The sequence below is a fragment of the Astyanax mexicanus genome, chromosome 2, assembly GCF_023375975.1.
Source record: "Astyanax mexicanus isolate ESR-SI-001 chromosome 2, AstMex3_surface, whole genome shotgun sequence".
In the NCBI taxonomy this organism is placed as follows: Eukaryota; Metazoa; Chordata; class Actinopteri; order Characiformes; family Acestrorhamphidae; genus Astyanax; species Astyanax mexicanus.
In genome coordinates, this window is record NC_064409.1 from 38,094,924 (window position 1) to 38,167,012 (window position 72,089).

At 37.5% G+C, this 72,089-nt stretch overlaps 2 protein-coding genes across 17 annotated transcripts; both read right to left on the bottom strand.

Moving 5' to 3' along the window:
- Nucleotides 1–1,914: 1,914 nt before the first annotated feature.
- On the bottom strand, nucleotides 1,915–30,381 carry LOC111197167 (scavenger receptor cysteine-rich type 1 protein M130-like). Of its 16 annotated transcripts, none has more exons than XM_049475154.1 (32): nucleotides 30,153–30,381; nucleotides 28,538–28,846; nucleotides 28,103–28,156; nucleotides 27,849–28,013; nucleotides 27,630–27,719; nucleotides 26,881–26,943; nucleotides 26,258–26,320; nucleotides 23,582–23,890; nucleotides 22,862–23,164; nucleotides 22,475–22,765; nucleotides 17,161–17,463; nucleotides 16,713–17,027; nucleotides 16,301–16,624; nucleotides 15,777–16,112; nucleotides 15,311–15,616; nucleotides 15,141–15,209; nucleotides 13,774–14,082; nucleotides 13,596–13,661; nucleotides 13,146–13,304; nucleotides 12,924–13,016; nucleotides 8,175–8,279; nucleotides 7,848–7,912; nucleotides 7,706–7,729; nucleotides 7,524–7,584; nucleotides 7,355–7,436; nucleotides 5,314–5,489; nucleotides 5,133–5,173; nucleotides 4,989–5,054; nucleotides 3,942–4,039; nucleotides 2,880–2,975; nucleotides 2,709–2,779; nucleotides 1,915–2,472 (listed from the first exon to the last, which is right to left on the bottom strand). In XM_049475154.1, the coding sequence occupies exons 1-21, from the start codon at nucleotides 30,379–30,381 to the stop codon at nucleotides 8,272–8,274; spliced, it is 4,164 nt and encodes a 1,387-aa protein (XP_049331111.1). In that variant the 3' UTR covers nucleotides 1,915–2,472; nucleotides 2,709–2,779; nucleotides 2,880–2,975; nucleotides 3,942–4,039; nucleotides 4,989–5,054; nucleotides 5,133–5,173; nucleotides 5,314–5,489; nucleotides 7,355–7,436; nucleotides 7,524–7,584; nucleotides 7,706–7,729; nucleotides 7,848–7,912; nucleotides 8,175–8,271. The 16 variants fall into 16 exon arrangements, with proteins under 16 accessions (XP_049331111.1, XP_049331112.1, XP_049331109.1 ...); XM_049475155.1 differs by having other exon boundaries at nucleotides 5,309–5,489; XM_049475152.1 differs by having other exon boundaries at nucleotides 4,989–5,173.
- On the bottom strand, nucleotides 30,353–45,940 carry LOC125799150 (deleted in malignant brain tumors 1 protein-like). Its single transcript, XM_049475206.1, has 9 exons — nucleotides 45,637–45,940; nucleotides 37,677–37,985; nucleotides 37,403–37,548; nucleotides 34,649–34,687; nucleotides 32,686–32,803; nucleotides 32,270–32,584; nucleotides 31,611–31,934; nucleotides 31,108–31,428; nucleotides 30,353–30,438 (listed from the first exon to the last, which is right to left on the bottom strand). The coding sequence occupies exons 2-9, from the start codon at nucleotides 37,885–37,887 to the stop codon at nucleotides 30,428–30,430; spliced, it is 1,485 nt and encodes a 494-aa protein (XP_049331163.1). The 5' UTR covers nucleotides 37,888–37,985; nucleotides 45,637–45,940; the 3' UTR covers nucleotides 30,353–30,427.
- Nucleotides 45,941–72,089: the final 26,149 nt, after the last annotated feature.

Sequence of the window (72,089 nt, forward strand, 5' to 3'; positions counted from 1 at the left end):
AGCTCTTAAACAGCGCTGGTTGTGTTTTTTTTTTCTGAACGAGCAGCTGCTGCAGGTAATGGGGCTAACTGAAGCTAAGGCTAGCGAGCTACGGTGGAGCTGGCTAAGCTAATTAGCTTAGCCAGCTCCACCGTAGCTCGCTAGCCTTAGCTATCTTACAGCGTTATTCGCCATTAACACGCTTCAGTTTAAATAGTCTCACCACGCTGTAGTTAGGTATTATAATAAGACCGCGCTTCACCGAGAGCTTAAACAGCCAGCTAGCTAAATTACTCACCGGGACTGAAAGAGCTCCCTTCGCGCTGCTCCACTCTACACCGGCAGGGTTATCACTACTGCTGCTGGAGGCCCACCGCTCCGCCTGTTTTACTGCCGCTGTTTTAAGACTGAGGGGCTTTTAATGAAAACAGAGTAAAGGGGAAACAGTAAAGAGCAGCGCAGCGGACCTTCAGCACCAGAGTGAAAAAACACTAGATTATTTAACCCAACATTAATGATTGTTCCCCCTAAATTACACCTCCTGCAAACTCCCTGAAGATCCCGAAGAAAAGGGCGACCGTCTTGTTCTTACTGACTGAATCAGGGGAGACACGACCATTCAAAACTAGGTGTGGGGGCTACGGTGCCCGAAATGTTTATATATATATATATATATATATTTTTTTTTTTATATTTTACTAGCACTCTTATGTAATTCAGAGTAAGTATAATAATTAACTATGAACAGTTATATTAAAATAATATTGTTATATTAAATCTCAGACACCCTCAAGCCACCCCCCCGCTCTTTTCTATTGACTTTGGTTTCTTCCAAAAGTCACAGCTGAACAGCTGATGAGATGATGGATGGTGCATTAGTATAGCTTGTCTAACCCATTTCTTAACGTTGGAAATTGAACAGCACACTTAATTTTCTCTCAGCTCAATGAAAGGCTGGGTTTAATGGTTTAAACTATTAGTCTGCTGTATTTTAGATGTGTTATTTTGAGATTATTTATTGCTAACGTTTATTAAAACAACATTTATGTTTTGTTCTATTTAAATTTATAAATAAAATTATGCTTAACATTATAATGTTTAAAGCAACTGATATATAAAGATAGTGAGACAAATAAAGCAGGGCTAACATTACTGGCTTTTAGTATCCTAGTCTTTCAATACTTTATAGTTCAACTGTTGTTGTTTTTTTTTTTTTTTACCTATGTCTGGATAACTTTTACAAGAAGAGTGTTTATAATTGGGCAAAAAAGGCTGTTGTCCCTGAAATGTCCAATGGAGTACGATGGTGAATAAGGGGCTCTGAATGCCAGTGCTGATACACTGATGTGACGGCTTAAGAAAACATTAGGAAAATAAAAAAACAGAGTCAAACCAAGCACTGAAATGTGAGTGTATCATAAAAGGTATATATATTATTATTCAATTTTTTTGGTACAAAATAAACATTAAGAAAAATAACCAAAACAGACCTCTTAAGTTAAGTATAAACTTAAGAACTTAAGAAAAAGCATTTTTGTGAATCCCCAGTTTAATATTTTCCCTCTGATTTTTGATCCAGCCATCCATTTGTACTGACAGCAGCAGATAGTGTATATCAATTCTAGAATTAAATTTTGTGTTTATACAGTTTGTGTTCTACACAATTACATAGTACATTATTTTATTTACTATTATAAAAGCTGCACATTTGAGATTTGATTTTAAGCCTTTTATATGAGAATGGCACTGACAGCGCTTCTGAAAAAGGTCACCTCTAAAACTGCTGATTCTAAAAAGTTTAGAGTTGCATGCCCACCTGTAAGACCAGACTTTTTACTTCTAAAAAAACAAGTCACTCAGATCTATCCTTAAAAACAATTGCAGAAATTCAGCAACCCAGATCAGTTGTTAATTCAAAAAAGAGACAGACAAGTGTTACAGAGACATTAGTATTTATTTCAATACATGTGTACTACAAAAAAATGTTTCTGCACACATAACCATTGACCATTTCACAGTGGCAGCCTCGATTGCTTTATTTGATGTACACTCAAGCTTAAAGAGTAAGATTTACATTTTGGAAGCATAATATGCTAAACTGACACAAACATTTGTCTTCATTTAAAGACAAAAAAACATTTGACAAACAAATGCATAATATTGTGATGTATGCACGGCTCAGTAAAAAGCTCTTACAGTGAAGATGGGTTATGGACATAAAGTTGAGGTTATATAGCTATAGCTTTAGGGGCACAATATACCCGAATCCAATCCCTAAACATCACTCACCTTTTATAAGTGTGTGAAAACCGACATTAGAGCAAAGATTTAGACCTTGTGCAGGGCTTAAGGGTTTTAGTTGAGATACACAAGCAAGTGTCGTCTGCTACATAAGGGTCACTGAAAGACACGGTCACACCAAAGTCCTCCTTGTAGATGTCCCAGGTTTTGGACTTACGTGGGTTGTCCAGTTCCTCCCTTGACAGATAGAGCCTGTTTTGGGACCAAAGCATTATAGATTGCATTCAAGCAGCAGTCCATATGATTTTTCCTTTTACATTGAAAGCAGTAATGTTTACTAAACTGAGAGGGGACAAAATATCAAAATATTCTAATTAATGAATTAAGTGGCCTGGCATTTTTATATATAAAATCTAAAACCAGAGTGGTCTGGTAGGTAAACAAAGCCAGTGTCTGCTTCTGAGGACAATGGACAGCAAAAACCTCACCTGTTGTTCTCTACAAATGAAGTGTTGAACCAGAAATAGAAAGGATAGTCCTCATACCCCTTTGGAAGACCCTGGGCATAGAGAACAATAGAGAAAAAACATTTTGCCAAACAACTGGAAAAAACGATGTCCATAAAATCATTCTTACGTTACAATAGATTGGGAACTTACAGCCCTGGATTCAAACATGACCTTAACATCACCACAAACCACTGGCCCTTCCTGAAAGCTGATCACCACGGCATTGTTTTCAGTATCTGGGAACAGCTGGTAAAATATGAGAACACAGTATATGAGCGAACAGTAAAATAAACACAAAGGAACATAAGACAAACATCTGAAAGACCTTTCCCAACAATTACAATGTGATTTATGTTTTAGTGGGCTGCTACTGTCTTTAAAGGTTCAATATTATGAGCTTATTGAATATTTAAAAGTTGTTCTTTAGTACATATTTAAAATATGATTTGGGGTTAAGATGATACCGATTCACAAACGCTTTCACTAGTGTATGTATGTACAAAATCTTTTAATAGTGTATGTAAGGCTGTTTTTTCACACTATAGTTTGTTTGCTCTGGTCCAAGTCAGGTAATTAATTGATTCTCTTGGAGCATTTCCCTCATGGTTTGTTGTTTTAACAGAGGATAAAATTCAAGCTCACCAAAATGAGTCACAACAATCTTTGTAATCTCTTTGGTTGTTGGTCAGAGCTGTCTTGGCTGGGAGCAAGAAAGTAAACCGATTTCTGTGCAGTTTAACATGGAACAACAGCAGAGGTGGCATGTGTTCATTTGACTGACTCCACATCTTAAAACTGACAGAGTATGCTTGACAGATGGGTTGGATCAAGGTCAGATCATGTTCTCATCACAAACCAACCAATTCAGAGTTCAGACCAACAGTTCTCAGCAGTCTCATTGCAGTTGTGATTACTGTACTCATCCATGTCCAAACAAACAGCACTACACGTAAATATGAACAGTTTATTTTGACAAATAAAAAAAGTAGGTGTGAAATCACCCTAAACTACTAAATCATTTAGGGGTTGTGGGATTAGCCCACTTCACATGTCTGTTCTGGATATGCCATATAGCTCTGGTTTTAATTAGGAAACCACTGTGTTTAAGGTTCACAGTTTTTCACTTTTTTGTACTGAAACTACTCTTGTCATTTGACTATGAGGAAGTAAATACAGTTTTATACTGTAGAAAACCTTTAAAAGTTAGCTTACCCTACAGTTCGTCTGCGTGGCACAGACACACTGGAACACCTGCTCTCTTTTCACTATGATCCGCACCTTCAGATCACTGCCATTGCCCTTTCCCACACCTGCACAACAAACACAGCAATGCCCAGGAGCATTAAATTACATAACCAATACACATAACAGTGCAGTCACTCTGAAAGGAGCAGACTGACTGCAGATTTTAATTGGAACTACACAGGAAACAGCCCCTAAACATACACTGCCCCCCAAAAGTACTTGATAAGTCAGTCTCATTTCTTTATTTCTGCTTTAGACTGAAAACAAATTGGGTTTGACATTAAAAGATGAATAGGAGACAAAAGGTCAACAATTCAGCTTTTGTCCGAACTTACCAATTTGTCTTCAATATTCATCTTTAAATTATATTTTTGTTACACCAAAATGTTTTCACTAGAGCAGAAGAAAAAAAAAATCAATTGGCCTCAGTGTTTCAATACTTTTGTAGGAGAGTGCAGACATACAGCTCTGGGAAAAAAAGAAACCACTTAAAAATCTCATTGAAAACCTCTGGAATATAATCAAGAGGAAGATGGATAATCTCAAGCCATCAAACCAAACTGAACTGCTTGAATTTTTGCACCAGGAATGGCATAAACTTATCCAAAAGCAGTGTGTAAGACTGGTGGAGGAGAACATGCAAAGATGCATGAAAACCATTTTTTTCCCCAGAGCTGTATGTTTAACTACTTGGTCTCAGTCTTCAACTGAGCACAGCAGAAACTAAAGGAGCAGTTCTGACACACTGAATATATACATACACATTCACCTCACCTCAGGAGAAATACAGTACCTGCGCACTCTCAAACTAAACGCTGTCAATCAACCATGTACACACCATCGTACCCGTGAAAAAAACCCCTCCTCAGCTAAAATGAATAAGTGAATCCAGTTTGGATATGGCTTTAGACATTCAGCTGAACAACTATGGTGATGGGTTAACCTAAAAATCAAATCAAATACATATAGAAAACATTGATGATGTCTTTAAATCAGTGAAAACTTCAGCATCACCTTTGCCTCCTTTGCAGTGGATGGCAATGACATTCCCTCAAACTGGCAGTGTAGTTCAACATGTCACTGAGAACACAATAACACAAAGTTCCATATGTGAATAAGAGCTTAGGTTCTCTGCCCAAACCCAACCCAAGGTCTGACCTGGCTCGAGATTTCCCACCACTTTCCTCAGGTTCCTCGGGCTAAAGAAAATAATATAGTTATAAGTTATTTTCATTTTATATAAAGCTATGAATCAAAATATAGCAGAAACAAATCAAACTGTTTTTAAAAAAAAGTTGCACAAGTGCAAAGCGCACACTGTCCATATTACGCACTTCACCTGCCGCTGCGCTTTCCTCCAAATGTGCTGGCTGCTTGGCAATGCTGCATCAGCAGCAGCTCGAAAAGAAGCGGTGGCTGACTTCACATGTATCGGAGAAAGAGTGTGCTAGTCTTCATCCTCCTGGTGTGTTGGGGCATTACTAGTGATAGGGGGAGTCCTAACGAGTGGGTTGGCTGTGTAAATTGGGGAGAAAATGGGAAAAAAATATAAATAAAATTATAAAAGAATTTATTTTCTTTTCTTAAACCATGTTATATTATACTAGATTAGAGGAAAGTCATTCAGACATTGTTGTAGCCTAATGTTTAGGCCTTTGGATCATTGTTTGCATTGTTCATGTTATAATCTTTTGGAGATCTGTTCCTAATAATTAATAATATTTTTCTTAAATAATAGGTCTTATTCATTCTTCACTCATTCTAAACAGAACGAAAATGTTTTTTAAAAGCTCAGTTTTAATGCTCTACTTACTCAAAAAATGTCAGGTTTAATTCGGGCTTTGGCTCAAAATGACAGTGTATGGGGCAGGTTGGGTCGAGCTCTAATGTGAATCCTTATACTGCATTCCATCTGAAGTAGGAATTCAGAACTGGAAATTTCCAAGTTCTAAGTAGAACATTTCAACTGGAATAAACCCACAAGTTCAGAACGCAAGATGGCTGCACCAAACATCAACAGTAGTAAAAGCAGTAGTATTTTACGTTTCATTAGCACGTCTAGCTGTTCATGTTTCCATTGTGTGTGTGAATGTGCGTCTGGTATCGCTGACAATGCAAAAAATTATAACCTGGGACATATAATGTGGGACATTTTTTGGTTACATTTGCTATAAAACACTGGTACATGATTAATAATTAAGTTGTAGTAAACATGAAAGTCTTTAGCTTATTTTATAATTCCCTCTGGAAAAAAAGAAAACAAGGGTAAAATATGTATACACATGTAGATTACAAATAGTGTTAACCTATAAATTTAAATTATTTTCTGTGCCTTTTCTATGCTTTCACAGCACATTTTAATGACCATAGCGTGTTTAAAGCATCAGAGTAGACAAGAATGTATATCAAAACTGATTATAGTAGGCCTATATTTACATTAAATATATTTAAATAATTAAAAAAAAACATTTATTTAAGCAATGCTAAGACACAATCTTCAATAATAAAATGTGTCAAATTCTGAGCGCTCCATAATGTAGGGCTAAATTACTTCACTCTGCACTGATGTATTAATCAGCTCAGGCCCATAAACATTTGGTAAACATTTCTAATGTTTAACCTGTAAACAGTATTTCACACTTTCATCAAACATGATATAGAATCTTCTGTTTAAAACTTTGAACAGAATCAATTTTTAAATAAACTAATTTGGCATATATCTGGCTGTCAGGGAATATGTTTAGGTTGTGTCTATATTGTGTAGATTCTTTATTTTTTAACAGCTTTTAAATGCATCTGTTTAAATGTTGCCTTCTTGTCACCATTACTGGTAATTTACTTGCATATATAACCAATATGCTTCCCAAAGAGTGGAAGAGAGCAAGAGCTTAATTACAGCCTAAACACCTAGATTTTTCTCTGTGAATTTACAGTTATATTCCATCTGAAACTCCAATCAAGTTATCAAATTATTTTTTAAATAGCTTTTCTCAGTCGATAAACAGAGTCGATAAATGGAAACACAAAGATCACAAAGAGTAAATTTGACTTTGACTTTGTTTTTTTTTGTTTTGTTTTTTTCCAAAACTTATCCAGGCCTGAAAATGACTATTTTCAAGTTCCTTGACTTTTCCAGGTTTTTCATGACCCTGTTCCACAGTGCTTCATACACACCTCAAAAATAGCTAGTTATGTACAGGTGCAAGTTTCACTTATAGGGTAAGACATTTTTTCGACATATTTTGTACAGTTATTTTAACAGAACGTTGTCGACTCAGGTGTGAAGTTATTCCCAGCTCCAACATCCAACATAAAAGCTAAATGGAACACAACGTTAACGGCAGAAGAAGCATTTGAGTAAAGTGCTGCTCATTACTTACTCTAATGACGGTACGTTATGGTCGTCAATCATCACTCGTTGCACTCTGTAATGGAAGAACAGTGGATCGTAGCCTTTTTGACCTGAAACAAGACCAAAGCTATGCTCAGCACCACTCATTTATTGAGTGTCTCCAGCAATATAATATAATATTATATGATCTAACTTACTGCAGAGATTGTAAACTCTGTAATGATCGGGATGCTTTGTGTCCAGAAATATGGCAGCTTCCTAAATACAGCAAATTGTAACATTGTTACATAAAAATCTGTTTAAATCAATAATTCAGCTAAAATAATTGCCTTCTACAGACTTTTCAGTTTTATTTTATTTTCTTAATTGTTAAGCTTACTTTTATGGGATTTCTGTAGAGTGCCTGCTTTCCAGGTGAGGGAAAAGACATGGCAACAAACATTATTAACTATTGGATCCCAAACCAAAAGCAGAAAATCTAGATTCAAATAAGATTACATAATTAGGTAAAGCATCCCAACCTGTGACATAGGTGAGATCCAAATCAAATCCATCCTTTTTGTTACCGCCTTTTGTTCTCAGATACCTGCAAGATTCACAAATGCCACAAATCAGCATACAAACAGTAACTTGGGTGTATTTTAAAAGGTTTTGATGGATTTTAATAATTTTCCAACCTATTTCTAAATACATCAAAATGTTTAATTTTTTTTATTTAATTCTCTCTGAATCATGATGAAATAATCAAACTGTAATTAAGTTTAACATTTCATTAGAATCTATATGAATAACTGATATAATTTAATTAAAATAAAAGAATGATGGCCAGCATCCATTTAGATCCTCACCTTTCTTCTAGTGACCTTCTCCAGATCTTTCTTCTGAGAGGCCAGACGAAAGACACGCACCAGGATAACTATCCTCAAAGAACTATCCTCAGGAAGCTCACCACCCTGTTAATGATAGAGAAAATCACATGAATAGCTAAGAAAGAACAACATGTAGATGAATAGTTTACCACATCATCTGAACACAGCATTTGTTCTTTGCACTGTATGATAATTTAATGATGAATGGACTAATCTGCGTCATGAAGTAGCTCCGTAAGTTAGCAAACTAACTTACATAGCTAAGCTGTTTTGGTTCTACTGTCCCCAAACGCCCCATAAACTCGAGCCACGAGACTCATATAGCTTTCATTGCCAAGATTTTACCTGCTATCACTAAAGATTAATAAGATAAATACACGTTAGCCCTGTAAATCCACCTAACGTGCAAATGATCTTAACGCCAGCACGAACGAGTAACGGATTAGTAAACACGCAGGTAACCCTCGCTGTTTCTGAAAGAAAACTTCTCCTCTGTCTCTGTTTATACAGCGATGGTTTGGGTTTAAAGCTGGGTTTGTTGTGCTGGATATTTGCTGCAATATTATGAACTGAGATCAACCAGTGCTAACCAGTGACTTTAAAAAACAAATAAACACAGCTGTTACTGGACTGAAGGGGTTTTAAATATATTGTAGCGTCCGCCTGGACTCTGAAAGAAGGACCGAGTAGGCAGTTTAAGTCGCTTTATTGACTTAACTTAGAACACAGGTTGCTGTAGGCCGCAACCACGCCGAAAAATTAGTGTTGTGTCGTTCATGAATCATTTGAGTGAACGAACTGAATCCAATCACTTCCCCAGCTGATTCGTTAATTTCTCAGTTCAGTAGTTAAGCTCAGCAGCGACCCCACAGGCCGGCAGGGGAACTGCTGTGTGGTCTGTGAATCACTGAATCACCGGCGAATCATGGTGGCGGAGACTCTAATTGCGAGGAAACTTGCTCAATGCTCAGTGATTCCTTCACTCACTGAACTGTTATCAGGGCTGGCGCTCTCGAGAAAGAAAAACAAGGTTGAGGCCTGGTAATAGTAATAATAACGTATATTGTTATCATGGTTATTTTTTTATAATATTATTACTATTAGTAATAATAGTTGTATAACAAGCATATTCATAACCAATAGACAAAGTTTCTGAAGTAAAGGGCATAAGGCCACCTTTATCATGATGATCCTGTTTGGATTTAATTTGTTCTGCACCCACAACAGTGAGCGTATGGATGTGTCTTTGTTTTATTTATATGTATTTATTTTAGTTTCTTGACCTTTTGTTTTGCACTACAGTTACGCTATTTATTTTCAATTTGATTGCACATTGAAGTTGATACTTTCTTCTGAATGTAATTTTTTTTATGTTAATTTTGCTCTTAATGTAATATCTATGTTGCAGAAGTTCATACTTATTTTTTGTATTATGTTATTTGTAATGTGATGTATATATATATAAATCACATTACAAATAACATAATAAGAAAAGTCTCCCGTTTTTTTTACAAGTGTTGTAAAATATATATAAATAACAAATATTGAAATATGTAACTAACTGTTGGGTTTATTATACGATAGCGTATAATAAACCCAACATTTAGTTATATATTTCAATATTTGTTATTTATATATATTTTTACAACACTTGTAAAAAAAACGGGAGACCTTTCCGTCTCCCATCTTTTTAGTGAACTTATTCTAATGGTTCAGTTCATCTAAAAGAGCTGTTATGCCCATCACTACGAAAAATAACAAAAGGCTAGTGCTAACTGGTTAACTCTAGCTCTCACTCTCAGCACACACTCACGGGCAGCTCTTCTCTCTCTCTCTCTCTCTCTCTCTCCCTTCACACACACACACGCGCTTTCCTGCTCTGCCCCTCCCCCTACCCCAATCACAAGCCCAGCACAGAACAGAACAGTGAATTCACAGTGAACAGAATATAAAAGCAGCTTCGCTACAATATAGCTAATTGTTAAGAATTTAAAGATTAGGCTCCTGAAAGCCAGTAATGTTGACCCTGCTAAAAAGTCCAGCTCAAAATCAGAAGAAAACATTCCCTATACTCCCTATATTTAACGATATAGCCTCCCAGTATAAAGTACGTTTTTTCTGCTTTTGAGATGGATTATTTAGTAGAGAGTGTAAATCTGTACTGCAGTAAAAGTGTGTAGTTTCATAAACTTGGCTCGACCTAAATTTGGCTCACTATCTTTATAGGTCAGTTGCTTTAAAACAAAGTAATGTTAGCATAATGTAATGGAAGTGTGACTATTTTCACCGGGTAAAAGAAGCTTTTTTTTTAACACAGGGGGACTAATTTCATCCCTTAATTTAAAACTTCACAGTGCAGTTTACACTACACTGCAAAAAAAAAAAAACTAGACATAAAATATATGCAAATTAAGACAAATATATGTATTAAGCAAAACAAATCTTAGTAAGATTTCTTACAAAAAAGCAATGGCAAAGTCTCAAAATGAGTGAAGTAACACCTAAATCAAGCAAAAAAGTCACTGTTTATGGACACAAGAATCAGAATAACTTGATTGCTGCTTAATTGTGCTTATTTTGAGTTCAAATTACAAATTCTAAGTAAGAATGATTAAGATAATTATCCCTAAAATAAGCAAAATAATCTAACACTTACACAATGCTTAGTAAGACAAAAAGTCTTATCAGAGAAGAAAATAAGATTTATTGCCTTAAATTTAGATAATTTCACTTGCTAAGATTTAGTTTTTTGCAATGTAATGACTGTGAACAACTTATTACAATATAGATAACTAACTACCTATGTAGTTATGTATGCATTAGTATGGTACCTAAGCTGTCAGTCCTCTGCTATTCTGAGCACTTCAGAATAAAGATGAATCATATTTGTCAGCAAGTTCTTAGATTTTAAAATGCTATTTTATTATACACACACACACACACACACACACACACATATATATCATATATATATATATAATGAGAGTACACCAATTTAGCTGTGAGTAAAGGAGAGATTCTAGTTGAGAAACTGTTAAAATGAAATGTAGTTTTAAGAATGTCAATTAGCAGTATTGCCATTTTATCTCAGTTTTGGTTGTCTTTCATTTTTGCATCATCTGAACCTGGGAGTTGTTCTTTAAATTGTCAATATGTCCATACATACACCTTGTTTTAAATAGCTTGTGCTTAATTTAAATGAAACAAAACTTAAAAGCTGGTGTTTTAATAAATATTAGCAATAAATAATACACATCTAAAACAGTAAAACCATAAATGTAATACATACTTTTTATTTGACTAGACTAGGCTTAAATGTTTTGTTGACTAAATGACTAAAGTGTGACAAACAAAAGACTAAAACTAAATTAAAGTCACCTGTCAGAATGAATGATGGACTGTATCTGTACTTAATTTTAAATACTTGTCATTCTTAATTCTCTGTTCTGAACATTTTCATCCAGGCTTGCTTGTTTAAAAAAAATAGTTGTTTTACTAATTCTATTATTTCATCATGATAGTGTGTATCCTGCAGTAAAGTTATTTATTTGGTTACTTTTTTGACATTTCTAGTTTAGTACATTAATTACAAATACAGGCAGTGTATAAAATGGTATGAGAGAAGTGCTGAATCAGGGGTTTGCCCAGGATCCCATACAAGCTAAAAACAGTGTATGTTAATGAGACAAATGTATGAACTATGGAGAACTGTAGATCTTCTTATTTGGATAAACTATTACAGGACTACAGTAACTATGTGAAAGTAAATCTACAGATCTTTCTCTTCTGTAAATTCAGGCCCAGTCCCCGAAGACCCAGCATCTTCAGTGTCCTGGAGCTCAAGCAGCAGCACTTGCCTCTCCACCGTCTCCATCCCCACCCGAAAGAGGAAGATCAGCAGAAGGAGGCTTCCAGGATGTAAAGAGGAGGAGAGGAGAGGGAGAGCAGATCAAAGCTTTGTAAATTGCTTTCTAAATAAGTGTTTTTTTTTATTGTTATTGCTTGTGTCTGTGTTTTCTATTTATTTGTTACAAAAATGTAAATGTGGGTTTGAGGGCCTGATTTAAGTGTCTCCCTATTTCTTCCTTTTCTTCTTCTTTCTTTTCCCTTTTCCCCAAGATCTCATGACCTCTCGCCACAGAAATAACTTTCTGGTCTCAAAAAAGTAAACAGGCACAGTAACATATTTTGATAGTTTGAGGTGCTACACATTTGGTACCTACAGCACATGTGAACCTACAGAAACTCCATGCACAAACAATAAAATAATCCCTGTCAATCATCTTGCATTACTGTTACAGAAACTAAACATCCACAGGGTCTAAAAGTCTAACACTGCCCTCTACTGGAAACTGAAAATACTGGTAGTGCCCTATGATAGTGAATATTAAAGTTGCAATAAAAGAGCAATACATAGAACAATAAAAAGCAAAGAAAACTAAAATTATTGTTAAAAAGTTTTTTTATCCAATAGCTTTTATAAATACATTTTATTGAATGAGAAGATACATTATTCAGAACATTATTCAGTGGGAAGAAAAGATAGATAAATTGGTGTAATTTATTAACAAAGGAAGAAAATCTACAAAAAAACACTAAATATTTAAACACTAAAATATAACAATATGAAAAGAGAGTTATCTGACAAGTATTTGATTAACTGCTACATTATTTCTGTAAAGACCAGACATTTCTGCTTTGAGAGAAAAAAAAACATTTTACTCTTACTTTCAGTTGAGACAGTAATTCTTTTAGGGATGAGCCTGGTGTCAATCTCCTCATAGACAGGCTCAGCTGAAGTCTTCCTCCTCTTAGAGATCACTGTGAGAGAGACAGAGAGAAACATGGAGTCAGTTCAGTAGAAGAGAAGACTGATGACAGACTGAAGTACTAATGATGATTAGAGAAAGTACAGAAAGTGGATTGTAGATGATCTCTGAATCCCCCTACCTCTCCTGAGCACTCTGTTCTGATAAAACAGCACAACCAGAAGCACTAAGGCCAGGAAGAGCACAGATCCCAGAACCAGGAGAGACACTGGATAGATGGAGGGAACAGCTGGTGGAGGAGTTTGTGGAAGTATGATTCTTCTTGTCTGTGGTTGAGAATCTAAAAAAACAAATATACAAAATGTATAGACAATTTATACATGAACACAGTCCTTTTATTGGATGTGAATAATTTTGTGATGACATATGAAATGTCTATAAACACAGAATGATCTAGACAGACTAGTGCAAAGCACATACAGACTCTCACTATTGTTACTTTCTATCCTTCCCAAAAACATTACAATTATTAAATGATGGAAACCAAATGTGTGTGACCAACATTATGATCAACAATAGTTACCGAAGTTGCTATCAAGCCTGTTTACAATGGAGAAAAGTGGTCCCTGACCTTGCAAGACAAAATGTCCCATCTGTCCTCTTTTATTATTTAAAGGCAAAGTATGATACAGGAAGCCTAGTGAGTGAGCATAAAATAACAATGTGATGTAAGTATTTTTCTCAAGCATGTGTAAAGTTTCTGTAACAGTTAGGAGGCAAATATATTCAATTGTGTCTGTTCCTCTGACCTCCACAAGTGACTCCAGCACTGTGGGAGCAGTCAGTGTGGTTCTTCAGGGAATGAGGACAGTCCCACAGGTGAATCTCATTCCCTCTACACTTCACTCTGTTCATCCAGATAGTTCCTCCACCAGAACCATCAGCAGCTCTTCTATTAGCACTCAGCGCCGGCCCACAACCCAGCTGCCTGCAGATCACCTGAGCATCCCTGATGTCCCAGAGATCACCACATACAGACCCCCATGTTTTATTATGATACACCTGCAGCCATCCAGAACAGCTTCCTACTCCTCCCCTCAGCCTCAGAGGAATGTGCTCTACAAACACACCACAGAGGGAAAAAAATGATTATCCATCAAAGTCTTACAAACATTTACAACAGTCGTATATACTGTATGATGAAATATGTTCTTATAGAGATAGAGAAAAAAGCATTGTAAGATGAAAAATATATACAAGCAGAAGAGAGCAGGAGAAAAAAAAAAACAGAAGTAGCCATAGTAAAAAAAAAAAAGCACTTACCTTGTTTTACCGTTTTAGTTGAAACAGTTGATTTTTTTAAACTAATATTTTTTTAAAATAAGATATTGCTTCTAATAGAGTGTAGTTTGTCTGTCTTCAGCAAGCTGTCTGTTACACCTGTTATTTCCACCACTAGGGCTGTGCCATATCGTATCAAACGCAAAAAACGATACTATACCCTGAAATATCGTGCCATATCACCCACCCCTAATTATCACTGCAGGGCACCACTGGGGTTGCTGTTTTTATCTGTCCAATATTATTCATTTTACTTTATTATTAATTATATAGATTATATAGAGTGCATTAATAGTATCATGACTTTCTTGATCACTGATGTCTGTTACCATCTGATAAAAAGTCTTGTATTTTTTTATATCGTAGTTTGGGGGGGTGCCATATCATATGCAAAAACAGAATTTAATTTTTATTTTGTTTCAGTAGTGTATTTTTAAAATAATATCTTTAATTCAGTGTTTTGTCATATCACCAAGAGTACTGTTATCGCGATAAATGCCATGAAACATCGTGATATTGTTTTAGGGCCATATTATCCACCCCCATCCACCACACCTGTCCTGTCTACACCTGAATTCCTCAGACTTACATAGACACTCTGATGGACTCCATTACCCAGAATCCCTCTCTAAACCTTTGTTAAAAATATCACTGTAGAAGTGTTATCTAAAATATGTTAAAGTGCAAAAAAATATGCAAACTACAAATAAAACAGTGCGAGCAAAGACAAGAATTGCTTATTAGTGAAAGCATGCTGGCAGAACATGCAGTCAAAAAGAAAGAAAATGTAGTTTATCAAAGACATGATCATTTTGATAATGATAAGTTTTCTTACTTGAGCACGGTCTCTCATGAGGAGATGAATCACACAGCCAATTTGTCAAATCTAGTGTATTTCCATTCTCTGTGGTAGGACAAAAAATCAAATATTATGAAATTCCAATTACAAACTACATTAGTTCTAGCATTCTTTAAAGTCTTTAACACCTCATCATATCTGCCTACCTGAGCAGGTAATGCAAGCAACCTCATTGCGATTATCACACCTGTTCTCCCCCCAGGAAGAAGATGGACAGTGCCACAGAGTGGAGTCATGTTTCCTACATTTTCCATTATCCAGCCAGTTAGGAGCTGATTCCACTCTTGCTTTAGACCAAGACTCACTGCCAGTTCTTCCACAGTTCAGCTCTCGACAGATCAATTTTGCCGTTTCATCAGTCATCCCATTTACACACACATTCCCCCAGGTTCCATTACAGTACACCTCCAGATTCCCCTCACAGCCCTCAGTCAGTCTGATCTCTTTATACTCTGGCGGGAGAAAGATAGCTAGCTAGTTATGCACATTGATTTAAACGTGCAAAAGTTTCTTCTTTATTTATTCAAAATGTACCTCCAGTTGTACATAGATAGGGCATTGGTACTTGATTACAAGATCATTACAAACTGAGCAATTCAAGATACGAAGTACCTGAGCACACGACTCCTACATCATCCTTGTGTCCACATTCATCCTCTCCACACAGCTGATATCTGCAGTTCCACAGAGACGCCTCGTTCCCCTCACACTCCACCTCATTAAGCCAAATGGGTCCAGTTCCAGATCCAAACCGGGCTGGTACCGGTACTGGAGCACTGAGGGCCACTCCACACTGCAGCTGTCTGCAGACCACCTGCGCATCCTCAATATCCCACAATTCATCACTCACTGTCCCCCATGATCCACTGTGGAAAACCTCCAGCCTTCCTGCACAGTCTCCCCCAGAACCAACCAGCCTGATGGAGCTGTGGACTGTGTTAGATGTACCTAAAATTTACACAAATACAAAAGATGTTTTTTTAAAACTCCTTTCACAAGATATGTGTTGTGTATATGTACTCATATTTGCCAAATAATTATTCTCAAATGTTCAAAAATATGGATAATAGAGGCACTTTTGCATGTTATCATACATACAAATAAAATTATACATATATTAACTGTGCAATGCTTACCAGAGCAGGTGATGTAGAGCTGTACTGTGGAGCTGCAGTTAACTGCTTGTGAGCTGCTGCAGTTCCTCAGATGAGCTTCACTCCCAGAGCAGTTGAAACCCGTCACACACATGTAGCTGTGTTCAGGACTGGATGAAGAGGAGCTGGAGATGTTGAGTACAGAACCATAGCCCAGCTGTCTGCAGACCACAGAGGCCTCAGACTCACTCCAGGAGTCCAGCAGAACTCTCCTCCAGTCCTGCCTGAAGAACACCTCCACTTCCCCCTCACACTCCATCCCTCCAGACAACCGCACTCCTCCCTCATGAGACGCCAGAGAAGAACCTGAAGAGAAAAAAATATATTACTTGGCTTAAAATGAGGGAGTAATAAACTTTCAGTTATTTATTATACTGCAACTGTAAGATCTCACCACTACAGATAACTCCAGCATACTGTTCATGAGAGCATGCAGTTCGACTCCATGATGAAATGGGACATTTTAACAGGTGTGTTTCGTTTCCCTGACAATCAAACACATCAGCCCAGATCCGGCCACTCCCCTCCCCAAACCAGTCTGACCCCAACACAGCCACAGCACTCCCACACTTCAGCTGAGCACAGAGGACACTGGCAGCTCTCATATCCCAGCTTACATCACACACTGTACCCCACTCACTGAGGTACTGGAGCTCCACTCGACCAGAACAGGAATCTGAGCCGTTCATCAGCCGAGCCTGAGTGTGACCTGAATTAACAGAGGAAAAATAGTAGGCAACAATAATACAATACAATAATAATAAAAAAAATACAGTAATTACAAACTAATTGCTCACAGTTTAGTACTAATCTAAATCTTTTACAAACATACTTCATCATACCAGAGCATCTTAGTCCCACATCCTTGTTGTGAGAGCAGTTGGGTTTCAAGGAAGGAGATGTCTGGCAGAGGTACATATGAGATTCGTTTCCTCTACACTGAAGCTCCTCTGACCACACCTGACCCTCCCCTCTACCAAAAGCAGCTGCTCCCAGAACCTCCACAGGAGAACCACAGCCCAGCTCTCGACACACAACCTCTGCACCCTGCTGGTCAAAGTCAGCATCACACACTGTGACCCAGCTCTCTCCATGAAGAACCTCCACTCTCCCAGAGCAGCGAGATCTGCCCACCAATCTGACCCCTAAATTAGTTTATAAGAGAAAGAGAACATGTACATTAACATTAACACACAGCATTAAGTACTTGGAAACTTTAGGTTACGACCATAACCCCGGTTCTCTGATAGCATGAGTGAGGTATCTCACTATGGGATACGCCCCTCTCGCGTATTCCTCAGAAGCACTCTAACATTACGCCAGCCCTTACTGGCGTCCACTCCCAGCGGAGCATCCCTGTCCTTCAGTGAGAAAAACTGGTGGCACTGTGCGTTCTCCCTGGATGCGAACAGATCCACTGCTGGGAGACCGTACCGCTTCCAGACCATATTCACCACATCTGGGTGAAGTTTCCACTCCCCATAGCGAGGGTGGCCCCTTGAGAGTAGGTCCGCCCCTCGATTTGACACTCCCGGCACATGCGTTGCTCTGAGTGAGAGGAGGTTGGCATTGCTCCAGATAATCAGTCTGTGTGCTAGCCTGTGAAGTTGTAGGGAGCGTAAGCCCCCCTGCTTGTTGATGTAAGCCACCACAGTCATGTTGTCCGTACGGACCAACACATGAGAGTTTTCCACATACGGAAGAAAATGACGTAGAGCCAGGCATACTGCCCTGAGCTCCAGAACATTTACATGAGCCAAGCGTAAGCTCGGACTCCACTGTCCATTTACCGACCTCCCTTCGTGGGTGGCACCCCATCCCCATAGAGACGCATCGGTAGTGATTACTTTTCTGGCACTGATCGTGCCTAACGGTGCGCCCTGTGACAGGAAGCGCGGATGCTTCCACAGTCGCAGTGTCCGCGCACCCTGAGCTGACACAATAATTTTCCTGCGTGCGTACATTCGCGGGTCCAGACCGAGTTTCGCCACCCAGCGCTGAAACCCCCTCATATGTAGCCTCCCTAGGGGAATAGCAGCCAATGCTGACGCCATCAGACCCAAAAGTCTGTAGCACATCCTCAGCTCCACATAATTTCCCCTTCGAAACTGGGCGAGGCATGCCTGAAATGCCTCCACTCTGTCTGGGGAAAGCCGAGCTCTCATCGCCACTGAGTCTAGGGACAGTCCGATGAAAGTTACTGACTGGCTGGGGTTCAGCACACTTTTGGCCAAGTTGATTTGAAACCCCAGCCATGAGAGGTGTCTCATTAAGTATTCGGTGTGTGTCACGGCTTCTTCCTTTGACTTTGCAGCCAAAAGCCAGTCGTCCAAATACGTTGCCAGACGAATTCCATTCGCCCTGAGCGGCCCTATCGCTGCTTCTGTGCATTTGACAAAAACGCGCGGGCTCAGAGAGAGGCCGAACGGGAGTACCATATACTCGTATGTCCTCCCCTGAAAGGCGAATCTGAGAAACTTTCTGTGGGGAGGGTAAATGGGAATGTGAAAGTATGCATCTTTTAGATCGATGGTGGTGAACCAATCGTCTGGGCGTACAAACTTTAGCAGTGCTGAGTGAGTCAGCATCCGGAATTTGTACTGTCTGAGGTGTTTGTTTAACGCTCTCAGGTCCAGTATAGGTCTCATGCCCCCTCCCTTTTTGGGAACTATAAAATACCTCGAGTAGAAGCCGCTCCGGCTCTGCGTTGGAGGTACTACTTGAATCGCTCCTTTCTCTAAAAGAGAGGCTATCTCTGCTTCTAGAAAACTGGCAGCATTTCCCCTCGCCTGTGACCATATTATGTCTGAGAATCGAGGGGGGGTGTGTGAAAATTGGAGCCTGTACCCTTTCTCCACAGTTCTGAGCACCCATTGCGACGCGATACACGCGCGCCAGCGCGCTATTCGCTGTGTTACAGCTGGCTGCAGCGCCACCAGTGGAGCACTGCTGCCCTCTAGTGGAGGGCAGCACTGCCTCGCTCTGGCAGCTGCGCATGCGCGCGTGGCCGGCTCTGGTACAGAGCTTATGTGGCCCTGCGCCGCTAAGTGCACAGTGTTCCTTATGTTTTTCAACAATAGGGCATTTTTGTTTTGAAGTGCCCTCGGCCCGTGGCCTGGTTGCACAATGGGGTACAATTTTATTTTTGTTGAACACAGTGTGTTTTTGACAGTGGACAGGGGTTTTCTGAACTGAACAAAGTCCCACACTTCTGAACTGTGAGCCGCAACTGCAGGCTCTAGGGACTGGTCCCCCAGTGGGAGAGGGGCGTGTGTCTGGCAAACACGCTTTCCCTCCCCCGGCAGCGAGTTAGGTTGCCTGCGAGGCCCTCTTGCCCAGGCGGGCGCGAGGCGGCGCTTGTCGGCTTCCGTGCTGGTCCACTGGTGCAGCTGGCTTGTTACCCCATGCTCCTCCACTCTCAGCTTTGGGTTTTGCTGGTGGTCTGGGCTGTGGTGGGGTGGGTCGCTTTGGAATCCTGTAGCCAAGCGGAGCACGCGCTACCGCTTGTGCAAAGGATGGGCGGGGCGCTGAGGCAGGAGGTGGGTGCACTTTCCTGGGCAGACAGGTTTGCAGAGCCTCACCCTCCCGCTTCTTTTCCTCACAGCGGCGTTGCATAGCAGCCATAGCGGGGCCGAACAAGCCCTTTGGATCCACAGCAACATCCAGAAGCTGGACTTTTTCGCGGTGTTAGAGGCTAGACAAGTTGAGCCAGCGCGCTCTCTCCTGCATGACCATGATACTCATCGCCCTTCCTGAAGCCTGGACAGCACAGCGATGTAGGCGAAGGCATAAGTCGGTCACCACGCACATCTCGTCCCAGAGCTTGTGCTCCGTGGTTCCGGCCATCTCCTCCTGAAGCTCAGCCTGATACGCCATCAGCATAGACGATGCGTTCAGAGCTCGCACACCGAGGGCAACGGATCTGTATGCCTTGTCGGTCATGGAGGACTGGAATCCGTCCGCCTTTGACGGGAAGCTAGGCGCGGATGTGGTCATGAAGGCTTTCTGGCCAGGATGGAGGTGGTGAGCGACCAGCGGCTCCACCTGCGGCAGATTGGACAGTCCATTCGCCTCCATTTCTGCGCAGTCCAGCGTAACACCGCCCAGGACCGGGTTTTTCGATGAGAAAGGTTTCGGCCAGGTGCGGGTCATTTCTTCCAGGCACTCGGGGAATAGCGGAAGAACCTGTCTCTCCATACTTTTCACCCTGGGTAAGCGCTTGCCTTCATACCGAGAACCGGCCTTCTCGGGCAGAGCGCTGGGCCATGGAATGCCCAGTTTTCCTGCGGCGCGCTTGCATACGTCGTGCAGGCTCGCACCAGCAGCTGGGGAACCACCGACCTCGCCTTCCGCGCCTGAGCTACACTCGCGAGGGGCTTGAGGCATTGCTGCCTCCGTCGGTGGAAGGAACGGATCGTCATCGTCCTCGTAGGGGAGGATGTTGTCCGAACCGTCCAGTGAATCCAGCTCCGCGTCGAGGAGTTCATCCCGCTCCTCGCGCATGCAGCCGAGCTCGTCGAGCAACGGAGATACTTCATCCATGTGCTCGGCCCAGTTTGCACTGGTACTGGCTGCAGACACCTGAGGTTGACCCTCGGGAGCTGGAGGCGCCGCCATCATGGGGTCTCGATCGGTCAAACTAGCATGGCGTGCTAGTCGACGACGGAGACTTTTCATGGGCAGGCGGGCGCAGTGGATGCAAGAACCCGTGGGGGCTAGTGCGTCTTGGGCGTGTTGCAGCCCGAGGCACTCATTGCAGCAGGGGTGAGTATCTCTTGCAGAAATATTGTTCCCACATGAGCATAGCCGCCCCAGCTTCTCATCTCTCTCTGAGGGAGAAAGAGAAGCCATTGCTAGTTAGCTTTGCAGCTAAAGTAACTCTTAGCTTTCCGGCTAAGTGTAGTTGGCTAAGGCTAATGTTTGGTGACAAGCTAGCCGATAGCACAGGGTATAGGGTTCAGCGTACTCTAGTTTGGTGACTAGCGAGTTGCACTGAGTGTTGACCACTGTTTGGAGACAGACTGGTTAGATAGTTGTTTGGAGACAAGCCTATCTTAATTGTGTCGAATGTCGCCGTAGTTAGGAATTAGCGCCCGGCGAGCGAGTGGTTAGCTCTGCTCTGTGGACAGTAGCGTAATTCCTTGGCAGCGTCGACTTGAGTCGCTTCTGAGCGAGAAGAGATGTTTGAATGACGTTCTGCCGCTCGGGCACCTGCTTTTATAGGGGGTGCCTCCCCCCGCGGACGTCAGACCTGGCCAGCCAGTAAGGGCTGGCGTAATGTTAGAGTGCTTCTGAGGAATACGCGAGAGGGGCGTATCCCATAGTGAGATACCGAATGAATGCTTGAAAGAGAACCTTAAGAAGTTCCACAGGGTTCTACTGTAGGACCGATGAAACTAATATTAGTGAAGAACTGATGACAGTGAAAAACTGCAGTGTGGGCTTACACATGGAGTCAATTAACAGTTTAAGCACTAAACACAAACAAATGTACTAATTAACTGCTTAAAATATATAAAGATAAAAACTCTGGCCATGTACCACTGAACTAAGGTGTAACTGTAATTAACTAAAAAATATTAACGCCTGTTTCTTTGTGAATGGGACTTCTGCATGGAAATCCATTATTTTCTACCAGAAAGGAAAGATTACAAAAATGTATTTCTCCATCATGCCTACAGCAATAGTCTTTCTATAATTAAGTATTGTCTTATAGTGAAAATCACTTTTCATCTCCATATAATAATTTGCTTTTTTAATAATTTGACTTAGTATATCAAGTTATTACCTACATTTAAGTTATAGTAAGACCCGGTAAGTATTTTGTATGTGCTAGTTCATACAGAGAAATCACACTGTAAGTTATGGGAACTTAAGCTCTAAAACAGGCTGTATTATAAGTGTTAACTAGGTTTATTACAGCTTATAGTTTTCTTCTATACAGTAATTTGCCACATTATTTTTTAAACGCAAAACCAGGTCTGAGATTGAGCAAACAGTGACTGATCTAGTGGTCTTAACCAAATAAAAGTGGGTTAATATAGGTGAAAGTAGGTCATGATTATGGCAGATTAGGAAGAAATGCTATAATAAATAAATTGTGCACAACTGATATACATTCCAACGACAAGTATTTTAAGATTTAGGAGAGCTCACCTGAACAGATGACTCCAGCAAGTCGATTACAAATTTGTTCCACCCATCCAGCTGATCTACAGTGCTTCACTGAAGACTCTGATCCACTACAGTTCACATCATCCATCCAGGCTGATCTTGGTCCAAACTGAACATTTTTAAATACAGCCTCCCCACAGCCCAGCTCTCTACACACCACTGCAGCATCTCTTATATCCCAGTTTTTACCACACACTGATCTCCATGTTCTGTTATAAAAAAACTCCACTCTCCCAGCACAGCGATGGCCACCATCCACCAACCTCACACTGTCTGTACAACAGAGAGAGAAAGAGAGAGGAAAAGATGTAGAAATCTGAAAAATCAGACTGAATCTCAAAATTAATACATAAGCCATTTAGCTCATACCAGCACACACCAGTCCCACATCATTATCATGGGAGCAGTTGTGTTTGAGTGAAGATGATTTTGGACAGAAGTGAATCTGTGATTCTCTGCCTCTACACTGAAGCTCCTCTAAACACACCTGACCCTCCCCTCTACCAAAAGCAGCTGCTCCCAGAACCTCCACAGGAGAACCACAGCCCAGCTCTCGACACACAACCTCTGCACCCTGCTGGTCAAAGTCAGCATCACACACTGTGACCCAGCTCTCTCCATGAAGAACCTCCACTCTCCCAGAGCAGTGAGATCTGCCCACCAGTCTGACTTCTACAATGTGTTTATAAGAGCAAAGAGAACATGTACGTTAATATTAACACACAGCATTGGGAGGGCTGGGAGGTTAATTTGAATAGAAGGGAATTAAATTATATGGGGCAGTGATTTTTATATTTTGCACTTTTCATTAACTGAAATACAAGGATTTTAAAAATATATATATATTATTTCTTAGTTGCTAATTCTAAACCAAAGCATTCAAAACCACCTCTGTAATAATCCATTTATTAAGTGTATGAAAGTGAATTTAGGTTCAGGCTTAAACTTTTCATGTTACAAAGAAGTTTTTTTACAGGGGTGTATATAAAACAACTAACAGTTGTTTAATTAATTCAGTACATTCCAACACAGGCCTCATCACATTTGTTGACATCTCTGTGTAATATGTTTTATTTTTTTGCATCTTACCTGCACAAACAGCACCAGCGTCTTCATCATGATTACATCTCTGTCTACCCCAATCATACGACCTACAGTTCTTCAGTGAAGACTCTGATCCAGCACAGTTAGCATATTCCACCCAGATCGGTCCTGATCCTGATCCAAAGCGAGCTCTCCGTGGTGCATCTATGGCTTCCCCACAGCCCAGCTCTCTACACACCACTGCAGCATCTCTCATATCCCAGTAATCATCACAAACTGTTCCCCAATGTCCTCTATGAAGAACTTCCACTCTCCCAGCACAGCGGCTCCCACCATCCACCAACCTCACACTGTCTGTGTGGAGAAAAAAACAAACACACTGATAATCAGAGAATAATTACACTTATACTCAAATAATAATACTCAAACAAGGCTGAAATACATTTAAACCAAATCATGGACATCAAAAGCTCCCATTTAGAGATCATAAGAAATCAGTTCACTAATTTGTACTTCTATAGCAATACTAAAATGGGCTGACTGGATGATAGCAAAGTGTAAATCACATGAATGTAAGATCAAAAAGTAAATATATACTTTTCAATTAAATGCCACTTTATGCAACATCATTCAGCATGTCTGGTTTGGTGGGGGATCAGTGATGGTCTGGGGAGGCCTGTAGATGCCCAGGCCTCTACAGGTTAGACCAGCGTTTCTCAACCTTTTTTCTATCAAGACACCCTTTAAATATATGCGAGATGTCAAGGCACCCCAGTTTGGTACAGCTGGCGCAGTACTTCAGGTGAGAACGAGGGGTGTTGCTGGCGGAATATGAAATAAAATAGCGCGTCACAATTAGCGCGATTAGCGCGAAACCTGCTGACTTTTCAAACGAGTGAAATACTCTGCTACACTCACTGCTGACCTACCACTGGATGAAGAAGTTAATGGCTCTGATTCAGAGTTATCTGAATCTGCAATCTTCTTTTTAAAAAACGTCCCATGCTAGCCTGAGTGCTTCACACAACTCTCGCAGTGCATCGCGTGGGGGACAAAAACTTTACAGTGTGTCCCAATTTAGGGGCCGCATCCTTCAGAGGCTGTATTCGAAGACAGATTGCGTCACAGCTGCGCAGTAATACACCGCCTCTGTGGGTCGCATCCTTCAGAGTATGCTGCCTGTGAATTGGGACACACCCCGACACGAGCTGACTCTGGAAAGGAAATATGCACGTGAGGCGCAATATTTTGACGGCACCCCCGATGAAGCCAGACGGCACCCCAGGGTGCCGCGGCACCCTGGTTGAGAAACACTGGGTTAGACAACAGTACCCTGCCTGCTCTTAGGTATTGAGATGAAATCCTTGAACCCATTGTAAGACCCTACGCTGGCGCAGTGAGTCCGTGGTTTCTCACGGTGCATGACAATCCCCGGCCCGATGTGGAGAAAGTAGTTAAGTTCTTCGAGGATAAAGGAATTTATACCATTCACTGCCTTTCCAACAACATCCTAACAGAAAAAGAGGCCAGTATACATACAGTCCACAAAGTTAGTTTAAATATGCTGTATATATTATATATATATATGCTCAACTCAGCAGCAGAACAAGCTTTACCTCTACTCAGCCAGATAAGACTCAAGAACCTGAGAGACAGAGAGACAGAGAGAGAGAGAGAGAGAGAGATTCCCCACAGCCGCCAATCACACTCACTATGACCTTATTAGAAAGAGGAGAGGAAATTATCAAACATTTTCAGTGACAAATCAGAAGAAGCTTTTTTTTCATTTCGCCATATTTTTAAAAAGCGTCAGCACTAATTAACACAGCTCCACCTCCTTGTGTCTGTGTCTGTGTCTGTGTCTATGGGCAAAGGAAGGTACAAAGTCAGCTACCTTCTGGAGACAAACTTCAGAGAGAGTAAACACACAAAATACAGCATTAAAGCTGCACCTGCAGACAGCAGATCCAAACACATAACATCCACCATGAAGATAAGTCACAGTTTCTTTTAACTACACATACAAACAACTTTTTTGTGTTTCTCATGCTTTTACAGAGTATATAAAACTAGTTTTAATCCTGATTACAGAAACTCTGATTAAGTGTGGGAATATTGTGGGTTCCCTGTGAACTACAGCAAGGCTGGTGAGCGATGGACCAAACAAAGGCGGTTTGTCTGCCCTGTGAGGCGGGTGTAGGGTATGTTTGTGGAAATGCATCTAAGGATGCACCTACTACTCTACTGATCACAGCAGTTCCAATTACAAAATAAAAGTCCTGTTCTCTGGAGTATGCACTCGTGAGCCGAACTTACCAAGTTCGTTCTGACAAAGTACAAGAGTCCAAACTTGCTTAATCTATAATGAGAAACGGGCCGACTCTGGCGCTGCCAGGAACTTGTGAGCCCATGGGACCACAAGGGTGGTTGAGAAAACCTTTATTCTCTCTGTAATGATTAATTTATTTATCTAAAACAGTATGAAATGCATTAATTAACTGAAACATGTTGCTCAGTGTGCTTTTAAAAATGAAAAAAAAAAGAAGACACATTCTTTATAGGTGTGAAAAAATCACACTTTATTATCATAATATAGAAAACCATAATAATGTATGCTGCACAGACATATATAGATATATTTTTGATTAAGGTGAAAAGCAAATATAATTTGCATGTTTACCATGTGTCCACAATAAATCGTACGTATTAAAATATCCAAACCTGTTGTAATGTGTGGGCTCTCTTCAGCAGGTATGATATCATCATAGACCTCGCCATAGTTTTCTGTAAAAATTAAAAAATGCATTGCAGCACAGCAGCATCAGGATGATGGCAGCAAGACACTGTTACTCAAAGACTCAAACTTTTAAAATACTAAGGGGTTTTCAATGTATTGGTACTGTCGCCCTCTGCGATCAGAACTGGTTGACAAATCAAAGTGTGTCCCTTTAAAAAAAAAACAAAAAAAAACTCCCACACACCAAAGGATATTAACTCACCTCAACATGCCTTTTGCAATCCTGTAGTTACCCCTGGGCAATCCTAAAATCACTATTACAAACTGTACAGTAGGCAAGACATTGTTTTTAACTTGTGCCAGACATGGATATAATGGAGTAGTCAAAGATAAATTGAATTTAGCATTAGCATTACCCGCTAACCACGCTCACTATTTTCCCGTTCAGGGGTGAGTCTTATCGGCCTGAAGCCTGATGCTAACTGCTAAAACACTTCAGAACCCTACACATATTGCATGGAACTTTTTTCTATAAAACAAAAAATATATATATGTTTTTTCTTCTGCATTAAAAATTCTAACACACATTCAGTATATGTCAACTTACCTGAGAGAAGCTCCTCATCTACGTCCTCATATCCTGAATGCTGATCTTCAGAGATAAAACTTCCTGTTAAAGGAGATCAGAACAGTCAGAATGCCAAAGTTCAATTATTTAATCAAAATCTACAGCAAAAAAATGTATTTGTAAGTCTGAAAATGAGATGAGGCTTTAAGCCCAATCCCATTTCACCCCATGGCCCTACCACTTACCCCAACCATTCTTTGAGTGTAAAGGGTGAAATCCTCCCCATAAGAATTGGGACAACACTTCATGCACCAGATACGTCATCAGAAGCACTAAGGTTCAGTAACCTAGCTAATTTTATGGCATTGTATGTCTTCAGAAAGGTTGGTGATTAAGGAACAATTGTCAATTTCTTAATTCCTGTTATGGGGAGCTTGGATTAGCTTTCATTTTATTTAATTGTTCTGTTCCGCCTTAAATGATGCAGCCTCTGCTGTCTCTTGCACCATTTAAGGTGAAATGGGAAAGTTGGCTAACAAACCCCATCCCTTTCCTCTGCTTTTTAACAGCAGTACAGGCCTGAATTGATAGTAACAGATATGTAATTCTTCCTATTATAGTCAGTGGAGTAACACATATTATTTTGAACCTGTAAGATAAGATAACAATGCTACAATTGATTTATAGTCATTTAAACACTCAGAATTGCTATTTGATATCTGACCTTAGATCCACTTTACATACTGTGTGAAGACTGCCTTCAGTGAAACTCTCTACATATAATTTACCTCTTTTAGTATATCTGTTAGTGACACATTTATGGTTAATCTCTTCATAGACTGCCTCAAGCAGAGTCTTCCTCCTCGCCTTAGAAATCACTGTGAGAGAGAAAGAAAGAAACATGGAGTCAGTTCAGTAGAAGAGAAGACTGATGACAGATTGAAGGACTAATGATGATTAGAGAAAGTACAGAAAGTGGATTTTAGATGATCTCTAAATCTCCCTACCTCTCCTGAGCACTCTGTTCTGATAAAACAGCACAACCAGAAGCACTAAGGCCAGGAAGAGCACAGATCCCAGAACCAGGAGAGACACTGGATAGATGTATGGAAAATTAGATGATAGATTTTTTGAAGGAGGGACTGTCTTTTTCTCTGTTAGCTGTGCTGGTACTGAAAACACAGAATAAAAACACTGTTGAACACTGCATAGTGTTGTTTAAACTTAAAAAAAAACTTAAAGGAACTAATTAAAAGAGTACCTGTGGTGTAAGTTGTAGTTGTTTCAGATGAAAAAGGTAATGTGACAAATATGTCTGAAAGAAATATCATAAAAATGGTCAAGAAAAAGAGGTTACAGAAGGAGAAAGAGATTAGAGCAGCATTATTTAAGAAATGGTATTTATTGTTTTTGTGTTTATTGTCTTTGAAACAAAAGAAGTATATGGCTGATATGGTAATATTGTAGGTATTTTCAAAAATATTGTTGCATTATTGTCTGCCAATGTTACTTAGTGTATTTATCAGTGTTGTGAGCCTAAATCAGCCATAATATAAATGCTATTCTCCCTTTTACAGGTCAGAGGAGCACAATAATAATAATATTGAACCTGACTGAAATACAGAGTACACTGCTTAACATAACCATAGTTATCTTAAGAGAAGTTAATACTAGATTAAAAAATGTTCTCGCACACCTGCACAGGTGACTCCAGCACTCTGGGAGCAGCCAGTGTGGATCTTCAGGGAATGAGGACAGTCCCACAGGTGAATCTCATTCCCTCTACACTTCACTCTGTTCATCCAGATAGTTCCTCCACCAGAACCATCAACAGCTCTTCTATTAGCACTCAGCGCCGGCCCACAACCCAGCTGCCTGCAGATCACCTGAGCATCCCTGATGTCCCACAGATCAGCACATATAGACCCCCACTCAGCATTATGATACACCTCCAACCTCCCAGAACAGATTTCCTCTCCTCCTCTCAACCTAATAGGCATGTAATCTACATCACACATGAACAGACACATGAATAATATTACATTTTTATAACAAAACTACAGCAAACTGCATTAGTGTTTTTATTTAATCAGTTTTCACTCAAATCAAAGATCAACTGATGAAAAGGGAAGTTTAGAATTATTTGACAAAACAAGTTAGAATGTAGGCACGAACAAATCTGATTAATATGTATACTTATTCAAGTAGTGAATGGAGTGGTAGTCAAATATTCGTACTTGAGCACTGACCCTGGTTTGGAAATAAGAAGAATTTTTGAAGGTTTTCAAATGCAAGCTGTTTCTTCTCTCCCAGAAATGGAGACACATGCTATAAATACTACAAAAATCAAATCAATACTACTAAACTCATTACTAAAATAATGATCTCAGCAATAACAATTGAGAGTTTCAATTGAGCGGCAAACCCCCTCATTTCACACCAACGCACAGAATTAAAAGTCAGTCTGGTTGTGCTGATTTTCAAATAACACCAGGCATTCTAACAGGGCGCACAGGAAACTTCAAGCTGCACCAGACTGCTCTTTTTCTCTAACCCCACCGAACTATTCCAGCAATGACAAAAACAATTTTTCAGTGCGATTTTCAGACAGAACAGGCTCCTATTAGTAAATGTACACCATTATTGTAAGTCACTTTGGACAAAAGCATCTGCCAAATGTAATGTAATTCAATGTAAAATATCTTATTATTTCACTCACAAATGTAAATTTTTTCTGATACACTTTACACTTTTTATTAAAATGTGTTCCCAGATGAGTGTTACCAGATGTGTAAAAAGCACAGCAAGGTGTAGCTTGTAGTCCCAAAAAATCTCAAGCAATCCTGCACACATACATTGCCATGAAGAAGTATGTGCCCCCTACAGATATACTGATATTTTTCTGATTATTAAAAAAACTTTAACATCAGACAAAGATAACCCGAGTAAACATAAAAAAAGCTCATTTTAAATGATCAGGAATAAAGGAATTTAAAGAATTTCTTGATTCTACAGGTCTGGCAGTAATCAGGCCTGGTTGAGTTAAGTGAAACTGAATACTCATCTATCCAAAAAGTGTAATTAATCACATTTTATTTTTTAGGGGGTGTTTGGATATTTTTTTTCCCTTAATAAATAAAATGATTATTTAAAAATTATTTTATATTTACTCAGGTTGTATACACTTACACAGGGAAAGAGGATGAGGCAAAGTGAGGGTGATCCGGTCACCACAACACTTTCTTTCAACACAACTTTCCATGAAAAACTGTTTTACTCATGCTCATCTACTACAAAGAAAAACAACATACCGGAGCAGGTAATGTGAGTCACCTCACTGCTTCTATCACAATTGTTCTGACTCCAGGATGAAGATGGACAGTGAAACAGAGTAGAGTCATGTTTCCTACATTTTACATCATCCAGCCAGTTAGGAGCTGATTCCACTCGTGCTTTGGTAGCTCTCTCAGTCTTAAATCTTCCACAGTTCAGCTCCCGACAGATCCATCCCATTGTTACACACATTCCCCCAGGTTCCATTATAGAACACCTCCAGATTCCCCTCACAGCCCTCAGTCAGTCTGATCTATTTATACTCTGATGAGAGAAAATGCTTTATGTTAGACCCTGGAGTTTTCATGTAGTTTAAAACAAACTTAATGAATCTACACTATTAGTTAAAAGTTTTAGAACACCCCCATTTTTTGCCATTTAAGCTCTCCAGCCCAGTTAATAACCTGAAATGGTACAAAATCCAGTGTGCTCAAATGGTACAAAAGTTAGCAGTGCCAGGGCCTTTAAACAGAAAAGGACCCCAAAAAAGTGTATATTGTTAAAAAAAAAAAAAAAAAAACTGAATATATTTGTTTTAAAGAAAGCTTTGGAAATTGGCGCAAAAATAAGAATAAATTAAGTCTTAGTCTGTAGTAAAGTTAGAAGAGAATGTGTTACTGCACTCTACTGCTGACTTTGTAGTAAACTGCACTTTTATCATAATACCTAAAAAAGACACCAAAATACAGATCAATTTGAAACAATTTAGTTTGCCCTTTAGATACATTCTGATACATTCTGACATTCAAAAAAACAAGAAAAAAAAAAAGGTACAGGAAGAGGTCTGGCTGACCCACATGGCAACAACTTTAGATTGGTTTAACAAGTCTTATTTTAACAGTTTAACTAAGTCTCACTTTCAGCACTGAAGAGAAAATGTAGAGGTCTGACAGGTGAAGTGTTGTAAGAACACCAGCAATCAGCACACTGTACCTGAGCAGACGACTCCTACATCATCCTTGTGTCCACATTCATCCTCTCCACACAGCTGATATCTGCAGTTCCACAGAGACGCCTCGTTCCCCTCACACTCCACCTCATTCAGCCATATGGGTCCAGTTCCAGATCCAAACCGGGCTGGTACTGGTACTGGAGCACTGAGGGCGACTCCACACTGCAGCTGTCTGCAGACCACCTGCGCATCCTCAATATCCCACAATTCATCACTCACTGTCCCCCATGATCCACTGTGGAAAACCTCCAGCCTTCCTGCACAGTCTCCCCCAGAACCAACCAGCCTGATGAAGCTGTAGCCTAAAATTAAGAGAAACCAGTTCAAAGTATGATTTCTTAGTTCACCCGTAGTCACATGATGATTGGTTCATTTCAGATTCATAATAATTATAATAACCCTTACAATAAAACAAAATAAAACTATTTCCCCCTAACAACAGGCATTATTCACTACAACTCCAAATAATTTGAATTAAATGTACCAGAGCAGGTGATGTAGAGCTGTTCCGTGGAGCTGCAGTTAACTGCTTGTGAGCTGCTGCAGTTCCTCAGATGAGCTTCACTCCCAGAGCAGTTGAAACCCGTCACACACATGTAGCTGTGTTCAGGACTGGATGAAGAGGAGCTGGAGGTGTTGAGTACAGAACCACAGCCCAGCTGTCTGCAGACCACAGAGGCCTCAGACTCACTCCAGGAGTCCAGCAGAACTCTCCTCCAGTCCTGCCTGAAGAAAACCTCTACCTCGCCCTCACACTCCATCCCTCCAGTCAATCTCACTACACCCTCATGAGACGCCAGAGAAGAACCTGAAAGTACCACAAATATATTTTAGATTTTACAGGCTTAATAAGATTGTTTTTACAGCACTTGAAATAAATCAGATTTAGAAATTAAACACATTGTTTTTTTACAGGTACTGCTGCATTAGCTGAGCTATATATGGAGCAAAATTAGAAATTGATTTTCAGAAATCAAAATTGTCTATGGAAATGTATATACATGTTCAAAACTGAGATACATTAGTAAATTAATTGAAGTGAAGTAAAAAAAAATATATATATAAGAACATTATAAGGGCACTTCCTCCTAAAATCACTTTACAGCCCATTGATAAGAATGTTTAAGATTCTTAAAAGCTCACCACTGCAGATGAGTCCAACATCCTGTTTATGAGAGCATGCAGTTCGACTCCATGATGAAATGGGACACTTTAACAGGTGTGTTTCGTTCCCCTGACAATCAAACACATCCGCCCAGATCCGGCCACTCCCCTCCCCAAACCAGTCTGACCCCAACACAGCCACAGCACTCCCACACTTCAGCTGAGCACAGAGGACACTGGAAGCTCTCATATCCCAGCTTACATCACACACTGTACCCCACTCACTGAGGTACTGGAGCTCCACTCGACCAGAACAAGAGTCTGAGCCGTTCATCAGCCGAGCCTGAGTATGACCTGAATTTACAACCAAGAGACTCGTAAAAGAGCAAGTTCTCTCCTATACTGTATATTATATAAAGAAATGTTAGACGATAATATCACATATTATACTGTACCAGAACATACAAGTCCCACATCATTACCATGAGAGCAGTTGTATTTGTGTGAAGAGGTTATTGGACAGAGAGTAATCTCAGATTCATCTCCTCTACACTGAAGCTCCTCTGACCACACCTGACCCTTCCCTTTACCAAAAGCAGCTGCTCCCAGAACCTCCACAGGAGAACCACAGCCCAGCTCTCGACACACAACCTCTTCATTAATGAATAAAAAAAATGAACACAAATAACAAAAATACTGCTCATTAATTACCCTACTTTGTGCCCTCTGACCTCCGACGCTAGATCCCAGTTCACAGATCATATCAAACCACATAATCTATCCAATTCATCCATGTTAATAATACAGATTAATTTAGCTAGGAAAACAGTTGGCATCGCCAAATAGCCATAGTGGCTAATCCGCCATTTTGAAAATCATAACAAAAGATTTATAGAAAAACAATAAATTTTTTTTTTTTTTTATTCTGACTTTTTTTGTTGGTCAAAATATAATTAAATATCTAAATTCTGTCCATATTTGATATCTTAATTCTGTCCATATTTGCATATTATTTTTAATCATTTTAAGCAGGGCTGGTATATTTTATTATTACACAGCAAAGCATTTAAGCTGTTATTGTAATAATAAATGTAAAAATGTTAACTATTTTAGAGTAGCCTAGAATATCTGGCATGTGTGACCTTCATTTATATTTTTTGTAATTTGCATACGAATAAAGGAGCATCAATTTATAACATTTTTTTTAAGATATGTACAGTATTTACAGCATCTTTACTGACTGATTTTTTTTAAGCGAAACAGCAGAGTGGTATAGAATACCATAGTCTGGCAATCTCAGTGTGTGATAATGTACACATCAGGAAGTTGTTCAGTTGAGCTGTACACATTTATATCAAAACGATAACACATCGACTAAAATTAATATATTGTGACATAAGTTTTGTCATATCGTCCAGCACTAAATTGTTAAGCTGGAAATGACACTGTTTCTAATTACAGTGTGTTGACTGGTTTTGTTTTGGCACATAAAGTGTTTGAGAAGTTGTCTGGAAGTGGAAAGGACTAATGCATTTTGTTTCATTCAGGTTATAATTTTGAAAACAAATGTTGTGCTCTAGCAAATCAGTACTGCAGACCCTTTTTTATTAAATTAAATTTTATCAAACAAAATGAAACTGACTAGACAATTTCTTGGGTTAATATTTTCAGCAATTAAATAAAAGTCAAAGCAAATGTAAAAAAAAAAACATCACTGCTTCTCACATTAGCTGTAACTGTCAGAATTTACTATGTAATAGAATATTTAATACGGAATAGGTATACAAAACAGTGACATTCCATCATATGATCTCTGATTTGATTTTGTCTATGATGTGTCGAAAAATTCTCAGAAAGTTCACAAATGTAATACATGTAATACGTACGTATTACAGTTTTTGTCTAATTAAAACATACCTGAACAGGTAAGCTCAATATCCATATTATGATTACAGCTGTGTTCCCCACCCTAATGATCCACAGAGTTTCAGTGTAGATCCAGTACACTTCACATGACTCATCCAGATCGGTGCAGATCCTGGAACAGCTGCATCAGCCCTAAACGGCTCTCCACAGCCCAACTCTTTGCACATGACAAAACCCGCTATGAAATTTGCACCAGCACCACAAATTGTTCCCCACTGTCCTCTGTGAAAAACCTCTGCTCTTCCAGCACAGCGACTGCCACCATCCGCCAACCTCACACTGTCTGTGTAAGAGAAAATAAGAACAAGAAAAATTTACCGAATTATGAACTAGTAAGAGTAAAAATGGGAAACATTTTTTTGAAAAACACTTACCTGCACACACCAGTCCCACATCATTATCATGGGAGCAGTTGTGTTTGAGTGAAGATGATTTTGGACAGAAGTGAATCTGAGATTCAGTTCCTCTACACTGAAGCTTCTCTGACCACACCTGACCCTCCCCTCTACCAAAAGCAGCTGCTCCCAGAACCTCCACAGGAGAACCACAGCCCAGCTCTCGACACACAACCTCTGCATCCTGCTGGTTAAAGTCAGCATCACACACTGTGGCCCAGCTCTCTCCATGAAGAACCTCCACTCTCCCAGAGCAGTGAGATCCACCAACCACCCGGACTCCTAAAAATTGTGAACATAAAGCTGAATTTAAAGATATGTGAGTCACTGCTTCAACATGAAAATGTCTTTCCATGTCATTGAATCTCTGACATTAACACAGCAAGAATGGTCAAAAGAGATATGGCATTTAACCTTCAGTGGAAAAGTTGACTAAATGAACGCTATCTGTTTCCTTACAAACAGTACTACTACGCTTAACTGGACCCTAAGCCTCTAAAATGGGTCCTTTCCCACCACTTACAAGACTTTGTTTTACATGTATGATATATTATGAACAGTTTCCTGTTCCTAGTTAACAGAAGGGAACATAAAATAATTTGCTGATACAATTTACCTGAACAGATGACTCCAGCATCTTTAGAATGATCACAGTTATGTTTACCCCATCCTGCTGATTCACAGTTCCTCAGTGTAGACTCAGAGCCACTGCAGTGCACATTATCCATCCAGATTGGTCCTGATGCTGATCCAAAGTAAGACTCATGATATGTATCTACAGCTTCTCCACAGCCCAGCTCTCTACACACCACTGCAGCATCTCTCATATCCCAGTTATTACCACACACTGATCCCCACTGTCCTCTATAAAGAACCTCCACTCTCCCAGCACAGCGACTGTCACCATCTACCAACCTCACACTGCCTGTACAACAGTGAGTAAGACAGACCAAGACATTGAGAAAGAATGGAAAAAACATGTATTTTCACCACTATTAATGATGTAAAGTAGAATTGTGGCTGAAAACTGAAATAATAGCAAGACATTTGCATTTTTGACAGAATTACAAAAAGTTTACATAAACATTGAGCTAATCTTAATGACATTAATCACAAACATGCAGCTCTTACCAGAACACACCAGTCCCACATCATTATCATGGGAGCAGTTGTGTTTGAGTAAAGATGATTTTGGACAGAAGTGAATCTGTGATTCGTTTCCTCTACACTGAAGCTCCTCTGACCACACCGGACCCTCCCCTCTACCAAAAGCAGCTGCTCCCAGAACCTCCACAGGAGAACCACAGCCCAGCTCCCGACACACAACCTCTGCATCCTGCTGGTTAAAGTCAGCATCACACACTGTGACCCAGCTCTCACCATGAAGAACCTCCACTCTTCCAGAGCAGCGAGAGCCATTAACCAGCAGGACTCCTAAAAATCACCATGAAAAAAAGAAAGCTTATTTATCAGTAATGATAAATGATTAAGCATGATGATGCTAAATATTGCACAATGAATGATTCATAAATGCATTGGAAAAAACTAAAGAGAGTATAAGGATTCAAAATAAGTTCAGTAAAGCTATGAATTACATTAAACAAATTAATATGGATCAGCAAAATTATGAAATCAGTAAAAAAAAAAATCAGTAAATTAATTGTTGGTTGAGAATTCCAGTGTACAGCACAGTTTGGTGATTGCTCATTTTAAACATACCAATTTACCTTGGCAATCAACAAGGATTTAGGGTGGGTTAAAAAGAAAAATCATATGTGCTGTACACTTTGCCTACATGGCAGATAATGTACAGTCCCTGTTTACAGCGTTTTACCTGAACAGATAACTCCAGCATAGGACACCCCTAATCAAAATGTATATTATTGTGACTACAGAAGGAAATAAAAATGACCTAATGTTTAGAACACATAACATTGAAGTGGACACGTCTATTTAGCATTTTTAATATTTTTTCCCTTTACAGTTTCAAAATAACAAAAATAAAAAAGAAAGATACACATAGACTTTTAATTTGTTGGCAATCCTGTGAGCAGTTATTTTCCAGACACTATATGACCTCCACCAGTCTTGTTACCTGCTTAATGGACTGGAGGAACAGAACAGTAGACACATACTTAATTCACCATTCTTGCTTTTAAACTATGTGCTGCCAGTACAAGTATTCTAAGTCTGTTCCACTCCAACCCAGAATATTACATGTGATTCACATGGATACATGTTGCTGTAGCCATTTTGTATAATGTGTTACTGCAGCTCCAAAAATCCACAAATTATCTCCAAAACAACAGTCTCTTGTGTCTGTTAGACTAGAGAAACTCATTACATTTGTCCAAAGTCTATTGTGTTTATAATTAGTGCTATCCATCAGGACGTTTCTGCTAGCTGTGTTTTTAATGTTTTTAAACTCACACTGCAAGGTATTCTAGACAAACACAGATCCCCTACACTTTATTACACTATTATCCACTAAAAAACAAATGCCAGAACAGTAATGCTGCACAAACATAACACCCTCACCCCAAACAAACAATATAATAAGTCACAAATATTTAATTTCACCAGGTCTTAATGGCAAACAGGTAATGGAGCACAGGGCTGAGCTACTGAGACAGAGGGCTGTCTAAGTATGAATAGATGAAGTCACAGGCTCATTGTGCTGAATGCAGTTCTTACCTGCACACACCAGTCCCACATCATTATCATGGGAGCAGTTGTGTTTGAGTGAAGATGATTTTGGACAGAAGTGAGTCTGAGATTTGTTTCCTCTACACTGAAGCACCTCTGACCACACCTGACCCTCCCCTCTACCAAACGCAGCTGCTCCCAGAACCTTCACAGGAGAACCACAGCCCAGCTCTCGACACACAACCTCTGCATCCTGCTGGTTAAAGTCAGCATCACACACTGTGACCCAGCTCTCTCCATGAAGAACCTCCACTCTCCCAGAGCAGCGAGAACCTAAAACCAGCCTGGCTCCTAAAATATCACAAGAGCATGAACAATGAGATAACAACAGGATTTAATAAATGAAAGTCAGACAGCACAGACACACAATGTAACTATTCAATACAGTGCACATATTATATGAACATAGTGTAGCTTGCCTGAACAGATGACTCCAGAATTGTGGGTTTCATTGCAGTCATGTTTACCCCATACTGGTGATCTACAGTTCTTCAGTCTAGACTCTGATCCACTACAGTCCACATCATCCATCCAGATTGGTCCTGATCCTGATCCAAAATGAGATTTGCCCAGTGCATCTACAGCTTCTCCACAGCCCAGCTCTCTACACACCACTGCAGCATCACTCATATCCCAGTCATCACCACACACTGTTCCCCACTGCCCTCTATGAAGAACCTCCACTCTCCCAGCACAGCGACTGCCACCATCCACCAACCTCACACTGCCTGTACAACAGACAAGGAATAAAGAAAGAAAGAAGCGAATAAAAAAAAAAGAAATAATAATAGGTCTATGCTTCTTCAGCGTCGCAAGGTTATTTAACATAATTCTTAACAGATTTCGCTAATTCAAACAGCCCGAAAATGTTTTAAATAGCTCAATTTTAACGCTCTAATTACTAAAAAAATGGCTCGGGTTCAGAATGACAGTTTATGGCTCAGGTCGGGTCTGGCTCGGGCAGAAAGTGCATGGATTTGGGCCGGGTCGGGCTGGATTTTTGGGCCCGATCTAAGCTCTACCGCTCCACACACTGCAGGCTTTTTGCAGCGGGGGAGCCATACACTTTTACAAAAACACAGTTAACTCTGGACTGGAAATATTCCGCTGTTTTAATCTTTCCAGACCTTGTCTCACCCCTAGGCTATTTTAATGAAGTTTTTCCAATAGCAAACTATTTAAAGTTGGCTTATTTAACGTTATATAATATTTACATTCTTCATGCTGATGCTAAGCTAATGGTGGGAATACACATTCATTGAACTCTAGACGAGAAATATGTGCACTTTTAATCTTGCAAGGTTTTTTTTTAATCGCTAGGCTTTTTTATTGAATTTTTCCAACAACAAACTATTTAAAATTGGCGTATTTACATAATATTTACATGTAAGTTACTTAACGTTACTTCTAATGCTAATATAATGCGGGGATACACTTTTAACACCTGACCAGAAATATGTGCAGTATTTTAACAAAACAATTTCAACAACAAGTTGGCTTATTTATATGAAATTTACATATAACGTTAACTTTATTCTTCACACGAACACTGAGCTAATGCTAAGCTAACAACACTAAGCTTACACCTGAGGAAAAATATTGTGCTGTTTTAATTTTCTCACACTTCGTCATGAAGCTATTTTATCTAGGTTTTTCCCACAAACAAAACTATTTCAAATTAGCTTATTCATAAGACAAGTTTCAAAAATCTGCTCATTTTCAAATGCAATTCATATTACATTTAAACTATGGCAATGTTTAGCTATCCTTAGACAACTAACGTTAGCTAACTACCTAGAAAGAGAGGCAAGGCCAGACGAGGCTGAAGTTGGCGTCTTATTCGCCAGTGTCTTATTCGGATTTTCCGGTCCACCTTAAAAAGTCGAAGTACCAATTATTCGCCAGTAGAGAGCAGGGTTGAGCCGAGCAAAACGAGTTTGGCATTTAGGGCATATTACACTGAGAATACATTGCCTGTTCTGGGTATTTCCAGTTGCCCGAACTCCAGATTATCAAATAGTCTGTTGAATTTGACACCACATTATGAAAATATAACTAGTATACTGTGAATAGCCTAAAGAACTTAACATTTAATGTACAGTTTTTTTTATTATGAGCCTCTGAACTTGGCATTTGAGAAGATTAAATGAGAATAAATTGCCTGTTCTGCATATTTCTAGATGCCCTAAATCCACATATTCAAATAGTCTGTTAAATTTGACACAAATTATGAAAATTTACATATGTAACTGTGAAAATCTTTAATAACTACAAAGATTACTGTACAGTTTATTATTATGACCCTCTGAACTTGGCATTTCAGAATATGTCAGTAGAATAAATTGCCTGTTCTGCATATTTCCAGTTACCCTAATTCCAGATTGTCAAATAGTCTGTTGAAATCAACACCACATTATGAAAATATACCTATTAAACTGTGAATAGCCTAAATAACAAAACATATTACTGTACAGTTTTTTTATTATGACCCTGTGAACTTGGCATTTGAGAAGATTAAAGAAGAATAAATTGCCTGTTCTGCATGTTTCCAGATGCCCTAAATCCAGATTCTCAAATAGTCTGTTGAATCGGACACCACATTATGAAAATATACCTATTAGACTGTGAGGAGCCTAAATAACTAGAAATATTACTGTACAGTTTTTTTTATTATGACCCTCTGAACTTGGCATTTGAGAAGATTAAAGGAGAATAAATTGCCTGTTCTGCATATTTCTAGATGCCCTAAATCCACATATTCAAATAGTCTGTTAAAGTTGACACAAATTATGAAAATTTACATATTAAACTGTGAAAATCTTTAATAACTACAAAGATTACTGTACAGTTTATTATTATGACCCTCTGAACTTGGCATTTCAGAATATGTCAGTAGAATAAATTGCCTGTTCTGCATATTTCCAGTTACCCTAATTCCAGATTTTCAAATAGTCTGTTGAAATCAACACCACATTATGAAAATATACCCATTAAACTGTGAATAGCCTAAATAACAAAACATATTACTGTACAGTTTTTTTATTATGACCCTGTGAACTTGGCATTTGAGAAGATTAAAGAAGAATAAATTGCCTGTTCTGCATGTTTCCAGATGCCCTAAATCCAGATTCTCAAATAGTCTGTTGAATCGGACACCACATTATGAAAATATACCTATTAGACTGTGAGGAGCCTAAATAACTAGAAATATTACTGTACAGTTTTTTTATTATGACCCTCTGAACTTGGCATTTGAGAAGATTAAAGGAGAATAAATTGCCTGTTCTGCATATTTCCAGATGCCCTAAATCCAGATTCTCAAATAGTCTGTTAAATTTGACACACAATTATGAAACTATACCTATTAAACTGTGAACAGCCTTTATGACAAAAAAAAAATACTGTACAGTTTTTTTATAATGAGCCTCTGAACTTGGCATTTGAGAAGATGTCAGGAGAATAAATTGCCTGTTCTGCATATTTCCAGTTACCCTAATTCCAGATTCTCAAATAGTCTGTTAAATTTGACACAAAATCATGAAAACATACCTATTACACTGTGATGAGCCCAAAGAGCTAAAAATATTACTGTACAGTTTTTTTTATTATGACCCTGTGAACTTGGCATTTGAGAAGATTAAAGAATAAATTGCCTGTTCTGCATGTTTACAGATGCCCTAAATCCAGATTCTCAAATAGTCTGTTGAATCAGACACCACATTATGAAAATATACCTATTAGACTGTGATTAGCCTAAAGAGCTAAAAATATTACTGTACAGTTTTTTTATTATGACCCTGTGAACTTGGCATTTGAGAAGATTAAAAAAGAATAAATTGCCTGTTCTGCATATTTCCAGATGCCCTAAATCCAGATTCTCAAATAGTCTGTTAAATTTGACACAAAATTATGAAACTATACCTATTAAACTGTGAACAGCCTTTATGACAAAAAAAAAAATACTGTACAGTTTTTTTATAATGAGCCTCTGAACTTGGCATTTGAGAAGATGTCAGGAGAATAAATTGCCTGTTCTGCATATTTCCAGTTACCCTAATTCCAGATTCTCAAATAGTCTGTTAAATTTGACACAAAATCATGAAAACATACCTATTACACTGTGATGAGCCCAAAGAGCTAAAAATATTACTGTACAGTTTTTTTTATTATGACCCTGTGAACTTGGCATTTGAGAAGATTAAAGAATAAATTGCCTGTTCTGCATGTTTACAGATGCCCTAAATCCAGATTCTCAAATAGTCTGTTGAATCAGACACCACATTATGAAAATATACCTATTAGACTGTGAATAGCCTAAATAACAAAAAATATTACTGTACAGTTTTTTTTTATAATGAGCCTCTGAACTTGGCATTTGAGAAGATTAAAGAAGAATAAATTGCCTGTTCTGCATATTTCCAGATGCCCTAAATCCAGATTCTCAAATAGTCTGTTGAATCAGACACCACACTATGAAAATATACCTATTAGACTGTGATTAGCCTAAAGAGCTAAAAATATTACTGTACAGTTTTTTTATTATGACCCTGTGAACTTGGCATTTGAGAAGATTAAAAAAGAATAAATTGCCTGTTCTGCATATTTCCAGATGCCCTAAATCCAGATTCTCAAATAGTCTGTTAAATTTGACACAAAATTATGAAACTATACCTATTAAACTGTGAATAGCCTAAATAACAAAAAATATTACTGTACAGTTTTTTTTTTATAATGAGCCTCTGAACTTGGCATTTGAGAAGATTAAAGAAGAATAAATTGCCTGTTCTGCATATTTCCAGATGCCCTAAATCCTCAGGGTCATAATAAAAAAACTGTACAGTAATATTTTTAGCTCTTTGGGCTCATCACAGTGTAATAGGTATGTTTTCATGATTTTGTGTCAAATTTAACAGACTATTTGAGAATCTGGATTTAGGGCATCTGGAAATATGCAGAACAGACAATTTATTCTTCTTTAATCTTCTCAAATGCCAAGTTCACAGGGTCATAATAAAAAAACTGTACAGTAATATTTTTAGCTCTTTAGGCTAATCACAGTCTAATAGGTATATTTTCATAATGTGGTGTCTGATTCAACAGACTATATGAGAATCTGGATTTAGGGCATCTGGAAATATGCAGAACAGGCAATTTATTCTTCTTTAATCTTCTCAAATGCCAAGTTCACAGGGTCATAATAAAAAAACTGTACAGTAATATTTTTAGCTCTTTAGGCTAATCACAGTCTAATAGGTATATTGTCATAATGTGGTGTCTGATTCAACAGACTATTTGAGAATCTGGATTTAGGGCATCTGTAAACATGCAGAACAGGCAATTTATTCTTCTTTAATCTTCTCAAATGCCAAGTTCACAGGGTCATAATAAAAAAAACTGTACAGTAATATTTTTAGCTCTTTGGGCTCATCACAGTGTAATAGGTATGTTTTCATGATTTTGTGTCAAATTTAACAGACTATTTGAGAATCTGGATTTAGGGCATCTGGAAATATGTAGAACAGGCAATTTATTCTTCTTTAATCTTCTCAAATGCCAAGTTCACAGGGTCATAATAAAAAAACTGTACAGTAATATTTTTAGCTCTTTAGGCTAATCACAGTCTAATAGGTATATTGTCATAATGTGGTGTCTGATTCAACAGACTATTTGAGAATCTGGATTTAGGGCATCTGTAAACATGCAGAACAGGCAATTTATTCTTCTTTAATCTTCTCAAATGCCAAGTTCACAGGGTCATAATAAAAAAACTGTACAGTAATATTTTTAGCTCTTTGGGCTCATCACAGTGTAATAGGTATGTTTTCATGATTTTGTGTCAAATTTAACAGACTATTTGAGAATCTGGAATTAGGGTAACTGGAAATATGCAGAACAGGCAATTTATTCTCCTGACATCTTCTCAAATGCAAAGTTCAGAGGCTCATTATAAAAAAACTGTACAGTATTTTTTTTTTGTCATAAAGGCTGTTCACAGTTTAATAGGTATAGTTTCATAATTGTGTGTCAAATTTAACAGACTATTTGAGAATCTGGATTTAGGGCATCTGGAAATATGCAGAACAGGCAATTTATTCTCCTTTAATCTTCTCAAATGCCAAGTTCAGAGGGTCATAATAAAAAAACTGTACAGTATTTTTTTTTTGTTATAAAGGCTGTTCACAGTTTAATAGGTATAGTTTCATAATTTTGTGTCAAATTTAACAGACTATTTGAGAATCTGGATTTAGGGCATCTGGAAATATGCAGAACAGGCAATTTATTCTTTAATCTTCTCAAATGCCAAGTTCACAGGGTCATAATAAAAAAAATGTACAGTAATATTTTTGCTCTTTAGGCTAATCACAGTCTAATAGGTATATTTTCATAATGTGGTGTCTGATTCAACAGACTATTTGAGAATCTGGATTTAGGGCATCTGTAAACATGCAGAACAGGCAATTTATTCTTCTTTAATCTTCTCAAATGCCAAGTTCACGGGGTCATAATAAAAAAACTGTACAGTAATATTTTTAGCTCTTTGGACTCATCACAGTGTAATAGGTATGTTTTCATGATTTTGTGTCAAATTGAACAGACTATTTGAGAATCTGGATTTAGGGCATCTGGAAATATGCAGAACAGGCAATTTATTCTTCTTTAATCTTCTCAAATGCCAAGTTCACAGGGTCATAATAAAAAAACTGTACAGTAATATTTTTAGCTCTTTAGGCTAATCACAGTCTAATAGGTATATTGTCATAATGTGGTGTCTGATTCAACAGACTATTTGAGAATCTGGATTTAGGGCATCTGTAAACATGCAGAACAGGCAATTTATTCTTCTTTAATCTTCTCAAATGCCAAGTTCACAGGGTCATAATAAAAAAACTGTACAGTAATATTTTTAGCTCTTTGGGCTCATCACAGTGTAATAGGTATGTTTTCATGATTTTGAGTCAAATTTAACAGACTATTTGAGAATCTGGATTTAGGGCATCTGGAAATATGCAGAACAGGCAATTTATTCTTCTTTAATCTTCTCAAACGCCAAGTTCACAGGGTCATAATAAAAAAACTGTACAGTAATATTTTTAGCTCTTTGGGCTCATCACAGTGTAATAGGTATGTTTTCATGATTTTGTGTCAAATTTAACAGACTATTTGACAATCTGGAATTAGGGTAACTGGAAATATGCAGAACAGGCAATTTATTCTCCTGACATCTTCTCAAATGCCAAGTTCAGAGGCTCATTATAAAAAAAACTGTACAGTATTTTTTTTTTGTTATAAAGGCTGTTCACAGTTTAATAGGTATAGTTTCATAATTTTGTGTCAAATTTAACAGACTATTTGAGAATCTGGATTTAGGGCATCTGGAAATATGCAGAACAGGCAATTTATTCTCCTTTAATCTTCTCAAATGCCAAGTTCAGAGGGTCATAATAAAAATAAACTGTACAGTAATATTTCTAGTTATTTAGGGTCCTCACAGTCTAATAGGTATATTTTCATAATGTGGTGTCTGATTCAACAGACTATTTGAGAATCTGGATTTAGGGCATCTGGAAATATGCAGAACAGGCAATTTATTCTTCTTTAATCTTCTCAAATGCCAAGTTCAGAGGGTCATAATAAAAAAACTGTACAGTAATATGTTTTGTTATTTAGGCTTTTCACAGTTTAATAGGTATATTTTCATAATGTGGTGTTGATTTTAACAGACTATTTGACAATCTGGAATTAGGGTAACTGGAAATATGCAGAACAGGCAATTTATTCTACTGACATATTCTGAAATGCCAAGTTCAGAGGGTCATAATAATAAACTGTACAGTAATCTTTGTAGTTATTAAAGATTTTCACAGTTTAATATGTAAATTTTCATAATTTGTGTCAAATTTAACAGACTATTTGAATATGTGGATTTAGGGCATCTAGAAATATGCAGAACAGGCAATTTATTCTCCTTTAATCTTCTCAAATGCCAAGTTCAGAGGCTCATAATAAAAAAAAAACTGTACATTAAATGTTAAGTTCTTTAGGCTATTCACAGTATACTAGTTATATTTTCATAATGTGGTGTCAAATTCAACAGACTATTTGATAATCTGGAGTTCGGGCAACTGGAAATACCCAGAACAGGCAATGTATTCTCAGTGTAATATGCCCTAAATGCCAAACTCGTTTTGCTCGGCTCAACCCTGCTCTCTACTGGCGAATAATTGGTACTTCGACTTTTTAAGGTGGACCGGAAAATCCGAATAAGACACTGGCGAATAAGACGCCAACTTCAGCCTCGTCAAGGCCAGCACGTGCAGGTGGTGTAAGACACTACAAACACATACATGATCATAAAATAAAGGACCTGGTCGAACTTACCTTATATCTTAGTAGCACAACAAGTCCTGAGGTGAGCTGAGCTGAGCCTAAATGAGCTGTGCTTCCGCAGCAACTAAAAATGTGCTGCTTGGCGCGTTGTGGAGTTTGGGTTGTGATTATAGACTGTATAAAAGTATGGTCTGGACGGTCCCCATTTACTCTCATTAAGGCGTTTTAAAGCCAAAATATGGCCGAAATGGAAGCTGCCATCTTGCCTGCGCTTGCAGAGGCAGTAGAGGCAAATTGGAGCCAGAACTGGCGTGACAGAGGTGGGAGGCGGGGGGCGGGGCCGTGTGACTGCTCAAACCCCGCCCACTCCACGTAATTTTCACCAAACAAGTTTAGTTACTTTACTTAGCTAACCTGAGTTGGCTAACCTAGTTAACTATCGTTAAGTACCTAAGGCTAAACGTAACGTAAATACTAAAATTATGGAGAAGAACGAAGTATGTGTAAGGGACAGTATTAGTATAACAGTAACGGCATTAGAAATGTGTGTTACCACTAGGCACCTGTAGGTGGTTAGATTCGGATAATTACAGTGTTTTTTGGGCAGGAGAAAAAAACAAGACAAGCAGTAAAAAGCCAAAGGAGCCTCACCTTTTCTGACCGCAGTTTTAGGATTTAGGAATTAGGAACATGAATATAAGTACCTAGTTTTCTGTTTATAAGCATTTTAATCGTTTTTTGTTCAGTTTTCTTGTGTATTATTTTGTAAAGAAATAAATCTTTGGTTTGGAAACCTAAAACGCGAGTTGGAAAGTGAGTCAAGAACCGCATGGATCTACAGTATGAATACTAATGAACTGATGGAGAGAAATGATCCACTTACCAAAAAAAAACTGGAGAGAAAGTTTTCCTGAGGGTACTGTAAAAAAAAAAAAAAAAAAACCACTGGGGTTATTAACAAAGGAGTGGGGCTTGCAGAATGTACAGAAATCAACTTTCCAAAAAAATCCTGGATGTGTAATTTTAGATAAAAATTCCGTCATCTTTCATTCAGTTGAATGTAAATAGGCTTTAGGGTTAAAAGCTGTACTGAAACCAGCCACCAGAGGGCGTAAGAGACGTTGTGGCTTCACTTTTCAACCCCTGTCGTGCTGTCTATACTTATATACAGTCTATGGTTGTGATCAGTGCGGTCTCAGCAAATCAGAGTGGTGTTGACTGGTTAAAATCAACCTAACAATTTTCCGCACAGATTGCATTTTCAAATAGAAAAATACATACATAAATACCTAAATTCGTTAATTAATTAAATAGATACAAAAATATAATCTACTAAATAATTAATAATAAATAATTATTAATAAATGACGCTTAATCAAATAGTCTATATTCATACTGATTAACAATATTTATAACAATGATGTTGATATATTATAAATAAAAAATGATATGTATTCTTTAATAATGTCAATTTCCTGCACCTGTCACCATAACGTCCAAAAAAAGTTACCTAGTCCGAAGATCAAATGTTTAACTGCATATTGTCCTCCAAGTTGTGGTCATAGTTAAACGTCCAAACAGTTGGGGTTGGATCTTTGCCTGCCGGGAGACGGGCGGCAGTGGTGGGTCTGCGTGACGTCACCCGCCAGCCACTTTTTCATCGACCCGGCAGTGCCAGGCACGTACCCGGCAGTACTAAAAACTGACAGGGGGCTTCCTGACAGTACGCCGGCAGTTTTAAAAACTGTCAGGGGGCTTGCTGACAGTACGCTGGCAGTACTAAAAACTGTCAGGGAGCTTCCTGAAAGTACGCCGGCACTACTAAAAACTGTCAGGGGGCTTGCTGACAGTACGCCGGCACTACTAAAAACTGTCAGGGGGCTAGCTGACAGTACGCCGGCAGTATTAAAAACTGTCAGGTAGCTTCCTGACAGTACGCCGGCACTACTAAAAACTGTCAGGGGGCTTGCTGACAGTATGCCGGCAGTTTTAAAAACTGTCAGGTAGCTTCCTGACAGTATGCCGGCACTACTAAAAACTGTCAGGGGACTAGCTGACAGTACGCCGGCAGTATTAAAAACTGTCAGGGAGCTTCCTGACAGTACGACGGCAGTATTAAAAACTGTCAGGGAGCTTCCTGACAGTACGCCGGCACTATTAATAACTGTCAGGGGACTAGCTGACAGTACGCCGGCAGTATTAAAAACTGTCAGGGAGCTTGCTGACAGTAAGCCGGCAGTTTCAAAAACTGTCAGGGAGCCTGCTGACAGTACGCCGGCAGTTTTAAAAACTGTCACGTAGCTTCCTGAAAGTACGCCGGCACTACTAAAAACTGTCAGGGGGCTTGCTACGCCAGCCACTTTTTCATCGACCCGGCAGTGCCAGGCACGTACCCGGCAGTACTAAAAACTGACAGGGGGCTTCCTGACAGTACGCTGGCAGTTTTAAAAACTGTCAGGGGGCTTGCTGACAGTACGCCGGCAGTATTAAAAACTGTCAGGGAGCTTCCTGACAGTATGCCGGCACTACTAAAAACTGTCAGGGGGCTAGCTGACAGTACAAAATTTTGACCATTCATTAAAACTATTTTCTTCCATGAAAAATGACTCAAATGAGTGGGAAAATGCATGGGCATGGTAAATTGGGACAAATTTTGCTCAGAAATTTGAAAAAAAAGCACTTTTCAATTTTTGACCCAAATAAAAAAAAAACGTAGACCCGCGGTATGTCATTTTGGTGAAAATTTTGACCATTCATGAAACCTTGTTTTTTCCATGAAAAATGACTCAAATGAGTGGGAAAATGCATGGGCATGGTAAATTGGACCAAATTTTGCTCAGAAATGTGAAAAAAGCACTTTTCAATTTTTGACCCAAATCAGAAAAAAACATAGACCCGCGGTATGTCATTTTGGTGAAAATTTTGACCATTCATGAAACCTTGTTTTTTCCATGAAAAATGACTCAAATGAGTGGGAAAATGCATGGGCATGGTAAATTGGACCAAATTTTGCTCAAAAATGTGAAAAAAGCACTTTTCAATTTTTGACCCAAATCAGAAAAAAACATAGACCCGCGGTATGTCATTTTGGTGAAAATTTTGACCATTCATGAAACACTGTTTTTTCCATGAAAAATGACTCAATCGAGTGGGAAAATGCACGGGCATGGTAAATTGGGACAAATTTTGCTCAGAAATGTGACAAAAGGCACTTTTCAATTTTTGACCCAAATCAGTAAAAAACGTAGACCCGCGGTATGTCATTTTGGTGAAAATTTTGACCATTCATGAAACCTTGTTTTTTCCATGAAAAATGATTCAAATGAGTGGGAAAATGCATGGGCATGGTCAATTGGACCAAATTTTGCTCAGAAATGTGAAAAAAGCACTTTTAAATTTTTGACACAAATCAGAAAAAAACGTAGACCCGCGGTATGTCATTTTGGTGAAAATTTTGACCATTCATGAAAACTTGTTTTTTTCATGAAAAATGACTCAAATGAGTGGGAAAATGCATGGGCATGGTAAATTGGACCAAATTTTGCTCAGAAATGTGAAAAAAGCACTTTTCAATTTTTGACCCAAATCAGAAAAAAACGTAGACCCGCAGTATGTCATTTTGGTGAAAATTTTGACCATTCATGAAACCTTGTTTTTTCCATGAAAAATGACTCAAATTAGTGGGAAAATGCATGGGCATGGTAAATTGGACCAAATTTTGCTCAGAAATGTGAAAAAAGCACTTTTCAATTTTTGACACAAATCAGAAAAAAACGTAGACCCGCGGTATGTCATTTTGGTGAAAATTTTGACCATTCATGAAACCTTGTTTTTTCCATGAAAAATGACTCAAATTAGTGGGAAAATGCATGGGCATGGTAAATTGGACCAAATTTTGCTCAGAAATGTGAAAAAAGCACTTTTCAATTTTTGACACAAATCAGAAAAAAACGTAGACTCGCGGTAAGTCATTTTGGTGAAAATTTTGACCATTCATGAAACCTTGTTTTTTCCATGAAAAATGACTCAAACGAGTGGGAAAATGCATGATCATGGAAAATTGGACCAAATTTTGCTCAGAAATGTGAAAAAAGCACTTTTCAATTTTTGACCCAAATCAGAAAAAAACGTAGACCCGCGGTATGTCATTTTGGTGAAAATTTTGACCATTCATGAAAACTTGTTTTTTTCATGAAAAATGACTCAAATGAGTGGGAAAATGCATGGGCATGGTAAATTGGACCAAATTTTGCTCAGAAATGTGAAAAAAGCACTTTTCAATTTTTTACCCAAATCAGAAAAAAACGTAGACCCGCGGTATGTCATTTTGGCGAAAATTTTGACCATTCATGAAACCTTGTTTTTTTCCATGAAAAATGACTCAAATGAGTGGGAAAATGCATGGGCATGGTAAATTGGGACAAATTTTGCTCAGAAATGTGACAAAAGGCACTTTTCAATTTTTGACCCAAATCAGTAAAAAACGTAGACCCCGCGGTATGTCATTTTGGTGAAAATTTTGACCATTCATGAAACCTTGTTTTTTCCATGAAAAATGACTCAAATGAGTGGGAAAATGCATGGGCATGGTAAATTGGGACAAATTTTGCTCAGAAATGTGAAAAAAAAGCACTTTTCAATTTTTGACCCAAATCAGAAAAAAACGTAGACCCGCGGTATGTCATTTTGGTGAAAATTTTGACCATTCATGAAACCTTGTTTTTTCCATGAATAATGACTCAAATGAGTGGGAAAATGCATGGGCATGGTAAATTGGAACAAATTTTGCTCAGAATTGTGACAAAAAGTACTTTTCAATTTTTGACCCAAATCAGAAAAACACGTAGACCCGTGGTATGTCATTTTGGTGAAAATTTTGACCATTCATGAAACCTTGTTTTTTCCATGAAAAATGACTCAAATGAGTGGGAAAATGCATGGGCATGGTAAATTGGGACAAATTTTGCTCAGAAATGTGAAAAAAAAGCACTTTTCAATTTTTGACCCAAATCAGAAAAAAACGTAGACCCGCGGTATGTCATTTTGGTGAAAATTTTGACCATTCATGAAACCTTGTTTTTTCCATGAAAAATGACTCAAATGAGTGGGAAAAAGCATTGGCATGGTAAATTGGGACAAATTTTGCTCAGAAATGTGACAAAAAGCACTTTTCAATTTTTGACCCAAATCAGAAAAACACGTAGACCCGCGGTATGTCATTTTGGTGAAAATTTTGACCATTCATAAAACCTTGTTTTTTTCCATGAAAAATGACTGAAATGAGTGGGAAAATGCATGGGCATGGAAAATTGGACCAAATTTTGCTCAGAAATGTGAAAAAAAGCACTTTTAAATTTTTGACACAAATCAGAAAAACACGTAGACCCGCGGTATGTCATTTTGGCGAAAATTTTGACCATTCATGAAAACTTGTTTTTTCCATGAAAAATGACTCAAATGAGTGGGAAAATGCATGGGCATGGTAAATTGGGACAAATTTTGCTCAGAAATGTGACAAAAGGCACTTTTCAATTTTTGACCCAAATCAGTAAAAAACGTAGACCCGCGGTATGTCATTTTGGTGAAAATTTTGACCATTCATGAAACATTGTTTTTTCCATGAAAAATGACTTAAACGAGTGGGAAAATGCACGGGCATGGTAAATTGGGACAAATTTTGCTCAGAAATGTGAAAAAAGCACTTTTCAATTTTTGATCCAAATCAGAAAAAAACGTAGACCCGCGGTATGTCATTTTGGTGAAAATTTTGACCATTCATGAAAACTTGTTTTTTTTCATGAAAAATGACTCAAATGAGTGGGAAAATGCATGGGCATGGTAAATTGGACCAAATTTTGCTCAGAAATGTGAAAAAAAGCACTTTTCAATTTTTGACCCAAATCAGAAAAAAACGTAGATCCGCGGTATGTCATTTTGGTGAAAATTTTGACCATTCATGAAACCTTGTTTTTTCCATGAAAAATTACTCAAACGAGTGGGAAAATGCATGGGCATGGTAAATTGGACCAAATTTTGCTCAGAAATGTGAAAAAAGCACTTTTCAATTTTTGACCCAAATCAGTAAAAAAAACGTAGATGTATGTCATTTTGGTGAAAATTTTGACCATTCATGAAACATTGTTTTTTCCATGAAAAATGACTTATACGAGTGGGAAAATGCACGGGCATGGTAAATTTGGACAAATTTTGCTCAGAAATGTGAAAAAAAGCACTTTTCAATTTTTGATCCAAATCAGAAAAAAACGTAGACCCGCGGTATGTCATTTTGGTGAAAATTTTGACCATTCATGAAACCTTGTTTTTTCCATGAAAAATGACTCAAATGAGTGGGAAAATGCATGGGCATGGTAAATGGGACCAAATTTTGCTCAGAAATGTGAAAAAAAGCACTTTTAAATTTTTGACACAAATCAGAAAAAAACGTAGACCCGCGGTATGTCATTTTGGCGAAAATTTTGACCATTCATGAAAACTTGTTTTTTCCATGAAAAATGACTCAAATGAGTGGGAAAATGCATGGGCATGGTAAATTGGGACAAATTTTGCTCAGAAATGTGACAAAAGGCACTTTTCAATTTTTGACCCAAATCAGTAAAAAACGTAGACCCGCGGTATGTCATTTTTGTGAAAATTTTGACCATTCATGAAACCTTGTTTTTTCCATGAAAAATGACTCAAATGAGTGGGAAAATGCATGGGCATGGTAAATTGGGACAAATTTTGCTCAGAAATGTGAAAAAAAAGCACTTTTCAATTTTTGACCCAAATCAGAAAAAAACGTAGACCCGCGGTATGTCATTTTGGTGAAAATTTTGACCATTCATGAAACCTTGTTTTTTCCATGAAAAATGACTCAAATGAGTGGGAAAATGCATGGGCATGGTAAATTGGAACAAATTTTGCTCAAAAATGTGACAAAAAGCACTTTTCAATTTTTGACCCAAATCAGAAAAAAACGTAGACCCGCGGTATGTCATTTTGGTGAAAATTTTGACCATTCATGAAACATTGTTTTTTCCATGAAAAATGACTTATACGAGTGGGAAAATGCACGGGCATGGTAAATTTGGACAAATTTTGCTCAGAAATGTGAAAAAAAGCACTTTTCAATTTTTGATCCAAATCAGAAAAAAACGTAGACCCGCGGTATGTCATTTTGGTGAAAATTTTGACCATTCATGAAACCTTGTTTTTTCCATGAAAAATGACTCAAATGAGTGGGAAAATGCATGGGCATGGTAAATGGGACCAAATTTTGCTCAGAAATGTGAAAAAAAGCACTTTTAAATTTTTGACACAAATCAGAAAAAAACGTAGACCCGCGGTATGTCATTTTGGCGAAAATTTTGACCATTCATGAAAACTTGTTTTTTCCATGAAAAATGACTCAAATGAGTGGGAAAATGCATGGGCATGGTAAATTGGGACAAATTTTGCTCAGAAATGTGACAAAAGGCACTTTTCAATTTTTGACCCAAATCAGTAAAAAACGTAGACCCGCGGTATGTCATTTTTGTGAAAATTTTGACCATTCATGAAACCTTGTTTTTTCCATGAAAAATGACTCAAATGAGTGGGAAAATGCATGGGCATGGTAAATTGGGACAAATTTTGCTCAGAAATGTGAAAAAAAGCACTTTTCAATTTTTGACCCAAATCAGAAAAAAACGTAGACCCGCGGTATGTCATTTTGGTGAAAATTTTGACCATTCATGAAACCTTGTTTTTTCCATGAAAAATGACTCAAATGAGTGGGAAAAAGCATTGGCATGGTAAATTGGGACAAATTTTGCTCAGAAATGTGACAAAAAGCACTTTTCAATTTTTTACCCAAATCAGAAAAACACGTAGACCCGCGGTATGTCATTTTGGTGAAAATTTTGACCATTCATAAAACCTTGTTTTTTTCCATGAAAAATGACTGAAATGAGTGGGAAAATGCATGGGCATGGAAAATTGGACCAAATTTTGCTCAGAAATGTGAAAAAAAGCACTTTTCAATTTTTGACCCAAATCAGAAAAACACGTAGACCCGCGGTATGTCATGTTGGTGAAAATTTTGACCATTCATGAAACATTGTTTTTTCCATGAAAAATGACTTAAACGAGTGGGAAAATGCACGGGCATGGTAAATTGGGACAAATTTTGCTCAGAAATGTGAAAAAAGCACTTTTCAATTTTTGATCCAAATCAGAAAAAAACGTAGACCAGCGGTATGTCATTTTGGCGAAAATTTTGACCATTCATGAAAACTTGTTTTTTCCATGAAAAATGACTCAAATGAGTGGGAAAATGCACGGGCATGGTAAATTGGGAAAAATTTTGCTCAGAAATGTGAAAAAAAGCACTTTTCAATTTTTGACCCAAATCAGAAAAAAACGTAGACCCGCGGTACGTCATTTTGGTGAAACTTTTGACCATTCATGAAACCTTGTTTTTTCCATGAAAAATGACTCAAATGAGTGGGAAAATGCATGGGCATGGTAAATTGGGACAAATTTTGCTCAGAAATGTGACAAAAAGCACTTTTCAATTTTTGACCCAAATCAGAAAAACACGTAGACCCGCGGTATGTCATTTTGGTGAAAATTTTGACCATTCATAAAACCTTGTTTTTTTCCATGAAAAATGACTGAAATGAGTGGGAAAATGCATGGGCATGGAAAATTGGACCAAATTTTGCTCAGAAATGTGAAAAAAAGCACTTTTAAATTTTTGACACAAATCAGAAAAACACGTAGACCCGCGGTATGTCATTTTGGCGAAAATTTTGACCATTCATGAAAACTTGTTTTTTCCATGAAAAATGACTCAAATGAGTGGGAAAATGCATGGGCATGGTAAATTGGGACAAATTTTGCTCAGAAATGTGACAAAAGGCACTTTTCAATTTTTGACCCAAATCAGTAAAAAACGTAGACCCGCGGTATGTCATTTTGGTGAAAATTTTGACCATTCATGAAACATTGTTTTTTCCATGAAAAATGACTTAAACGAGTGGGAAAATGCACGGGCATGGTAAATTGGGACAAATTTTGCTCAGAAATGTGAAAAAAGCACTTTTCAATTTTTGATCCAAATCAGAAAAAAACGTAGACCCGCGGTATGTCATTTTGGTGAAAATTTTGACCATTCATGAAACCTTGTTTTTTCCATGAAAAATGACTCAAATTAGTGGGAAAATGCATGGGCATGGTAAATTGGACCAAATTTTGCTCAGAAATGTGAAAAAAGCACTTTTCAATTTTTGACACAAATCAGAAAAAAACGTAGACTCGCGGTAAGTCATTTTGGTGAAAATTTTGACCATTCATGAAACCTTGTTTTTTCCATGAAAAATGACTCAAACGAGTGGGAAAATGCATGATCATGGAAAATTGGACCAAATTTTGCTCAGAAATGTGAAAAAAGCACTTTTCAATTTTTGACACAAATCAGAAAAAAACGTAGACCCGCGGTATGTCATTTTGGTGAAAATTTTGACCATTCATGAAAACTTGTTTTTTTCATGAAAAATGACTCAAATGAGTGGGAAAATGCATGGGCATGGTAAATTGGAACAAATTTTGCTCAGAAATGTGAAAAAAGCACTTTTCAATTTTTTACCCAAATCAGAAAAAAACGTAGACCCGCGGTATGTCATTTTGGCGAAAATTTTGACCATTCATGAAACCTTGTTTTTTTCCATGAAAAATGACTCAAATGAGTGGGAAAATGCATGGGCATGGTAAATTGGGACAAATTTTGCTCAGAAATGTGACAAAAGGCACTTTTCAATTTTTGACCCAAATCAGTAAAAAACGTAGACCCGCGGTATGTCATTTTGGTGAAAATTTTGACCATTCATGAAACCTTGTTTTTTCCATGAAAAATGACTCAAATGAGTGGGAAAATGCATGGGCATGGTAAATTGGGACAAATTTTGCTCAGAAATGTGAAAAAAAAGCACTTTTCAATTTTTGACCCAAATCAGAAAAAAACGTAGACCCGCGGTATGTCATTTTGGTGAAAATTTTGACCATTCATGAAACCTTGTTTTTTCCATGAATAATGACTCAAATGAGTGGGAAAATGCATGGGCATGGTAAATTGGAACAAATTTTGCTCAGAATTGTGACAAAAAGTACTTTTCAATTTTTGACCCAAATCAGAAAAACACGTAGACCCGCGGTATGTCATTTTGGTGAAAATTTTGACCATTCATGAAACCTTGTTTTTTCCATGAAAAATGACTCAAATGAGTGGGAAAATGCATGGGCATGGTAAATTGGGACAAATTTTGCTCAGAAATGTGAAAAAAAAGCACTTTTCAATTTTTGACCCAAATCAGAAAAAAACGTAGACCCGCGGTATGTCATTTTGGTGAAAATTTTGACCATTCATGAAACCTTGTTTTTTCCATGAAAAATGACTCAAATGAGTGGGAAAAAGCATTGGCATGGTAAATTGGGACAAATTTTGCTCAGAAATGTGACAAAAAGCACTTTTCAATTTTTGACCCAAATCAGAAAAACACGTAGACCCGCGGTATGTCATTTTGGTGAAAATTTTGACCATTCATAAAACCTTGTTTTTTTCCATGAAAAATGACTGAAATGAGTGGGAAAATGCATGGGCATGGAAAATTGGACCAAATTTTGCTCAGAAATGTGAAAAAAAGCACTTTTAAATTTTTGACACAAATCAGAAAAACACGTAGACCCGCGGTATGTCATTTTGGCGAAAATTTTGACCATTCATGAAAACTTGTTTTTTCCATGAAAAATGACTCAAATGAGTGGGAAAATGCATGGGCATGGTAAATTGGGACAAATTTTGCTCAGAAATGTGACAAAAGGCACTTTTCAATTTTTGACCCAAATCAGTAAAAAACGTAGACCCGCGGTATGTCATTTTGGTGAAAATTTTGACCATTCATGAAACATTGTTTTTTCCATGAAAAATGACTTAAACGAGTGGGAAAATGCACGGGCATGGTAAATTGGGACAAATTTTGCTCAGAAATGTGAAAAAAGCACTTTTCAATTTTTGATCCAAATCAGAAAAAAACGTAGACCCGCGGTATGTCATTTTGGTGAAAATTTTGACCATTCATGAAAACTTGTTTTTTTTCATGAAAAATGACTCAAATGAGTGGGAAAATGCATGGGCATGGTAAATTGGACCAAATTTTGCTCAGAAATGTGAAAAAAAGCACTTTTCAATTTTTGACCCAAATCAGAAAAAAACGTAGACCCGCGGTATGTCATTTTGGTGAAAATTTTGACCATTCATGAAACCTTGTTTTTTCCATGAATAATGACTCAAATGAGTGGGAAAATGCATGGGCATGGTAAATTGGAACAAATTTTGCTCAGAATTGTGACAAAAAGTACTTTTCAATTTTTGACCCAAATCAGAAAAACACGTAGACCCGCGGTATGTCATTTTGGTGAAAATTTTGACCATTCATGAAACCTTGTTTTTTCCATGAAAAATGACTCAAATGAGTGGGAAAATGCATGGGCATGGTAAATTGGGACAAATTTTGCTCAGAAATGTGAAAAAAAAGCACTTTTCAATTTTTGACCCAAATCAGAAAAAAACGTAGACCCGCGGTATGTCATTTTGGTGAAAATTTTGACCATTCATGAAACCTTGTTTTTTCCATGAAAAATGACTCAAATGAGTGGGAAAAAGCATTGGCATGGTAAATTGGGACAAATTTTGCTCAGAAATGTGACAAAAAGCACTTTTCAATTTTTGACCCAAATCAGAAAAACACGTAGACCCGCGGTATGTCATTTTGGTGAAAATTTTGACCATTCATAAAACCTTGTTTTTTTCCATGAAAAATGACTGAAATGAGTGGGAAAATGCATGGGCATGGAAAATTGGACCAAATTTTGCTCAGAAATGTGAAAAAAAGCACTTTTAAATTTTTGACACAAATCAGAAAAACACGTAGACCCGCGGTATGTCATTTTGGCGAAAATTTTGACCATTCATGAAAACTTGTTTTTTCCATGAAAAATGACTCAAATGAGTGGGAAAATGCATGGGCATGGTAAATTGGGACAAATTTTGCTCAGAAATGTGACAAAAGGCACTTTTCAATTTTTGACCCAAATCAGTAAAAAACGTAGACCCGCGGTATGTCATTTTGGTGAAAATTTTGACCATTCATGAAACATTGTTTTTTCCATGAAAAATGACTTAAACGAGTGGGAAAATGCACGGGCATGGTAAATTGGGACAAATTTTGCTCAGAAATGTGAAAAAAGCACTTTTCAATTTTTGATCCAAATCAGAAAAAAACGTAGACCCGCGGTATGTCATTTTGGTGAAAATTTTGACCATTCATGAAAACTTGTTTTTTTTCATGAAAAATGACTCAAATGAGTGGGAAAATGCATGGGCATGGTAAATTGGACCAAATTTTGCTCAGAAATGTGAAAAAAAGCACTTTTCAATTTTTGACCCAAATCAGAAAAAAACGTAGATCCGCGGTATGTCATTTTGGTGAAAATTTTGACCATTCATGAAACCTTGTTTTTTCCATGAAAAATTACTCAAACGAGTGGGAAAATGCATGGGCATGGTAAATTGGACCAAATTTTGCTCAGAAATGTGAAAAAAGCACTTTTCAATTTTTGACCCAAATCAGTAAAAAAAACGTAGATGTATGTCATTTTGGTGAAAATTTTGACCATTCATGAAACCTTGTTTTTTCCATGAAAAATGACTCAAATGAGTGGGAAAATGCATGGGCATGGTAAATTGGAACAAATTTTGCTCAAAAATGTGACAAAAAGCACTTTTCAATTTTTGACCCAAATCAGAAAAAAACGTAGACCCGCGGTATGTCATTTTGGTGAAAATTTTGACCATTCATGAAACATTGTTTTTTCCATGAAAAATGACTTATACGAGTGGGAAAATGCACGGGCATGGTAAATTTGGACAAATTTTGCTCAGAAATGTGAAAAAAAGCACTTTTCAATTTTTGACCCAAATCAGAAAAAAACGTAGACCCGCGGTATGTCATTTTGGTGAAAATTTTGACCATTCATGAAACCTTGTTTTTTCCATGAAAAATGACTCAAATGAGTGGGAAAATGCATGGGCATGGTAAATGGGACCAAATTTTGCTCAGAAATGTGAGAAAAAGCACTTTTAAATTTTTGACACAAATCAGAAAAAAACGTAGACCCGCGGTATGTCATTTTGGCGAAAATTTTGACCATTCATGAAAACTTGTTTTTTCCATGAAAAATGACTCAAATGAGTGGGAAAATGCATGGGCATGGTAAATTGGGACAAATTTTGCTCAGAAATGTGACAAAAGGCACTTTTCAATTTTTGACCCAAATCAGTAAAAAACGTAGACCCGCGGTATGTCATTTTTGTGAAAATTTTGACCATTCATGAAACCTTGTTTTTTCCATGAAAAATGACTCAAATGAGTGGGAAAATGCATGGGCATGGTAAATTGGGACAAATTTTGCTCAGAAATGTGAAAAAAAAGCACTTTTCAATTTTTGACCCAAATCAGAAAAAAACGTAGACCCGCGGTATGTCATTTTGGTGAAAATTTTGACCATTCATGAAACCTTGTTTTTTCCATGAAAAATGACTCAAATGAGTGGGAAAATGCATGGGCATGGTAAATTGGGACAAATTTTGCTCAGAAATGTGACAAAAAGCACTTTTCAATTTTTGACCCAAATCAGAAAAACACGTAGACCCGCGGTATGTCATTTTGGTGAAAATTTTGACCATTCATAAAACCTTGTTTTTTTCCATGAAAAATGACTGAAATGAGTGGGAAAATGCATGGGCATGGAAAATTGGACCAAATTTTGCTCAGAAATGTGAAAAAAAGCACTTTTCAATTTTTGACCCAAATCAGAAAAACACGTAGACCCGCGGTATGTCATGTTGGTGAAAATTTTGACCATTCATGAAACATTGTTTTTTCCATGAAAAATGACTTAAACGAGTGGGAAAATGCACGGGCATGGTAAATTGGGACAAATTTTGCTCAGAAATGTGAAAAAAGCACTTTTCAATTTTTGATCCAAATCAGAAAAAAACGTAGACCAGCGGTATGTCATTTTGGCGAAAATTTTGACCATTCATGAAAACTTGTTTTTTCCATGAAAAATGACTCAAATGAGTGGGAAAATGCACGGGCATGGTAAATTGGGAAAAATTTTGCTCAGAAATGTGAAAAAAAGCACTTTTCAATTTTTGACCCAAATCAGAAAAAAACGTAGACCCGCGGTACGTCATTTTGGTGAAACTTTTGACCATTCATGAAACCTTGTTTTTTCCATGAAAAATGACTCAAATGAGTGGGAAAATGCATGGGCATGGTAAATTGGGACAAATTTTGCTCAGAAATGTGAAAAAAAGCACTTTTAAATTTTTGACACAAATCAGAAAAACACGTAGACCCGCGGTATGTCATTTTGGCGAAAATTTTGACCATTCATGAAAACTTGTTTTTTCCATGAAAAATGACTCAAATGAGTGGGAAAATGCATGGGCATGGTAAATTGGGACAAATTTTGCTCAGAAATGTGACAAAAGGCACTTTTCAATTTTTGACCCAAATCAGTAAAAAACGTAGACCCGCGGTATGTCATTTTGGTGAAAATTTTGACCATTCATGAAACATTGTTTTTTCCATGAAAAATGACTTAAACGAGTGGGAAAATGCACGGGCATGGTAAATTGGGACAAATTTTGCTCAGAAATGTGACAAAAGGCACTTTTCAATTTTTGACCCAAATCAGTAAAAAACGTAGACCCGCGGTATGTCATTTTTGTGAAAATTTTGACCATTCATGAAACCTTGTTTTTTCCATGAAAAATGACTCAAATGAGTGGGAAAATGCATGGGCATGGTAAATTGGGACAAATTTTGCTCAGAAATGTGAAAAAAAAGCACTTTTCAATTTTTGACCCAAATCAGAAAAAAACGTAGACCCGCGGTATGTCATTTTGGTGAAAATTTTGACCATTCATGAAACCTTGTTTTTTCCATGAAAAATGACTCAAATGAGTGGGAAAATGCATGGGCATGGTAAATTGGGACAAATTTTGCTCAGAAATGTGACAAAAAGCACTTTTCAATTTTTGACCCAAATCAGAAAAACACGTAGACCCGCGGTATGTCATTTTGGTGAAAATTTTGACCATTCATAAAACCTTGTTTTTTTCCATGAAAAATGACTGAAATGAGTGGGAAAATGCATGGGCATGGAAAATTGGACCAAATTTTGCTCAGAAATGTGAAAAAAAGCACTTTTCAATTTTTGACCCAAATCAGAAAAACACGTAGACCCGCGGTATGTCATTTTGGTGAAAATTTTGACCATTCATGAAACCTTGTTTTTTCCATGAAAAATGACTCAAATGAGTGGGAAAATGCATGGGCATGGTAAATTGGGACAAATTTTGCTCAGAAATGTGAAAAAAAAGCACTTTTCAATTTTTGACCCAAATCAGAAAAAAACGTAGACCCGCGGTATGTCATTTTGGTGAAAATTTTGACCATTCATGAAACCTTGTTTTTTCCATGAAAAATGACTCAAATGAGTGGGAAAAAGCATTGGCATGGTAAATTGGGACAAATTTTGCTCAGAAATGTGACAAAAAGCACTTTTCAATTTTTGACCCAAATCAGAAAAACACGTAGACCCGCGGTATGTCATTTTGGTGAAAATTTTGACCATTCATAAAACCTTGTTTTTTTCCATGAAAAATGACTGAAATGAGTGGGAAAATGCATGGGCATGGAAAATTGGACCAAATTTTGCTCAGAAATGTGAAAAAAAGCACTTTTAAATTTTTGACACAAATCAGAAAAACACGTAGACCCGCGGTATGTCATTTTGGCGAAAATTTTGACCATTCATGAAAACTTGTTTTTTCCATGAAAAATGACTCAAATGAGTGGGAAAATGCATGGGCATGGTAAATTGGGACAAATTTTGCTCAGAAATGTGACAAAAGGCACTTTTCAATTTTTGACCCAAATCAGTAAAAAACGTAGACCCGCGGTATGTCATTTTGGTGAAAATTTTGACCATTCATGAAACATTGTTTTTTCCATGAAAAATGACTTAAACGAGTGGGAAAATGCACGGGCATGGTAAATTGGGACAAATTTTGCTCAGAAATGTGAAAAAAGCACTTTTCAATTTTTGATCCAAATCAGAAAAAAACGTAGACCCGCGGTATGTCATTTTGGTGAAAATTTTGACCATTCATGAAAACTTGTTTTTTTTCATGAAAAATGACTCAAATGAGTGGGAAAATGCATGGGCATGGTAAATTGGACCAAATTTTGCTCAGAAATGTGAAAAAAAGCACTTTTCAATTTTTGACCCAAATCAGAAAAAAACGTAGACCCGCGGTATGTCATTTTGGTGAAAATTTTGACCATTCATGAAACCTTGTTTTTTCCATGAATAATGACTCAAATGAGTGGGAAAATGCATGGGCATGGTAAATTGGAACAAATTTTGCTCAGAATTGTGACAAAAAGTACTTTTCAATTTTTGACCCAAATCAGAAAAACACGTAGACCCGCGGTATGTCATTTTGGTGAAAATTTTGACCATTCATGAAACCTTGTTTTTTCCATGAAAAATGACTCAAATGAGTGGGAAAATGCATGGGCATGGTAAATTGGGACAAATTTTGCTCAGAAATGTGAAAAAAAAGCACTTTTCAATTTTTGACCCAAATCAGAAAAAAACGTAGACCCGCGGTATGTCATTTTGGTGAAAATTTTGACCATTCATGAAACCTTGTTTTTTCCATGAAAAATGACTCAAATGAGTGGGAAAAAGCATTGGCATGGTAAATTGGGACAAATTTTGCTCAGAAATGTGACAAAAAGCACTTTTCAATTTTTGACCCAAATCAGAAAAACACGTAGACCCGCGGTATGTCATTTTGGTGAAAATTTTGACCATTCATAAAACCTTGTTTTTTTCCATGAAAAATGACTGAAATGAGTGGGAAAATGCATGGGCATGGAAAATTGGACCAAATTTTGCTCAGAAATGTGAAAAAAAGCACTTTTAAATTTTTGACACAAATCAGAAAAACACGTAGACCCGCGGTATGTCATTTTGGCGAAAATTTTGACCATTCATGAAAACTTGTTTTTTCCATGAAAAATGACTCAAATGAGTGGGAAAATGCATGGGCATGGTAAATTGGGACAAATTTTGCTCAGAAATGTGACAAAAGGCACTTTTCAATTTTTGACCCAAATCAGTAAAAAACGTAGACCCGCGGTATGTCATTTTGGTGAAAATTTTGACCATTCATGAAACATTGTTTTTTCCATGAAAAATGACTTAAACGAGTGGGAAAATGCACGGGCATGGTAAATTGGGACAAATTTTGCTCAGAAATGTGAAAAAAGCACTTTTCAATTTTTGATCCAAATCAGAAAAAAACGTAGACCCGCGGTATGTCATTTTGGTGAAAATTTTGACCATTCATGAAAACTTGTTTTTTTTCATGAAAAATGACTCAAATGAGTGGGAAAATGCATGGGCATGGTAAATTGGACCAAATTTTGCTCAGAAATGTGAAAAAAAGCACTTTTCAATTTTTGACCCAAATCAGAAAAAAACGTAGATCCGCGGTATGTCATTTTGGTGAAAATTTTGACCATTCATGAAACCTTGTTTTTTCCATGAAAAATTACTCAAACGAGTGGGAAAATGCATGGGCATGGTAAATTGGACCAAATTTTGCTCAGAAATGTGAAAAAAGCACTTTTCAATTTTTGACCCAAATCAGTAAAAAAAACGTAGATGTATGTCATTTTGGTGAAAATTTTGACCATTCATGAAACCTTGTTTTTTCCATGAAAAATGACTCAAATGAGTGGGAAAATGCATGGGCATGGTAAATTGGAACAAATTTTGCTCAAAAATGTGACAAAAAGCACTTTTCAATTTTTGACCCAAATCAGAAAAAAACGTAGACCCGCGGTATGTCATTTTGGTGAAAATTTTGACCATTCATGAAACATTGTTTTTTCCATGAAAAATGACTTATACGAGTGGGAAAATGCACGGGCATGGTAAATTTGGACAAATTTTGCTCAGAAATGTGAAAAAAAGCACTTTTCAATTTTTGACCCAAATCAGAAAAAAACGTAGACCCGCGGTATGTCATTTTGGTGAAAATTTTGACCATTCATGAAACCTTGTTTTTTCCATGAAAAATGACTCAAATGAGTGGGAAAATGCATGGGCATGGTAAATGGGACCAAATTTTGCTCAGAAATGTGAGAAAAAGCACTTTTAAATTTTTGACACAAATCAGAAAAAAACGTAGACCCGCGGTATGTCATTTTGGCGAAAATTTTGACCATTCATGAAAACTTGTTTTTTCCATGAAAAATGACTCAAATGAGTGGGAAAATGCATGGGCATGGTAAATTGGGACAAATTTTGCTCAGAAATGTGACAAAAGGCACTTTTCAATTTTTGACCCAAATCAGTAAAAAACGTAGACCCGCGGTATGTCATTTTTGTGAAAATTTTGACCATTCATGAAACCTTGTTTTTTCCATGAAAAATGACTCAAATGAGTGGGAAAATGCATGGGCATGGTAAATTGGGACAAATTTTGCTCAGAAATGTGAAAAAAAAGCACTTTTCAATTTTTGACCCAAATCAGAAAAAAACGTAGACCCGCGGTATGTCATTTTGGTGAAAATTTTGACCATTCATGAAACCTTGTTTTTTCCATGAAAAATGACTCAAATGAGTGGGAAAATGCATGGGCATGGTAAATTGGGACAAATTTTGCTCAGAAATGTGACAAAAAGCACTTTTCAATTTTTGACCCAAATCAGAAAAACACGTAGACCCGCGGTATGTCATTTTGGTGAAAATTTTGACCATTCATAAAACCTTGTTTTTTTCCATGAAAAATGACTGAAATGAGTGGGAAAATGCATGGGCATGGAAAATTGGACCAAATTTTGCTCAGAAATGTGAAAAAAAGCACTTTTCAATTTTTGACCCAAATCAGAAAAACACGTAGACCCGCGGTATGTCATGTTGGTGAAAATTTTGACCATTCATGAAACATTGTTTTTTCCATGAAAAATGACTTAAACGAGTGGGAAAATGCACGGGCATGGTAAATTGGGACAAATTTTGCTCAGAAATGTGAAAAAAGCACTTTTCAATTTTTGATCCAAATCAGAAAAAAACGTAGACCAGCGGTATGTCATTTTGGCGAAAATTTTGACCATTCATGAAAACTTGTTTTTTCCATGAAAAATGACTCAAATGAGTGGGAAAATGCACGGGCATGGTAAATTGGGAAAAATTTTGCTCAGAAATGTGAAAAAAAGCACTTTTCAATTTTTGACCCAAATCAGAAAAAAACGTAGACCCGCGGTACGTCATTTTGGTGAAACTTTTGACCATTCATGAAACCTTGTTTTTTCCATGAAAAATGACTCAAATGAGTGGGAAAATGCATGGGCATGGTAAATTGGGACAAATTTTGCTCAGAAATGTGAAAAAAAGCACTTTTAAATTTTTGACACAAATCAGAAAAACACGTAGACCCGCGGTATGTCATTTTGGCGAAAATTTTGACCATTCATGAAAACTTGTTTTTTCCATGAAAAATGACTCAAATGAGTGGGAAAATGCATGGGCATGGTAAATTGGGACAAATTTTGCTCAGAAATGTGACAAAAGGCACTTTTCAATTTTTGACCCAAATCAGTAAAAAACGTAGACCCGCGGTATGTCATTTTGGTGAAAATTTTGACCATTCATGAAACATTGTTTTTTCCATGAAAAATGACTTAAACGAGTGGGAAAATGCACGGGCATGGTAAATTGGGACAAATTTTGCTCAGAAATGTGACAAAAGGCACTTTTCAATTTTTGACCCAAATCAGTAAAAAACGTAGACCCGCGGTATGTCATTTTTGTGAAAATTTTGACCATTCATGAAACCTTGTTTTTTCCATGAAAAATGACTCAAATGAGTGGGAAAATGCATGGGCATGGTAAATTGGGACAAATTTTGCTCAGAAATGTGAAAAAAAAGCACTTTTCAATTTTTGACCCAAATCAGAAAAAAACGTAGACCCGCGGTATGTCATTTTGGTGAAAATTTTGACCATTCATGAAACCTTGTTTTTTCCATGAAAAATGACTCAAATGAGTGGGAAAATGCATGGGCATGGTAAATTGGGACAAATTTTGCTCAGAAATGTGACAAAAAGCACTTTTCAATTTTTGACCCAAATCAGAAAAACACGTAGACCCGCGGTATGTCATTTTGGTGAAAATTTTGACCATTCATAAAACCTTGTTTTTTTCCATGAAAAATGACTGAAATGAGTGGGAAAATGCATGGGCATGGAAAATTGGACCAAATTTTGCTCAGAAATGTGAAAAAAAGCACTTTTCAATTTTTGACCCAAATCAGAAAAACACGTAGACCCGCGGTATGTCATGTTGGTGAAAATTTTGACCATTCATGAAACATTGTTTTTTCCATGAAAAATGACTTAAACGAGTGGGAAAATGCACGGGCATGGTAAATTGGGACAAATTTTGCTCAGAAATGTGAAAAAAGCACTTTTCAATTTTTGATCCAAATCAGAAAAAAACGTAGACCAGCGGTATGTCATTTTGGCGAAAATTTTGACCATTCATGAAAACTTGTTTTTTCCATGAAAAATGACTCAAATGAGTGGGAAAATGCACGGGCATGGTAAATTGGGAAAAATTTTGCTCAGAAATGTGAAAAAAAGCACTTTTCAATTTTTGACCCAAATCAGAAAAAAACGTAGACCCGCGGTACGTCATTTTGGTGAAACTTTTGACCATTCATGAAACCTTGTTTTTTCCATGAAAAATGACTCAAATGAGTGGGAAAATGCATGGGCATGGTAAATTGGGACAAATTTTGCTCAGAAATGTGAAAAAAAGCACTTTTAAATTTTTGACACAAATCAGAAAAACACGTAGACCCGCGGTATGTCATTTTGGCGAAAATTTTGACCATTCATGAAAACTTGTTTTTTCCATGAAAAATGACTCAAATGAGTGGGAAAATGCATGGGCATGGTAAATTGGGACAAATTTTGCTCAGAAATGTGACAAAAGGCACTTTTCAATTTTTGACCCAAATCAGTAAAAAACGTAGACCCGCGGTATGTCATTTTGGTGAAAATTTTGACCATTCATGAAACATTGTTTTTTCCATGAAAAATGACTTAAACGAGTGGGAAAATGCACGGGCATGGTAAATTGGGACAAATTTTGCTCAGAAATGTGAAAAAAGCACTTTTCAATTTTTGATCCAAATCAGAAAAAAACGTAGACCCGCGGTATGTCATTTTGGTGAAAATTTTGACCATTCATGAAAACTTGTTTTTTTCATGAAAAATGACTCAAATGAGTGGGAAAATGCATGGGCATGGTAAATTGGACCAAATTTTGCTCAGAAATGTGAAAAAAAGCACTTTTCAATTTTTGACCCAAATCAGAAAAAAACGTAGATCCGCGGTATGTCATTTTGGTGAAAATTTTGACCATTCATGAAACCTTGTTTTTTCCATGAAAAATTACTCAAACGAGTGGGAAAATGCATGGGCATGGTAAATTGGACCAAATTTTGCTCAGAAATGTGAAAAAAGCACTTTTCAATTTTTGACCCAAATCAGTAAAAAAAACGTAGATGTATGTCATTTTGGTGAAAATTTTGACCATTCATGAAACCTTGTTTTTTCCATGAAAAATGACTCAAATGAGTGGGAAAATGCATGGGCATGGTAAATTGGAACAAATTTTACTCAGAAATGTGACAAAAAGCACTTTTCAATTTTTGACCCAAATCAGAAAAACACGTAGACCCGTGGTATGTCAATTTGGTGAAAATTTTGACCATTCATAAAACCTTGTTTTTTTCCATGAAAAATGACTCAAATGAGTGGGAAAATGCATGGGCATGTTAAATGGGACCAAATTTTGCTCAGAAATGTGAAAAAAAGCACTTTTAAATTTTTGACACAAATCAGAAAAAAACGTAGACCCGCGGTATGTCATTTTGGCGAAAATTTTGACCATTCATGAAACCTTGTTTTTTCCATGAAAAATGACTCAAATGAGTGGGAAAATGCATGGGCATGGTAAATTGGAACAAATTTTACTCAGAAATGTGACAAAAAGCACTTTTCAATTTTTGACCCAAATCAGAAAAACACGTAGACCCGTGGTATGTCAATTTGGTGAAAATTTTGACCATTCATAAAACCTTGTTTTTTTCCATGAAAAATGACTCAAATGAGTGGGAAAATGCATGGGCATGTTAAATGGGACCAAATTTTGCTCAGAAATGTGAAAAAAAGCACTTTTAAATTTTTGACACAAATCAGAAAAAAACGTAGACCCGCGGTATGTCATTTTGGCGAAAATTTTGACCATTCATGAAAACTTGTTTTTTCCATGAAAAATGACTCAAATGAGTGGGAAAATGCATGGGCATGGTAAATTGGGACAAATTTTGCTCAGAAATGTGACAAAAGGCACTTTTCAATTTTTGACCCAAATCAGTAAAAAACGTAGACCCGCGGTATGTCATTTTTGTGAAAATTTTGACCATTCATGAAACCTTGTTTTTTCCATGAAAAATGACTCAAATGAGTGGGAAAATGCATGGGCATGGTAAATTGGGACAAATTTTGCTCAGAAATGTGAAAAAAAAGCACTTTTCAATTTTTGACCCAAATCAGAAAAAAACGTAGATCCGCGGTATGTCATTTTGGTGAAAATTTTGACCATTCATGAAACCTTGTTTTTTCCATGAAAAATGACTCAAATGAGTGGGAAAAAGCATTGGCATGGTAAATTGGGACAAATTTTGCTCAGAAATGTGACAAAAAGCACTTTTCAATTTTTGACCCAAATCAGAAAAAAACGTAGATCCGCGGTATGTCATTTTGGTGAAAATTTTGACCATTCATAAAACCTTGTTTTTTTCCATGAAAAATGACTGAAATGAGTGGGAAAATGCATGGGCATGGAAAATTGGACCAAATTTTGCTCAGAAATGTGAAAAAAAGCACTTTTCAATTTTTGACCCAAATCAGAAAAAAACGTAGACCCGCGGTATGTCATGTTGGTGAAAATTTTGACCATTCATGAAACATTGTTTTTTCCATGAAAAATGACTTAAACGAGTGGGAAAATGCACGGGCATGGTAAATTGGGACAAATTTTGCTCAGAAATGTGAAAAAAGCACTTTTCAATTTTTGATCCAAATCAGAAAAAAACGTAGACCCGCGGTATGTCATTTTGGTGAAAATTTTGACCATTCATGAAAACTTGTTTTTTCCATGAAAAATTACTCAAACGAGTGGGAAAATGCATGGGCATGGTAAATTGGACCAAATTTTGCTCAGAAATGTGAAAAAAGCACTTTTAAATTTTTGACACAAATCAGAAAAAAACGTAGACCAGCGGTATGTCATTTTGGCGAAAATTTTGACCATTCATGAAAACTTGTTTTTTCCATGAAAAATGACTCAAATGAGTGGGAAAATGCACGGGCATGGTAAATTGGGAAAAATTTTGCTCAGAAATGTGAAAAAAAGCACTTTTCAATTTTTGACCCAAATCAGAAAAAAACGTAGACCCGCGGTATGTCATTTTGGTGAAACTTTTGACCATTCATGAAACCTTGTTTTTTCCATGAAAAATGACTCAAATGAGTGGGAAAATGCATGGGCATGGTAAATTGGGACAAATTTTGCTCAGAAATGTGAAAAAAAGCACTTTTCAATTTTTGACCCAAATCAGAAAAAAACGTAGACCCGCGGTATGTCATTTTGGCGAAAATTTTGACCATTCATGAAAACTTGTTTTTTTCATGAAAAATGACTCAAATGAGTGGGAAAATGCATGGGCATGGTAAATTGGACCAAATTTTGCTCAGAAATGTGAAAAAAGCACTTTTCAATTTTTTACCCAAATCAGAAAAACACGTAGATCCGCGGTATGTCATTTTGGTGAAAATTTTGACCATTCATGAAACCTTGTTTTTTCCATGAAAAATTACTCAAACGAGTGGGAAAATGCATGGGCATGGTAAATTGGACCAAATTTTGCTCAGAAATGTGAAAAAAGCACTTTTCAATTTTTGACCCAAATCAGTAAAAAACGTAGATGTATGTCATTTTGGTGAAAATTTTGACCATTCATGAAACCTTGTTTTTTCCATGAAAAATGACTCAAATGAGTGGGAAAATGCATGGGCATGGTAAATTGGGACAAATTTTGCTCAGAAATGTGTCAAAAGGCACTTTTAAATTTTTGACCCAAATCAGAAAAAAACGTAGACCCGCGGTATGTCATTTTGGTGAAAATTTTGACCATTCATGAAACATTGTTTTTTCCATGAAAAATGACTTAAACGAGTGGGAAAATGCACGGGCATGGTAAATTTGGACAAATTTTGCTCAGAAATGTGAAAAAAAGCACTTTTCAATTTTTGACCCAAATCAGAAAAAAACGTAGACCCGCGGTATGTCATTTTGGTGAAAATTTTGACCATTCATGAAACCTTGTTTTTTCCATGAAAACTGACTCAAACGAGTGGGAAAATGCATGATCATGGAAAATTGGACCAAATTTTGCTCAGAAATGTGAAAAAAGCACTTTTCAATTTTTGACCCAAATCAGAAAAAAACGTAGACCCGCGGTATGTCATTTTGGTGAAAATTTTGACCATTCATGAAACATTGTTTTTTCCATGAAAAATGACTTAAACGAGTGGGAAAATGCACGGGCATGGTAAATTTGGACAAATTTTGCTCAGAAATGTGAAAAAAAGCACTTTTCAATTTTTGACCCAAATCAGAAAAAAACGTAGACCCGCGGTATGTCATTTTGGTGAAAATTTTGACCATTCATGAAACATTGTTTTTTCCATGAAAAATGACTTAAACGAGTGGGAAAATGCACGGGCATGGTAAATTTGGACAAATTTTGCTCAGAAATGTGAAAAAAAGCACTTTTCAATTTTTGACCCAAATCAGAAAAAAACGTAGACCTGCGGTATGTCATTTTGGTGAAAATTTTGACCATTCATGAAACCTTGTTTTTTCCATGAAAAATGACTCAAACGAGTGGGAAAATGCATGATCATGGAAAATTGGACCAAATTTTGCTCAGAAATGTGAAAAAAGCACTTTTCAATTTTTGACCCAAATCAGAAAAACACGTAGACCCGCGGTATGTCATTTTGGTGAAAATTTTGAGCATTCATGAAACCTTGTTTTTTCCATGAAAAATGACTCACATGAGTGGGAAAATGCATGGGCATGGTAAATTGGGACAAATTTGGCTCAGAAATGTGACAAAAGCACTTTTCAATTTTTGACCCAAATCAGAAAAACACGTAGACCCGCGGTATGTCATTTTGGGGAAAATTTTGAGCATTCATGAAACCTTGTTTTTTCCATGAAAAATGACTCAAATGAGTGGGAAAATGCATGGGCATGGTAAATTGGACCAAATTTTGCTCAGAAATGTGAAAAAAGCACTTTTAAATTTTTGACACAAATCAGAAAAAAACGTAGACCCGCGATATGTCATTTTGGCGAAAATTTTGACCATTAATGAAAACTTGTTTTTTTCATGAAAAATGACTCAAATGAGTGGGAAAATGCATGGGCATGGAAAATTGGACCAAATTTTGCTCAGAAATGTGAAAAAAAAGCACTTTTCAATTTTTGACCCAAATCAGAAAAACACGTAGACCCGCGGTATGTCATTTTTGGTGAAAATTTTGACCATTCATGAAACCTTGTTTTTTCCATGAAAAATGACTCAAATGAGTGGGAAAATGCATGGGCATGGTAAATTGGACCAAATTTTGCTCAGAAATGTGACAAAAAGCACTTTTCAATTTTTGACCCAAATCAGAAAAAAACGTAGACCCGCGGTATGTCATTTTGGTGAAAATTTTGACCATTCATGAAACATTGTTTTTTCCATGAAAAATGACTCAAATGAGTGGGAAAATGCATGGGCATGGTAAATTGGACCAAATTTTGCTCAGAAATGTGACAAAAGGCACTTTTCAATTTTTGACCCAAATCAGTAAAAAACGTAGACCCGCGGTATGTCATTTTGGTGAAAATTTTGACCATTCATGAAACATTGTTTTTTCCATGAAAAATGACTTAAACGAGTGGGAAAATGCACGGGCATGGTAAATTGGGACAAATTTTGCTCAGAAATGTGAAAAAAGCACTTTTCAATTTTTGATCCAAATCAGAAAAAAACGTAGACCCGCGGTATGTCATTTTGGTGAAAATTTTGACCATTCATGAAAACTTGTTTTTTTCATGAAAAATGACTCAAATGAGTGGGAAAATGCATGGGCATGGTAAATTGGACCAAATTTTGCTCAGAAATG

Bases quoted from the DNA above. Each gene is read 5' to 3' on its own strand.
- LOC111197167 (XM_049475150.1), bottom strand. From the start codon at position 30,381: ATGGAACCTGGGGGAATGTGTGTAACAATGGGATGGATCTGTCGGGAG. The intron at 26,321-26,880 runs GTAAGTTGACAT...TAATTTTTACAG, and splicing joins AGATGAGGAGCTTCTCTCAG to AAAACTATGGCGAGGTCTAT. The intron at 14,083-15,140 runs GTAAGAAAACTT...GTGTGTTTGTAG, and splicing joins TCATGAGAGACCGTGCTCAA to AGCACATTCCTCTGAGGCTG.
- LOC125799150 (XM_049475206.1), bottom strand. From the start codon at position 37,887: ATGAGTGATGCTGCAGTGGTGTGTAGAGAGCTGGGCTGTGGAGAAGCT. The intron at 37,549-37,676 runs GCAAGCTACACT...GTGATATTTTAG, and splicing joins TTCTGGAGTCATCTGTTCAG to GAGCCAGGCTGGTTTTAGGT. The intron at 32,804-34,648 runs GTGTGGTCAGAG...GGGAAGGGTCAG, and splicing joins TTGGTAGAGGGGAGGGTCAG to GTGTGGTCAGAGGAGCTTCA.